Genomic DNA, 72089 nt, shown 5'->3' on the forward strand with positions numbered 1-72089 from the left:
GTTCAATTGTTGTGTCTACCTAATCTAGATTTAAGCACGAACGCAACAAATTATAGATCTAACCATAAATAAAAAGATGAAGTAGAAAAAACACTTCATTTTATTAATATCAAATACTGAAATATGCTTACAAATAGAATGTAAATAAGACTAGCACGGGCGATGGTAGCTTATTTTTGAGAAGAGATGTGGTGGCTACATGCCTCTGAAATATGTTACAATGAGGCTCGAAGGCCTATTTATTGTTGAGAAACAATGGAAAACCCTAAACATCCAAAAACCTAACCCTAGGAGATGAAGCGCGAAACTATGGGCCTCGTTTGGGTAAATTGGTACATCAACTTCCCGAGGTCGTAACTTTGACACACAATCTCCGTTTGATGCACACAATATCTTGTTAGAAAGATCTATCCGAGGACTAAAACTTTTCAGTGTGCAACATGTGTCATATTGGTCAATAACCCATGTTTCTCATGGTTTTTCAAAAAAATGTCGTTTAGGTCCCCAAAATGGCTTCGGAAGTTCAGGACCCGACAAACTGCCAAAAGTAGTAAATTGTGCTACAAATAAGGAAACTAAAAAACTAAAAGAAACAATGGTGGGGGTCCAAGAGGGATAGGTGGGTGGCCACAAATATCCACTTAGATCATTCCTCCCCCCTTAGGAAGCAATGGTCCCCATTGTGTTGAGTTCCTCCATGAGATGAGGAAACTTCTGATGAACTTGGTCCCTGGTGAGCCACTTGCCCTGGTGAAGGAGTTGGCTTGCTTTGACAAATCAATATAGTTGTATCCTTTGTTATCGAGTGTTCGTGATCTGCATGTCCATGATCTGATTAGTTTTGGCTTTCTCAATGCAATTTGGATTTAACTCTGTAGGTGTGAGTTGTTCTACAATGTCTAATGTGTCCAACAATGGTGGGAAGTATGGTCAAAGGTGGTCCACATTGATCACTGGGTGCAGGCCAAGGAATGGGGGAATGCTGAGCTCAAATGCATTGTTGCCCACAACCTTGGTAATGGTGTAAGGACCATATCAGAGTGGTTTGAGTTTCCAATAGGCTCTGGTAAGGAGTTCCTTCTGCAAATGCAACCAGACTTTGTCGCCCACCTGAAACTTGTGTGGCACCTGATGTTGATCATGTCGCTGCTTGTACTTGGAATTTGATTTCTCCAGAATGTCATGGACCTACAGGCATATATTTTGGATGTGCTCAATGAATTTTTTTGCCTTATTGGCTTCTGACTAGACATGAGTCGAATCTGCTTGAGTAGCTGCAAATGGTATGGCCACATCAATGGGACATAGTGGCTGGAATGCCAACCCCACTTGAAAAGGGCTGTGGCCAGTCAAGCTGTGGAGAGCCCAATTATAGCTGTGCTGGACATAGGGAAGGCTCTCATCCCATGTGCGTGGATGCTTTGAGTTTTACATGTGCAGAATGTGTACGATAATCCTATTGATGACCTCTGTCTGGCCATCAGTTTGGGGATGGAAAGATGTGGACTTAGTGAGCTTGGTGTCCAGCATTGACCAGAGACTACAAAATGTACTGAGGAACCTATTTTCCTGATCTAAGATGATAGACTGTGGGATCCCAAAGTGTACCCACACTCGCTCAAAGAAGAGTTTAGCAGTGGCTTCTGTTGTGTTATTCTTCTTGCAGGCTACCAAAATGGCCATCTTCAAGAATCTGTCGACGAACAAAAAAACATAATTGTTTCCATGCTTAGTAGAAGGAAGGTTCGACATGTAATCCATGGAGATGGTTTCCCAAGGTCGACAAGTGGTAGGTAATGGAGTATAGAGGCCTTGCTTTTTGATGGTCAGTTTGGCAATGACGCAGGCAGCGCAGGATCTGATGTACTTCTCGACATGTTGTCGAAGATTTGGCTAGTAGAAATACTTTTGTAGTACGACCATTGTTTTCTTGACCCCGAAATGCCCAGTGACCCGACTGTAAAGCACTTCCCAAATCATCTTGGCTTGCTCTCTCAGAGGAACACAAAGGTGTCCTAGATGGCATAACAGGACATCATGGAGGTGAAAATCTGGAACTCGCTGACCCTCCAAGAGAATTTGGTATGTGTGGCCAAACTTTGGGTTGATTTTGTAGAGAAGTGGCCAATTTGAAGTCTCGTGCCCATAAGAGTTGAACACGATGGTTAACGCCATGATCGGTGGTTGGCTGAGGCAGTTTGCAACATTATTGGTGCTACCCTTCTTATACTTTATATTTAAATGGAACTGCTGCAGGTATGTGGACCACTTTTGATGTGATCATTCTACAACTTCTCTTAAGTCTGTATGAACTGCAGGGGTTGGTGGTCTGTGTGGATGACCATTTCCTTCCCCAAAATGTAATGCTTCCATCGTCGGCAGGCCTGCACAATGGAATACATCTCTTTGTCATAAGTGGGATACTTTTAGTCTATGTCTGAAAGTGTCTCACTATGATATGCTACAGGATGCCCCTCTTGAGTAAGGACTTCCCCAGTAGCATAGTCAGAGGCATCTGTCTCGATCTCAAATGGTTGTTGCAAGTCTGGTAAAGTGAGCACTAGTGCAGAGTAGAGGCAATGTTTCAACTCTGCGAATTCCTTCTGTTGAGATTCAGACCAAAATAATTTTTCTTTCACTCCTCACTTGGTGACTTGACTCAAGGGCCAAGTGATATGAGAGAATCCCGACATGAACCTACGATAGAAATTGGCAAGACCCAGAAAGCTACGGTGCCCTGTCAGAGTGGTTGGGGTTGGCCAATCCCGAATGATTTGGATCTTGGCTGGATCCACATGCACCCCTCATTCATCAATAATGTATCCGAGATACTGAACCTCGGTCATGACCAAAGTGCATTTCTCCAAGTTGGCACACAACTTGTGTTTTCGTAGTGTTTGGAGAACCTATTGGATGTGGTGGAGGTGCTGTTCCCAAATCTGGTTGAAGATCAAGATGTCATCCAAGTATACCACTACAAATGAGTTGGTGAATGGCCACAAGATGTCATCCATTAGCCTCCTGAAGGTTGCAGGAGCATTCGTGAACCCAAAAGGCATAACCAACCACTCGAAAAGGCCCTCCTTGGCTTTAAAGGCAATCTTCCACACATCAGAGGGTTCGATTGGTACCTGGTGATAGCCGGACTTCAAGTCGATCTTGCTGAAATATTTCCCCCCTTCAGTTGGTCGAGAAGGTCATCAATCTGTGGGATTGGGTACCTATTCTGGACAGTGATCTTGTTTAGCGCCCGGTAGTCAATACAGAGTCTCCAAGTCCCATCCTTCTTCTGTACCAACATGATTTAGCTCCCACAGGGCAATGAACTCAGACATATGTCACCTTTCTGCAGTAGCTCTTGAATCTGCCTCTTGATTTCATCATTCTCCATTACGGAGCGTCGATAGATTGGTCCATTGGGCTACGGTGCACCTGGGGTCAGATCGATGGAGTGATCGACTTGACAGTGTAGAGGCACCCCTGTGGGAGAGGTGAAGATGTCCTTGTACTCCTCCATGCCCGTTTCCATCTGTTGTTTTCGTGCAGAGGGGACCTGTTTGGAGGTCATGGACACTGTCTTCTTCTTTCCTTGTGGGCGTATCTTTAGGAAAGAAAATTTCCAAATTTTTGAAATGAGATTACTACATTGTCTTGCAGTAACCAAAGAGATGGTGGTAGGCGATGCTACCTCCAGTATCCTGTACAACTTATTTCCCAAAGTAACAATAACAACATGAGGCCTTGACTCATACACAACATGTTGCTTCCATAAGTATGGTTGGCCTAATAATACATCACAAAAATAAAGGGGAGCAACGTCACATAATACCTCATCCGTGAAGGGCTTGATATTGTATGGAAGGCAACATTGTTGGCTCACGTGAAGATCCCATCCTTGGTGAAGCCACCTAATGGTGTACGACTGTGGATGTGTTGTGGTCGGTAAGCCCAACCGCTTCACAACCTCTGTTGAAATGAGGTTCTTTTGGCTCCCACTATCAACAATGAACTGTAGCGGGGAACCATTTACCCACATTTGGGAGTGGAAGGGGCGCTCCTCCTCCTCTAGATCTTTGGGTTCCTCCTTCTGGATATTTGTGGTGGCAATGGCGGTGTTGGGTTCCGCATTGATAATCTGTTTCCCTTTGTCATTCCCCTTGTCGAGTTTTGACTCAGAGTTGGAACAAGCATCTGATTCCAAAGCCTTTAGCTCGGCCACCAGTGACTGCTTGGCCCAATGCTCACTTGTGTTGTGAGTGGAGCTTTGATGGAACTCAAACCACTTTCCTGTGTCCTTCTTCAGCTTCACGGCATTGTTCTTTGCTTGCGGCTTTGGCGGGTTATCTTGGGCCACCCCGCCTTGGCTTTGTTCTTTGTTCTACAGTTTGGGGGCACCTTTCCCTTGCTTAGGATTTGCAGATCCAAAGTCTCACTTCTTATGTTTAAATTTTTGCTCGATCTTGATCGCATATCGGTATGTCATGCCGAGAAAGGAGATGTCCAAGATTTCCATCTCGTCCTGGATGTACGTGTGAAAGAAACCGAAGTACTTGAGAACCAAATTCTTCTCAGAATCCTTGATACCCAACTTCGTGCGAAGGGTATGAAAAACATTGGTAAACTTTGGCACATCTTGGTCCCTTCCCTATTGCAACATTGTCCACTTTATGTATTTATCCTCATAGCTCCTAATAGGGTAGTACTTCTCCTTGATGGCATCCCGAAAAGAGTTCCAAGTGGGTGCCATTGAAAATAGTGAGTTCGTACATTCATCCTTCTTCTCATAGTAAGTTTCCCACTAGTCCTTGACGTGGGGAGCTGCTTTGAGAAGTGAAAAAGTGATCTTTTCCCGGCTGGAAAAATCATGAATGGAAAAGTATCCTTCTACCAGATTTAACCATTTATCTACAACGTCTGCATCTATCTGATCCTCAAATATGGGAATGTCAAAGTTAACTTGTACCTTGAAGGGTGTGGCACTTCCAGAGTAGCTCTCAGAAGTAGATGCGTCGCCCCTAGGTAGCTGCTAAAGGATCTAGGCAAATTTTTCCATCATCGCATTCCTTTGTCTCTAAAGGATTTGGGCAAATTTTTCCATCGTCGCATTCCTTTGTCGGTCGAGGGCTTCCTTGAGCAAGACTTTGATAGGATCTCTTGCCTCCTCATATTTCTTTTCATTCTCCATGGGAGGCCATCAGGATTTATGAGTCTGGTCTTGCAAAGGTTCGACCAGTTAAAGCCCTAACTCCTTATATCCCGACCTCGTTTGGGACATGCAAAGAAAAATAGAGAAAGAGCAGAACGATCAGATACCAGTGATCCAGATTTAAACAGGAATGCAACAAATTATAGATCTAACCATAAATACAAAGATGTTGTAGAAATAACACTTCATTTCATTTATCAAATACTGAAATATGCTTACAAATAGAACAGAAATAAGACTAGCTCGAGCGATGGTAGCTTATCTCTGAGAAGAGATGTGGCGGCTACACACCTCTAAACTTTGTTACAATGAGTCTCGAAGGCCTGTTTATTGTTGAGAAACAATGGAAAACCCTAAACATCGAAAAACCTAACCCTAGGAGATGAAGCACGAAACTATGGGCCCCATTTGGGTAAATTGGTACATCAACTTCTCGGGGTCGTACCTTTGGCATACGATCTCCATTTGACGTGCACAATACCTCGTTAGAAAGATCTATCTAAGGAATACAAATTTTGAGTGAGAAACATGGGTCATATCGGTTGATGACCCATGTTTCTCTCGGTTTTCCCAAAAAAACATCGTTCAGGGCCTTAAAACGGCTCTGGAAGTTCAGGACCCTACAAAGTGCCAAAATAGTAAATGGTGCTACAAATAAGGAAACTGAAAAACTGAAAGAAACAATGGTGGGGCTCCAAGTGGAATAGGTGGGTGGCCACCAATATCCACCTAGATCACTACCCCCACCTCAATTTCTTGCTTGTCTCGAGCAAGTGGGAGATGTGGATTAAAATTTCAATTTTTTCAAGGGATATTACAATATAAATTTTTGACAACTTAATTCTTATGGTTATTTTTGTTCTTAAGTACTTGGTTGCTTGGTTATGGTCGACGTTGGAATTTATAAGGTCTGAGGAGAAGCTTTCTGCATCTCTTCAAAAATTGTCTTTGGCCATGTATATAGGGGTATATTTTTTCTCTATGTTTTCACCCCTTTTTGTAGCTTTTGTTGTGTCATCCACTGTGAATATTTTGCCTTCGTTTCTGCTAATTTTGACTACCAACGTGTTGAAAAATTAAACTATGACATGGTAGGAGAAATAAATTGAAATCATGGCTAAAATATGAAAGCTAGAATGTGAGGTCGTTATGTATTCAGGTCTTAAGGCCATCCAAATATTTTCTTGTGAATACATGGTGCAATTCATTATAGTTTATGTTCGAAGGTTAACCATTCATCAATGATATATTGTGTTTGTGCACCTACAAAACTCATTTTCTCCAAGTCTTCTAATTTTTGAGTTAAGGCGATCTCTTGTACTTTCTACATCTTTAGATTGCACTAATCCTTAAATTTTGTGCTTGATCCAATTCTTTGTTCAAATGTTAGAGAGAATTGTTAGCTTCCACTTGTGATATTTTACCCTCTCAAAACCATTTCCTTTCTTCTTGGATTAGTGCAACTTTCACTTCCTCTTCTGTATTTATTTGTGATGATAAGGATTATCTTTCTTTAAATTATTATGTAAGGAAAATTTTAGGGGCTAATATTTGTAGGTGGGCTAGTTTTCCATTGGTTTTCCAAAAAAAGGATTTGCTAATTTCCATTTTTTCTAAAAGTGATTCGTCTAAATTTTATACCATAAAATTATTTCATCTTTAAAAGAACCAAAATTTTATAGACACTATACAAAATCATTAGAAATTTGAATATTTTTATGAAAATATTGTCAAATATTTTATAATTTTCATATTAGGGACTCGTAAGATTCGTCAAGGTTTCTAAATTTTAAGATAAATTTCCATCCTATTTTTTTTTTTCTATTCTAGTGTCATATTCTCCCTTTCAATTCAATATTTGATTATAATTTTCTAAAATTTCATTCAACTACAAATTGGTGTGAAATAATTGGACCAATTATTCAAAATTGTGGACATTATCATTTCATAATTTACTACTTCCTCTAGGGTTTTACTTATTTTCTTTGTTTTAATAAATTCATCCCTAAAAATGGCATATGTCTAGTTGGCCTATTACTACTAGCTCTGCTTCTTTATCTATTGTTTTTGTTCTTTCAATTTTGTGTTCATGTCAACTAATTGATGGACTAGAAACTGGAGTGAGTTTAGTGGATCTATTTCACTATTTCATGTTCCAATTTGCAACTTTTATTAGGAAAGATTTATGCATTCCTGCTATACTTTATTTTGTTTATCCTATCTCAAATCCTCTATGTTGGCCTCCTTTATTTCATTTCTTCATTGGAGTGTTGTTTCATTATTGATTTCATTGTACATATTAAAAAAATTGGTTGTCTAATACTGCTTGAGGATCTAGTGTGACCTTGGAATCTTTTGTTGGTTCCTTAGTAGGTCCCTTAGTAGGTTGTAATGTTGTGTATATTGTTAGAGGCACCTAATATTTCTTTTTCTTCTTTTTATTTTTTGTGGTCCCTTTTCTTAAACTATTTTCTCTATCCAATTAGGGGTTGGTTCTGCTAGTGAAATTGGTTCTTCTATTAACTTTATAGGAGTTGGTTATTAGCTCGATTATTATAGGTTTAATCAATGTTGAAGGATGTATTTATTTGACCTATTCTTTCCATGGTCCTTGTTTATTTTCCTCTTTATGCATGGGTTTTAACATTGGTTTGAAACTTAGTATTGATGTTATTTATGTTTAGTCTGGTTGAGTTAGCTATGGCTGCATTAATCCTTCTAGTTGTGATGGTTTTGATTTAGTCAATTTTGGCTATTTCATCTATGGTTGAGTTAGTTCTTCTATTTTTGTTTGACTTTGTGGCCTCCTCAACCAATACAATTTTGGTGGGCTTGGCAGTTTCCTATTTTGTTATCAAGCTTCTTCATGTGTTTTACCACCATCACTTAATGTTGGAGCCAAATTCCTTATGTAGTTTACAAGACTTTTATTGTGATGATTCCACCTGCTTTTGTTTTCCATTTTCTTTGTTTTTCACCAATGGTCATGTTTCATCCTAATCTATCTACTCTGACTACATTGTCTTCTTTGTTTTTTTGGAGGATATATCTAAAGGAATTTATTCTTCAAACAATGTTGGTTCAAATAGTGGTGAGTCATTGGTTAAGTTGAAATGACATGAATATGTTAATGGTTTGTAGATTTTTGTGGTGTGGTTTTTGACCAACTGAATTTGGATATTCCACAGTCTTCATCTTTAATTTTTTGATGTTTCGAGTCTAGACCAAGACTCATCATCACGAATGATTTACAAAGAAGAGGAGCAGGAGAAATAAATGTGATTAGGTGAGTTGTCAAGTTGGGAAGCCAACCAGCTAAATGATTTCTATTTAAATTTATTATTATTATCTTATTGTTAATAAGTTAGTAATTTATATAAATTTATCTATAATACTTAATTTGTTTTAATAATTGATTTTAATGGAATATTGCATTCATTATTGATTATATTTCTTCCTTTATGTTTTCAACTTATTGTAATAAGTTTAGATTCTTTAATAAATTGCCTTTTTTATTTTAAATTTATTCTAATTAAATACAATTATTTATGTTTATAAATTGCTTTTCCTAATATTTTGAATTATTGATTAATTTAAGTTTATGTTATTAGCTTGTTTTTCAACTAATGTAATAAGTTTAGTTACTTTAATAAATTTCCTATTTATTTTTAAATTTTTTAATTAAATTTTTATTTATCTATGTTTAAAGGAGAGGTGTTTAGTAAATTGTTTCTCTTAATATTTTGATTATTGATTAATTTAAGTTTATGTTATTAGCTTGTTTCTAGGTTTTCCTTAAAATTATTATGTTTTTACGTTTTTCTTAAATTATTGTAATAAGTTTTTATTTTTCCAAAATTTTTATTTTATTTTAATTAATTTTAATAGTTTAATTTGTAGGGGAGAAGTTTAATGTATTATTATACTAATAATTAGATTCTAACATCATATGTCTTATGTTATTAGTTTATTGTTAATGTATTGTAAATTGAATCTTAATTATATTTAATATGAAGTCTAGTTATTATATTGTAAATGTATTCTTTCTTTATAATGCTTAATATTATTTTCATGGTTAGGAGACGAGTTGGTTTGACCTAGGGTAGGGTCCATGAAAGGAAGGGATCAAAAAGGGGAAGAGGGTTAAGATACTAAAGGGAAGATCATGATTAAATTTGAGAGGAGGGGTGAGTGTGATAACGGGCTAATTGTGAGGGGTTGGGGAACAGAGGGCGAGAAAGATGAAGAATGGTAAGGGCGATGCAAAAAGGAGGGCCATTTTAATCAATGGGGGTGAGAAGGGAGATCCAATTTTTGCTAATTTACAAGCCTCCATCCCTATTGAGGTTATGTGGGTGTTTTATTATCTCAAGTGCCTCACGAACTTTATACTTAAAATGATGTTTTTCATTGACAATGACCTTTTTGTGTTCAAGGCATATATGGTGGTTTGTCTTGCCTGCATGCCCAGCTAAAGTTGAAGAACGAGTTCTCTCATTACGTATATCTGCACCATGATCTTTGAGCCTGATACTGACTAACCTACCTGTTTCCCCAATATAGTGTTCTCCATAAGAACATTTAATCATATAAACACCTTTCTGCTGGAGTTGCTCTTGGTTGTCCTTGACAGATTTCATTCTTTGTTTAATAGTCATAATGGGTTTGAATGAATGTTTGATATCCTTCTTTATGAGAACTTTAGCTAGCTTGTCAGTGACTCCATGAATATACAGAAGGTAGGCATTAGTAGTCAGGGGGTTATTTGATTTATCTTTTTTGTTATCGGATTTGGCTTTCTAAATGGCCTTGAAGATGTCTTTATTATTATATCCTAACCTAGTAAATGTTCTTCTTAAGTAGGTAATCTCCTCTTCGGTGTGGATCTCATATGATATTCTACATGCTCTAGTGAAGAGGGTTTGAAGAACACCCATTTTTTGAGATGGGTGGTGGTGTGAATTAGCATGAAGACAATTATTCGTATGCGCCTTCTTTCTGAACACTTTGTGTCCTATGGAACCATCCTTGTTTCTTATGAGGAGGATATCAAGTAATGAGATGCAATTATTATCCTCAATCTCCACTGTAAAATTGATGTCATCAGACATGCTATTGAGATGGTTTAAAAAGTTTTTAAGTTCATCATTCCCATGAGACCAATCAACACTGGTGTTGTCCACAAACCTGATCCAAAACTTAGGTTTTAATGGGTAGGTGTCAAGAACCTTCTTTTCAAAATTTTCTATGAATAGATTGGCTAAAATAGGTGAAAGAGGTGATCCCATATGCCACTCCTGAAGTTTGCTCAAAGATTTTCCATTGGAAGGTGAAGAAAGTGGAACAGAGACAAATTTCAACCAACTTTGCAGTTTGGGGGTCTGCCACTTCTTTTACCACTTGGATTGCTTCATCTAAGGGAATCTTGGTGAAGAGTTGGACCACATCAAAACTGACAATTTTATTGCCCAGATATAGCTTAGCATGTTTAATTAACTCAACATATTAGTTAAAGTCTTTGATGTAGGAGCTGGTTTTACCAACCAAAGGTGCTAAATTGCTGGCAACATACTTTGCTAATTCATATGTGGGTGATTCAATAGTGTTGACTATAGGTCTCAGGGGGACATCTATTTTATGAATTTTGGGGGCCCCATAAATATGAGGGGTAATTTCATTGTCAGGGTTAAGGCACTTTTTCAGTTTCTCGTCTAGATTGGCCTCTTCAATGGATTTTCTGACCAAACTATGTTGTTGATAAATTCTAGGTGTGAAAGCCAAATATTTTCAAACTTGAACGGTTTGTTTTAGAAAACTTCAGGAGTGGATATGGGATCACCTCTTTCACCTATTATAGCCAATATCTTCATGGAAATATTTGAAAAGAAGGCTCTTGACACCTACCCATTAAAACCTAAGTTTTGGATCAAGTTTATGGATGACACCAGTGTTGATTGGCCTCATGGGGATGATGAACTTAAATTTTTTTAAAGCCATCTCAATAGCATGTCTAATGACATCAAGTTTACAATGGAGGTTGAGGAGAATAATTGCATCCCATTCCTTGATATCCTCCTCATAAGAAACAAGGATGGTTCCATAGGACACAAAGTGCTCAAAAAGAAGGCGCATACAGATAATTATCTTCATGCTAATTCACACCACCACCCAACTCAAAAAATGGGTGTTCTTCAAACCCTCTTCACTAGAGCATGTAGAATATCATATGAGATCCACATCGAAGAGGAGATTACCTACTTAAGAAGAACATTTACTAGGTTAGGATACAATAATAAAGACATCTTGAAGGCCATTCAAAAAGCCAAATCCGGTAACAAAAAAGATAAATCAAATAACCCCTGACTACTAATGCCTACCTTTCATATATTCATGGAGTCACTGACAAGCTAGCTAAAGTTCTCATAAAGAAGGATATCAAACATTCATTCAAACCCATGACGACTATTAAACAAAGAATGAAATCTGTCAAGGACAACTAAGAGAAACTCCAACAGAAAGGTGTTTATATGATCAACTGTTCTTGTGGAGAACACTATATTAGGGAAATAGGCAGGTCAGTCAGTATCAGGCTCTTAGAGAATGGTGCAAATATCCGTAATGAGAGAACTTGTACTTCAGCTTTAGCTGAGCATGTAGGCAAGACAAACCACCATATATGCCTTAAACACACAAAGGTCATTGCTAATGAAAAACACCATTTAAGAGTAAAGTTTGTGAGGCACTTGAGATCATAAAACACCCACATAACCTAAATAGGGATGGAGGCTTGGAAATTAGCAAAAATTGGACCTCCCTTCTCAGCCCCATTGATTAAAATGTCCCTCCCTTTCGCATTGCCCTTACCATTCTTCATCTTTCCCGCCCTTTGTTCCCCTACCCCTCACAATTAGCCCCTTATCACATTCACCCCTCCTCTCAAATTTAATCATGCTCTTCCCTTTAGTATCTTAACCCCCTTCCCATTTTTGATCCCTTCCTTTCATTGACCCTACTCTAGGTCAAACCAACTCCTCTCCTAACCATAAAAATAATATTAAGCATTATAAAGAAAGAATACGTTTACAATATAGTAACTAGACTTCATATTAAACATAATTAAGATTCAATTTATAATACATTAACAATAAACTAATAACATAAGACATATGATGTTAGAATCTAATTATTAGTATAATAATACATTAAACTTCTCTCCTACAAATTAAACTATTAAAATTAATTAAAATAAAATATTTTTTTTGGAAAAATAAAAACTCATTACAATAATTTAAGAAAAACGTAAAAACATAATAATTTTAAGGAAAACCTAGAAACAAGCTAATTACATAAACTTAAATTAATCAATAATCAAAATATGAAGAGAAACAATCTACTGGACACCTCTCCTTTAAACATAGATCAATAAAAATTTAATTAAAATTTTTAAAATTAAATAGGCAATTTATTAAAGTAGCTAAACTTAGTACATTAGTTGAAAAACAAGCTAATAACATAAACTTAAATGAATCAATAATTCAAAATATTAGGAAAAGAAATTTATAAGCATAAATAATTGTATTTAATTAGAATAAATTTAAAAATAAAAAAGGAAATTTATTAAAGAATCTAAACTGATTAGAATAAGTTGAAAACATAAGGGGAGAAATATAATCAATAATGAACACAATATTCCATTAAAATCAATTATTAAAACAGATTAAGTATTATAGAGAAATTTATATAAATTAGTAATTTATTAACAATAAGATAATAATAATAATGAATTTAAATAGAAATCATTTAGCTGGTCAGCTTCCCAACTTGACAACTCACCTAATGAATACCTTGTTCTAGGCTGTTTTGGGATTGATTTGGGTATTGGCCTTTTCCTTTTTTAAGATGCAACAATGCTTATCTATTACTTTGTCCTAGCCTTCAATGTTTTTTCCAAGTATGCTTTCATCTCCATGACTTGGGTAATTTTTTCTTTCAACCATTTCCATGGATTCTACATATGCAGGTTTGATGCTTGACCCTAGAATCCCCTTTGTATGGGCCATTTCTCATTGAGATTATTTCTCCTACTCTTACCATTTTCGTGATGTTTTCTTTTACTTCTTTCACTTTCCTAGACATGATAATATCATACAAATGGATGGATTTGAATCCAATAAGGAATTCATTCATTTCCTCACCAACCTATAGGGGTTTCAATCCAAGAGGTTATTTTATTTTCTTCCCTATAGATTTATTTATGGGTAACCTAACCATTCTATCAAGAATTAAGTATTATAGAGAAATTTATATAAATTAGTAATTTATTAACAATAAGATAATAATAATAATGAATTTAAATAGAAATCATTTAGCTGGTCAGCTTCCCAACTTGACAACTCACCTAATGAATACCTTGTTCTAGGCTGTTTTGGGATTGATTTGGGTATTGGCCTTTTCCTTTTTTAAGATGCAACAATGCTTATCTATTGCTTTGTCCTAGCCTTCATTGTTTTTTCCAAGTATGCTTTCATCTCCATGACTTGCGTAATTTTTTCTTTCAACCATTTCCATGGATTCTACATATGCAGGTTTGATGCTTGACCCTAGAATCCCCTTTGTATGGGCCATTTCTCATTGAGATTATTTCTCCTACTCTTACCATTTTTGTGATGTTTTCTTTTACTTCTTTCACTTTCCTAGACATGATAATATCATACAAATGGATGGATTTGAATTCAATAAGGAATTCATTCATTTCCTCACCAACCTATAGGGGTTTCAATCCAAGAGGTTATTTTATTTTCTTCCCTATAGATTTATTTATGGGTAACCTAACCATTCTATCAAGACTGTCAACAAATAGTTGAGTATAATTTTTTTCTTATCTTTCTATTTCACATAATGTTGTCATTGATGACAACAAGTGTCATTGATTTCAAAGGGAATGTACGAAACAACAACATTATCATTCATAGGTCAAAAGAAACAATATGACAACTAGATATTTGGCATAACTTCATCAGGTGAATTGAAAGGAAGCTTGAAGTTTATTGAGTTTTTAAAAAGGTTATAAAGTCTTAATTATCCTATAAATAACATGGTTGTGGAGTCCTTGATGATGAATTTCCAATGGTATATCCCACTCTAAAAAACTCCTACTAGATGAGAAGTTATGACCATTTAAAAATCAACATTATTGAAGGCTCAAAACTATAGGGAAAAAACCCCAAAATAGTAATATGTTAAAAAGTGCATAACTCCCAGGAAAATCCATGGTTTATTGGTCAAGTCAACGATGGATATCGGTAGGACTTGCATGACCTTTAACACTATTAAATAGTGCGTGCCTTTCTCAGGTTGGACAACATAGATAGGTTAACATGTGCACTAGTTAACCAGAGCATAGTCACTAATCAAGTTGTAGCATACCATAAGTAGCATCCTGCATATCTTTGGGGTGGGTGCCTCCAACATTTTAGCACCTGCAAAATCTATGTAATTAATTGAAGAATAATAAGAAGAAGAATTTGTGGTTTCCCCCTATATGGTTTTCCATGTAAAACCTTCTATCTCCTTGTGTTGATGTGATGGATTACTGATGTCTTTTTATGATGCATTTTTTTATATATTGATATGTTGTTGATGGCTATGATTCATTGTTAGATAATTATTTTTAGAAAGTTGTGATACGGTCAAATTGTTGCCACATTGATTCACCCCCCTCCTCTAAGTGTGATATTGGGTACAAAACGTGGTATCAGAGCATGTTTCCTTCAGGAATAGTTAACCACTGGAATATTGAGCTCAAGGAAAGATGGTCACAATCAGAGTAACAAGTAAGCCACCAGTGTTTGGTGGATCCAACTATGCCTTTTGGGAGATAAGGTTGGAGACCTATCTCATCTCCTTGGGAGAAAATGTTTGGGCAATTGTGGAGATCTATTATAAAGTCACCAATACTATTCCAATGGATGCAGCTGGTAAGGCACTCTACACATCTAATGCACAAGATAAACATATTGTTTTAAGTGGTTTGGAAGACTTAGAATTTGTCAAATTAATGAAGTGTAAGTTAGCCCATGAGGTATGGAAGAAGCTAGAGACTTACTATGAAGGGAATATGAAAGTTAGGGAAGCCATACTATAATCTCTCTGGGGCCAATTCAAAATTTTGAAGATGGAAGAAGATGAGAACGTTGCTTCATATTTTCTTCGAGTAGACAATATTGTCAACTCCATTACTTGTCTCAGTGAAGAATTCAAGGATAATATTTTTGTTCAAAAGGTATTGAGATCTCTTCCATCAATATTAAATCCCAAAGTATCAGCCCTTAAATAACTGACAGAAGTGGAAAAAATGACTATGTATATGCTTCAGGGAACTCTCTCAGCATATTAGCTAAGAATAAAGGAGGACAAATCAGGAGTCAAGTAATCAAAATTCCAAGTAGCCACATAAGAGAGAAAGCATGAAGATCAATCAGACTCTAACTCTGATGAAGAATAAGGTAAGTTTGTCCAAAATCTAAAGAGAGGAACCAATAAGTTCGAAGTTGAGCTCCCTTTCAAGTGATTTGAATGTGGAAGGATAAGACATTATGCTTCCAAATTTACTTATTCTAAAATGAATGAAAGTGATGATGTGCCAAGATTCAATTCCAAGAATCAAAAGAAAAAAAAAGCTAATAAGAAGAAGAATTTCTATTTAAAAGAACAAACTAGCAATTAAAGTAGTGAAAGTGTGACTCATGATGAAAGATAAGAAATATTATTTATTGTTGAAACAAAATAACCTGAAGAAGAATTAAATTATGAAGGAGAAATTAGAAGTGCATTGAAGGAAATAAATATCCCTAGAAAAAGGGAAGGTAAACTACTGTAATATATTCAAGACAAAAATATAAATAAAGACACTATTCTTGCTCTCAATGTTGAACTAAAAGAAGCTAAAAGGGTAAAGGATTTTTTATCTGAACAACTAAATGAGAAGGAACAAATTTGTGAAAGACTATAAGAAGAAGTCGTGCTCTTAAAAGAATATTTGGAGGAGCTCAAATAAAAGTGTCATAAAGGGATGAAATCTCTATATCATGTTATCCACATGCAAAGCTCTCCCCTCATTAAAATAGGTAATGGTTATCAAGAAAATTGTGGGTCACCCAATAACAAAGATCTACCAATCACATCCAATGAAGGTTATCCGAGGAAACTTGACTAGACTTTCATTGCATCCAACAAAACTCTAATTAAGAACCAAAGTGATGATAACATGCTATTGAACAATCACTAAACTCTAGGGTTCGAATATTTAAAAAGTCTTATTTGTTTGTTGGATTATTTGCAGCCCATAGTAGTGTTTTCTGCTAACTCTTGCTATGGGAATCCATCAAAGTGATATGCAATACTTTAATTAAGAACTAAAATGATGATAACATGCTAATGAATAATCAATAAACTCTAGGGTTTGAATATTGAAGTACTCATATTTGTTTATTGGATTATTTGCAACCCAAAGTAGTGCTTTTTGCTAACTCGTGCTATGGTAATCCACCAAAGTGATCTGCAATACTTTAATTAAGAACCAAATTAAACTCTATGGTTTGAATATTTAAATAATCATATTTTTTATTGGATTATTTGAAACCCATAAGTGATTTTTCCTAACCCTTCGTATGGGAATCCACTAACAAAATGATGACTCCACTGGGGATCTAAACATTTTTTATCTTGGGTTGTGTTATATAATTAATTTTAACCTCTTTCCATCATTAATTATTTCAATTTTTAGTATTTTTTGGAATATTTGGGGTTTTTGATGTTTTATGCGTGTTTTGTAGGTTATAGGTCTCAGGGAGTTCACATACGAAAAATATAATGCAGATCATGGTAAACTGAGACCTAAGAGAACCAATGTGGTTTTTTGCAAAAAACTTGAGTGGGCCCAACATAGATTTCTACCCAAGTCCTAAGGTGTCCCAATGAATATATCTACTTAGAACCTGAGGGGGTACAATGTAGATTTTAGCCCAAAACCTAAGGTGGTGTAATGCAAAAATAGGTTAGTTATTTGCACACCCAATTTTTATGAAAATTACATATTTTTTTTCTTTTTTCTCGCTTCCTTACTAAATTATAGGGTTAGGCTTCCCATAATCACCCTCCAACAATTATTGATCTTGGAATAAATGAACCACCAAAGGTTTTTTAGTACTTCTCTACTAAGTTAGATCTTGGGGATTGAGTAGGGAGTTTTTTGTAGCAACTTGATAGGAACTTGTTTAAAATCATTTTAATATTTCTTTATATACTTTTTCCAGTCATTTTTATAGCTAAGAAATTGTTTTCTTAGATAATATTGGCCCCCTTCTTTCTTACACCTTAGACCCCCCTTCAATAATATATATTCAGTGGACCTTTAACAATAAAAAACCACTATTTACTTGTTGTTCTTGCTTAGAAATTTGGTTGTAGGTTAATGACTTAGAATCCATAATTATTCTTGGTTATTTACCTTCCCATTTGTGGCCTCCTTTTTCCCTCCTTTTCACTCTTTTTCTTGCAAGAAATCCTCATAGGTCAAGTAATTTTTTGTTACATGGTGAATTCTTTTGTTTGTACATTTACATAGTTATATTTACTATTTTTTAACGTTTTTTTGTTTAATTTCATTGTAAGAATTTTTCTTTTTAGTTGCAACTCATCACACTTGCACACAATTTCACATCACTAAAGTTAACTCTTTGTTCATGACCCCAAGTTGAGCCCCTAAAATTAACCATAATCTAACACATATTGTTAAGCCTATTTTTTCACCAAAAAAATTTAATAGTTAGGTTAGGTCCATTGGGATGGGAATTAAAATAATTTCCATTGGATACTATACATTGAGACAAATGGGTTATCCTTAGGGAGCTTAAAATCATTCATTATCCAGTGTTGAAAATTGGTGTGAGAAGAAACTTGTGAAGGGGGCGAGGCTTAAAATATGGATATTGGTGGTTCCCCTTAAGGCTCCCAACTCTTGGTCAAGAATTTGAATCCAAATTTGACACCCAGAAGTTGAGATTCTCTTGCCCCTACTAGATGAAGGTAAACTTAGTGGCAATTGTCTAGGGAAACTTCCTTATAAGTGGTGGTTATGGGAGGTAATTCCACATGGGACAAACATTTGCAGCTATGCAGGATTTCGCCACTTGATGGATGTAAGGGTAATTGCTATGGTACCTTATTTTCTGCTAAAGCAAGAGTTGTGCCTTCTTATCATTATATCAAACAAAAAATTACATTATGTAAAAACTTCATCACACTGTGTGATAATAGGCTAAAAGGAAAATGCCCAGTTGAAGCCTATTCTTTAGGTACTACCCAACCCTTTTTGATTACAACAAGTAAAATCATCGGGTATCCCAAGTCATATGAGCCCTCCCCACGTGTAACCACCCACACAAACCCTTCCTATCTTTTGATCGCTGCCGTTCAATTTTCTCTTTTGATCTGATGGCTGAGGTATACATTGGGCCATGAAGAGGTAGGAAGATTAACCCCCGAGCCCCACTAAACTACTCGCTTGATCCAGAGCGTTGATTTGTCTTGTGCCATCGGACGTCTGAGCCGAATATCGCATAGCCGAAGCTGTCGAACTTTAGTGTGCAATGAGGGTGGTTTTTAGACTGGGCCCTCATCCACATGTCATGCGCTGTATGGCATTGCTGCCATATTTTCGAAACCACCTTTGATATGAAAGTGGTGCGATCGCACCAAAACCACTCTGGTAGCAGATTTGACCTCTGCCACTATAAGATTGGGTAATGATGTTGCTTAAACTAATGCCTTTGCTTGCTACTTTTAACATTCCTTCTATCTGAGAAAACTTTTCGCCCTGCACTGGGAATATTCTGGATTGTGGTCACCTTGACTGCTAAGGCCAACCCTGGCCCACCTTCCATCGTAAACCTCTCTGTCCAAAATTGTGAAACCATCTGACCTTTGTCCATTACTAGTTGGATTCTTTAGTTTTGCATCTATACACTTTTATGTCTTCTTCCACCTGGTTATGGTAGAGTTTTCTTAGGTTGCTCTACGACATTGCGTTCCCCTTCATTAAAAGTGTGCTATCCTTACAGCTGACACCTTAGTTGGCTAGAATGTCTGCCAATTTGTTGGCCTTTCTTCACACATGTATGAATATGAGAGTGTGTAGTTCCTGTAGATGTACCTAAATTTTATGGAGAACCTGAGTTAACCTCCAGTGTTTTGTAACCTTTTCTGGCCCTATTCCATTACTCATTCTCTTGGTTGCGTTGATGACTAACTCTAAATCAGCTTCTATTATGACATTTTGGCAATTGTCCTGTATCAGAAGTTCTAAGCATTGTTTCAAAGCCATTAGTCCTTCCATGTTGTTGGTGGCTTTTCCTAAATGCTCATGGAAGAGGGAGATTATGCTACCGGTATCATCCCTAAGAACTCCCCCAAAGCCAGCCTTCCTCGGGTTGCCTTTAGAAGCTCCATCGATGTTATACTTTAAAAAACCTTCCAGGGGAGGACACTAGAACTCTTCAACCTTTTCTCTCATGATTATTTTCTTGTCTAGGCCTTGTGGAATAAGCCCTTACATGCCTAACTACTTGAGAATTCTTAACTCTTCTTCTGAGGGAGGACTTTTGGGGAGATCCCTAATTGTGGTACCAACTGTCTCCTTAAGTTGTTTTAAGATCAGATCTACTAGGTGAAGCGAGGAATTCTTTTCCTCTTTGAATATTCTTTTGTTTCTTTCTTTTCATACATTCCATATAATGAAAATTGGCAAGAGAGCCCAAGCAGAGTTGAGAACTTCATAATCCGAAAAGTTATTCCTCTAGTTGTTTAGAGTGTTGGTGATACTTTCTTTGTCTCTATCACACTTATTGAAGATGTTGGTAAAGAAATCCCATAACCTGGCAGTGAAACTGCAACTGTTGAGAAGATGTTCCATAGTCTCCTCTTGGGCTTCACAAAGCTGGCATCTGGAGGGTCCCAGCATACCCCTTTTTTTAATGTTGTCCCAGGTTAAGATTTTCCTGTGGTGAACCAGCCACATAAAGAGTTTTATTTTCATCCAGCCTTTGTGCCTCCATAGCTTCTGCCAAGTTTTATTTGGAGCATGAGATTCTAGATCAAGGAGAATACCTTTTGCTTCCTTGATATTAAATTTTCCCTCTTTGTTGTTACCCCATCTTAGCTGGTCCTGCCCTTCAGTTATTAAAATCCTCCTCTGATCCAAAATCCTCTTAAGGGACTTTGCTTTACTGTTGAGGGCTCTATCCTCTCTGCCATCTATTTTTTTCCATGTTCTCCATTTCCCTGCATTATGTGATTGCTCCCAGAAGTCTTTCACTTTTACTAATCCTTGTTTGTCTGTCTCCTACTTGAGGTCCAAAAATTCCTCCTTCAGAAGGTTAGGTTCTTGTTGCCACTTGTCCTCCCAGAAAAGTGCCAGATCACCCTCTCTTATTTCCCAGAAACTATTTTTTTGAACCACTCCTCTGTTCTCCCAGGTCTTGTTCCATATGGGAGAGCCTTTCACTATTCTAGACATTCGTATGATTTTAGAAGCAGGCCAGGCATTGACATATTTTTCCTTCCAGATGATCCTTGACCCACCTCCACCAAAGTTTGGTCCCTAGAGCCTTGCTAAGAATCTCTATATTATCTAAAACTAGGCCTCCTTGATTCTTGGGTATACATATCTTATCCCATGAGACTAAAGCCCATTTTTTCCTTGTTTCCTCTTTGCCCCAAAGAAAATCTCTTTGAATATTTCTGAATTGCTGCAAGACTCCTATTGGAGCTGGGAGGGCTGATAGCATAAAGATTGGGATAGCTTGGAGTACTGCCTTTGTAATCACTAGTATACCAACTAGATTTAAAGATCTGCTTGTCCATTTCTTGACCTTGTGTTGGATTTTAATTATTACCGGATCCCATATGCTCTTATGTTGGGGTTTAGCTATTAGTGGAACTCCTAAATACTTGGAGGGAAGGGATTCTCTTTGAAAGCCTAGAATTCTGGAGACATTTCTCTGGATAGAAATATGGTTGTTAAAGAAAAAGATTTTTGATTTGGACAGATTGACTTCCATACCTGTTGCCATAGCAAAATCATTCAAAATTTGTTTGTAAGCAAGTGCTTCCTTAACAGAGGGAATTACTTGTAACATGGTATCATCTACAAACTATTGATGGGTCAAAACTTGACCATTCTCCAAAAGTTGGAGTCCTTGAATTCTTCCCATTACTCTAGAATGCTTAATGGACCACCCCAGTCCTTCCATCATGAGGATACAGAGAAAAGGAGACAGTGGATATCCCTGTCTAAGTCCCCTAGAAGGAAGAAAAAGTTTAGATGGAGAGCCATTAACTAAAATTGAAAAGCTGGATGAAGTCACTAGGGCCATGACCCATCTGACCCAAATATGATCAAAACCAAATGTTGTGAGCACTTTTTTGATGTATATCCAGTTCACTTTGTCATATGATTTGGCTATGTCCAGTTGCATGATCATACCCATTCTCTTATTACTTGTTAACGAGTGAACCATCAGAATTTGTCTGCCTTCCACATAGCTAGTTTGTTCCCCCGAGACAAGCAAGGGCAGCAGGGGTTTGAGTCTGTCAGCCGCCACCTTGGAAATTATCTTGTAAACTAGATTGCATAAAGCAATGGGCCTGTATCTCTCTGGTGTTTGAGAATTAACCTGTTTTGGAATAAGGGCTATAAAGGAGGTGTCGAGAGCTTTCAAGATGGTTTTGTTCCACCTGGAATCTTCGACAACCTCTAAAATATCCTTTTTTACAATATTCTAGCAGGCTTTGAAGAAATCCACATTGAATCCATCTGGACCTAGAGCCTTGCCATTTTTGCATTTCCTTGAGGACCTCACTGACCTCCTTTTCAGTTACAGGTCTGTTGAGATTACAATTATCCTCTCTGGAAACTAGTTTAGGGATATGTTTAATTAAGTCCTTGATGAAAGGTTCTCTAACTAAAAAGTTTTCCTTGGCAATGTCACGAAAGTGCTTTACTAACACTGCTTCTATCTCCCCATGGGATTGATGAATTTGGCCCTCCTCGTCCTTGATCAAAGAGATTTTGTTGTGAGTTCTGTTTGCAATGGTGGATCTGTGGAAAAATTTGGTGTTACGTTCTCCTTCTTTTAGCCATAGAACCCTAGATTTTTGTTTCCAAAAAATTTCCTCTTGTTTACACAACATTTCCCATTCTTGATGATGTTTCTCTGCTAGACCATTTTGTCTTTATCAAAGCCATCCTTGATCAAATCTTGATTGAGCTCTAGGATTTTGTTTTCCACAATTTTCTTACTCGTAAAAATATTTCCAAATTCCTTCTTGTTCCAATCCTTTAGCTTTAGCTTGATGTGTTTTAATCTTTTATGTAGAGGGAACATTGTTGATCCCTAAAATTTCAAGTGGTCCACCCACCATTTTTCAATGTTGCTAATGAATTCTGGGTGTGAAAGCCAAATATTTTCAAACTTGAACTGAGTGCACAGGGTGAGTCGAGTTTGTAACAGTTGGAAGTATTAATAAAGAGAAGTTTTGTATCATTTCTATGTATTTATTTCCTGTTTTATGCATCTGTTACATTGGATATACATTGCACTTTTAATGCTTATATGATGCGCGAATGTGTATAAATGTGTTAATTAAGTAAACGTAAGATAAAATATTTGTTTACACGAAGTTAAGTAAGGTCTGTTAAGAAGATAAGTAAGATACACGGTGTAGTTTTGGGAAATAGCGCAGGTTGCTGCCATAGTAGCACGAAAGCATCTCAACCCTTTGTTAGGGTTGCGCGAAAGATGATTTTAACAGATCGCAAAGGTATTGAAGGCTAGAACAGTACGTGAAGCAACCTACACAAAGGCATATCTAGTTGGACTAAAGTGACATCACAAACATCTCAAGGGTGTGGAAACTTGGTTCCAGCATTTCCCCATATTGCTTCAGGTGAGACTTTAGTCCGCGCTTCACGGGCTGATGCCGAAAGGGTTAGTAGTGTAGGGATTTGTTTGCCTAAATAACTTTGAACCTGGGTCAGGCCCCCATAAGCCAAACAAATCCCTACAATACTGGCCCTTTCATCATGATCCCACTAAGCGTGGACTGAAGTCTCACCTGAAGCAGTACGAGGGGATGTTGGAACCAAGTTTCTGCATGCTTGAGATGTATGTGATGTCAATTTAGTCCAACTAGATCTACCTTCGTGTAGGTTTCTTCACATACCATTCTAGCCTTCAATACCTTCGCGATATGTTATAATCGTCTTTCGTGCAACCCTAACCAGGGGCTGAGATGATTTCGTGCTACTATGGCAGCGACCTGTGCTATTTCCCCAAACTACACCGCGTATCTTACTTATATTCTTAACACAGCTTGCTTAAATTCGCATAAATAGATATTCTATCTTGCGATTACTTAATCAACACATTTATACACATTCGCGCATCATATAAGCATTAAAAGTGAAATGTATATCCAATGTAACATATGGATAAAACATGAAATAAATACACAGAAATGATACGAAACTTCTCTTTATTAATACTTCCAACTGTTACAGACTCGACTCACCCTGTGCACTCAGCTGCAGGGGTCTGCGCACTTAGCTGTGGACTACCAGGCCTCTGCACACTCAGCTGCAGAGCTTCTCCTACTCTATGACCCAAAACTAGACTTTACACTCCAGATACGACTCAATTCTTCATCCTTTCCTCATTAGATTAGATTAGATTGTCTTAACTTCTTAGAGCCTCACTCTATTTATATAATCCCATGGTCCGCAGAACATGGGTAGATCTCTACAGCTTACATTATAATTAAAAAACTAAGGGTGGAAAACCCTATGACTCTTTTACAAGCTACGTGCTCCACGCCCACAAAATGCGGAGTCTTTACATTGGAATTACAATGTTTAACCAAAATCTGGGCTCTAAGCCCCAAAACTTCCCTTGGGGGATCCCACGCCTAACATTCCCTTAACAAATTATCTTCAACAAAGGGGTGATGAAAGGTAGAATATTCTAGAACTGAGTTTCCCAAGATATTCAACTCAAAATGGGATAATAGGACCTTAGAATGGGTCAATAATTGAATCATTTACCCTAATTTATCTATGACCTAGGTGTCCATATTAATCCTCCCATTATACTAGGAGCCTATATAATGAGACCCTTCTAGGGTAGATAAAGAGAAGAAAAACACATAAGGATTACCGTTATGTTGGTGGAATTCTTAGGACCACTTCCCTGTATTGATGTGGTAATCTTGATCATATAAAGTAATCCATGGAGGATAAGAAGCCATGGAACCTCAAAAGTAATCATATAACACAAAACATCCATGTATTAATGAATATTTTATAAATATTTCTCCCCAATGCTTATCTCATTTTGTATGACTTATTGTTGGATTTGAATATTTCCTTATTAGATCTATCACTAGCATTAATGGATTTTTTCTTGGAAGGAGCACTTTCCATGTCTTGTATTTGAAGTGTGTAGAATACTAAGGTTAGTGATGGAAACAATATCTCTATGAATGGAGAAGGATTTTTTGAAACTAGTCTGGTTAGATCTCACAACATCAAGAAAAGGACCAAAGGTACACACATACCTATTCCTCTCTTTTCATTTGTGCAAGGCGCGTTGTGTGGTAGATCTAGGAGAATGTTCTATATTGTTTAGCCCAATATATAGTAGATGTAATGGAAATATATTCATAGTAATAGATCCTTTTTTAAAGGGAAATTTATCCACAAACATTGCTAATGAAAAAATATTTTGAGCCAATTATTGAGACACACATTTTTTTACTAGGGTGGAGCATGTTTTTCATAAAATTCAAGAATCAGGATTACCCAAAATCAACACTACATAGTGACCCTGCCATAAGGGAGATTGATGATATACAATTTATGAATGTCCAAATATCTAAATTAGATTGAGTTTCAATGATAGCACACATGTTTACCTCTATGGAAGTAATTGAATGGATCATCATCTATATCAACTATAATAAATATTTAGTTAATGATGAGAAATAACAATGTGCGGGGACATTTCTTCCATAATAGGTTACCAAGTATTATAAGTTCCCAGAGTTATAAGTGTTCCTCAACACTAATTTTGTGAGAATATTCCATGAGCAAAATGATGTAGAAAAATATTTGCTAGCTAGTGGAAGGAGGATATAATGTATTTGAATCAATCTCAAGGATGGTACAACATTAAATTATTATATGAGCTCTATATGTATATCATGGTAATGTTCTATAGGTTATATGGAGAGAAATCTTGCTCTTGGTTTACTAAAGCATGAGTTCCATTAGTTCACATAGTGGCCGCCAATGAGAATATATAATCGCTAAAAAACTTAACATTAGGATTGAATGATCCCAATACCCAAAGCTAGGTGAAGTTCCTTAATTTTATGTGGCTTCCTACTTGTTAGATATAGTATGTGCTAAGAATATCAATATTGAATTGAGTCTTAGTTCGAAAGTTTTGGAGGCCCCTATCAGGGTTTACTTCAATATGTTGTGGTAAAAAAAAAATCATATGATATGATATGTGATTTATTTTTGGCTTGTATATACGCTACTATTTTCTTTCAAGAGTGTTAAAGGTTATGTAAGTAGGAAAATAAAATTATTCCATACATTCAACATTGATAAATTGAAGAGAAAGAAACGTATCTCTAGATATTTGTGCCATTGGTACACCCCACTTTTTGGAAGAATTTTTTCATGATAAGCTAGTTCTTGCGGAAATATGCCATCATACTATTCTATAGATATTTAATGACACTAGTTAAAGATAAGAATAGGGTCTTAGTACCTTATGGTTTTCAACTCATATGCCATTTTTTCAAGGATACTAAATAGGACAACTTGGAAGGTCTAAGCCATATAGAGTATAGTTTTGATATTGGTAGGTATAATGGACATGACACTAAGGGCTTTCCAAAACATGTTTAGTAGGTTTCCTACAACTAGCCATTCTCTCATGAAAAATGGAAAGAACATGCACTGCAGATAGGTCAATTTTTATAGAGAACAACCAATCCTAGTCTTGTTGTGTTTATATATTTTTCTTTATATGAATAGATGAAGGTAATGATCAAGGGACCAAACACTATGAAGGAAGTAGAGGAGGAAAAAAAATAGAAGAAATCAATTATAAAAAATAATTAGAAATAAAGGCCATGAAAAATGAAACAAATATAATACTCTAAGAGTAATAAATTTAGCAAAAGTCTGAAGAAGAATTGTGAAAGAATATTGAAGAAAATTTTGTCCCACAATAGCTAGAGACACAAAGAAGAAAACTTGAATTTTAGCAAAAGAAGAAAGATATGGAGGATCAACTTAGGAGAGAAAGAGAAAAAACAAGTAAGAAGGATTTTTAAGAGAAGAATAGAGTAGCAAATGAATTTCTAAGAAAATAGGTAGAAGAAAATAAAAATAAGGATTAAGAAGAGTTACAATAGTTATATGGATAACAAACTGAGTTTCATCCCATTAAGACTAATTTTTGAATATAGTTGACTTGAATTAGTGATAGAAGATTATGGTGAAGATAAGTGTTTGAATAGATATTGATTCCCCCTCCAGCACTAAAAAGCCAACCAAAAATTCCATGGAAAGTAAGGATATTTAGGAGACCAAAGGGGATGAAACAACTAAAAAAAATGATCAAAGATATGATGTTATACCTAAATCATCTTGTGAAACTCAAGATCACATTACAACCTTGATTGAGTAAAGGAAAATGCCTCATAATACTCAAGAACATGATTAAGACAAGCAATGGAAAGAGACACTAAAATCTATAGAGGACAAAGCATAAGGAAAGGCCTAGGTAATAGACAAAGGAAAATAATATACCATGGAGCATTTTCACACCCTAGGCAACACGGAAAGTTTTTTTCCTAGGGAGATCAATGAATTTCGAAGCCATTGGATGAAGTATAAGATGTGTAGTATATTACCTATTACCTTAAATGGAAATTCATATTTAAGAGGGAATAGAGAAATGAAAAATTAGTACAAAAAAAGTGTGATTTTCACTTCCAAAGAAACTATGTTTGATGCAATAAAGGCTAAGGTGAGTGAGTTGTTTTCCATTGGAGTATCCATTTCACACACCCTCTTGATAGGGTAATACTAGAGGATATGAAAAACGAATTTATATCCCTCAAGTATTAGATACAATGTTACAAAGGATCCATGGGGGTTGTGTCTAATTTTTTAGATGACTGTTTAGAAGAGCATGCCAAACATGAACATGTAAGAGACACAATTTTGTATAAGATAATGCAATTTAAGGAAAAATACATTGTATATTTTTGTAGCACAGAAATAAGTTCTCAAATGGAGAAAGAAGGAGGCCAAGACCCAATATTAAATTGAATACATCAATGAAATATATAAATATTGAGTCGAGGAAGATCATGGCATCCAAATTCTAACCAAAGACAACATATTAAGGATGTGGGGAGTATCTCAATAATTAATAAATTTATCTATTCATGCAAAGATTCAAATAGAGGAGGATTGGTATACTTGCCTCACCTCTAGAAAAGATCAATCAAGCTATGGTCAATCTCTAGCCGCCTAGTTTTAGGTTACAATTTTTTTTTTTTTTTTTTGCAGTGGTTTGCAGAATTGATGTCATAGTTCCAACAAGCTAGCAAGAAACATGAAGTTTATGAAAAAGGTATATCTACAATGCAACATGGCCACTTGTAAAAAAAATTGCTCATTTAAGTCAAGTAATCAATAGACTAGAGCTCCTAGTTCCGTGAAATAGAGAATTGCACTCTAAGTTTAAAGAAAAAAAGGAAACCCTTAGTATCAATTTGGAATAAAATAAGTTTTCTTACATGTGTATGCTGAATTATTTGCATAATGTATTTCCTAAGCCATATTGACATGCGAGTTTTGGTTTTTCTTGTTCTTTTATTATTATTATTCTAAATTTAATATTTTTAGTCATTAAAATATCTATAAATAAAGGCATTGGCCTCTTGGATAGGAGTATTTGGAGGGTGGAATAAATTATGGATTATCATAGCCGAGAACTAGTTTGAAGCATAATTTATAATCTAGTCTTGAGGAGCCAAGGTGGTTTTACCAAATTCTTGTGATTTTTTCTTGTATTGTGGATTATTTTAAAAACAACTTAATATGTCCGATGTTTCTAATAAGGATTTCAAATGAAATTAAGATTTTTCTTTATGCTTGGATGCATTTCTACGATGTTCAATAAATTATTATTGATATGAGTAATTATACTATTATACAATTATTTCTCTATATATTATCTTTAATTTCATTTCTTTCTACTATTATTTATTTTTTTCCTGAATCTTCAATGATTTGGAGTCTTGAGTATAATTATACCTTTAGGTGTTTGTTGTATCAAATAGTGTTCATTCGTTGTTTCTATAGGATATCACTTTGCACATATTTATTTTAATATATTATATGAGTTCCTTTTTTTTTTCTTTTTTTTAACAAAGTCGGTTACTGGATTGCTATTCCAAAAAAAGAAAAAAGAGCGAGACATGCTCCCATTACATAAAGCCAAAATGGGAGAAGGCATCCTGGAAGAGAAGCAGAGTGCAAACAATCCCTATCTTCCAAGATCTTCCCCTTTTTTACTGAGGTTACTAATTGCACTATCCTTAAAAATGCTTACATACTGATTCAGCAACAATTTACACCTACATAACATGAAAGACTAGTAGTGATAAGACAATGCAGAAAAGAGAAGAATGAGGCAATTACAATTGGTATTTGTTGACTGAGGGACCTTGATGGGGCATAGTCCAATTATTGCTACTTTGAACATCAGAGTTTTCTCCTGTCTGATTAATAAGTAAATTCTTCAGATAATTGATTGTTTCCTCCAAATTCCTACACATTTGTTTTAGTGCAAACATTTCTTTCCGCTACTCTTCCATTTGTCTCTTTAGGAAGGAATTCTCAGATTTTGTTTCAAATTTGTAGCCTTTGATCATTTCTCTAACCTGCTCAATCATGAATTTGTTAGCTCGACAAACTGTACAGTTTTCGCACTTCGGAACATCTGCAAGTGGGTTTCAATCAATTTTTCCTGAAGGGAGAAGGTAACAAATCCAACAAAGAATAGAAGGGGAAATAAGACACGGAGTGAAGAGAAAAATAAACCTCTAGGCAGACCCGCGAAGTCCCACAACTGCCAGAGAGAGGGAAACCGGGCTCCAAAAGCAAAAACCACACAATTTGCATGAAAGCTAAAGAATCTGGGAGGTGGGGGCAACAGGAGATGCATGACGGCAAAAGGTTCGGAGCCTCCTCCAGAGATGCATGAGGGTGGGGGACCCTATTGCTGCATGAAGGCAATAGGAGTTGGAAAACATCCACCAGAGCTGCACAAAGGAGAGGGGCAAGGCTAAAACAGAGAAGATAAGCATGATCCCCCAAGGGGCACAGTGACAAACACAAATGAGGAGGAAAGGGAGGGCGAAGATGGATCGATAAAATAATATGGGTGGAGGAGAAGAATATATTGCTGCTCAGCTTGCCATGTCAGGGAAGAGAACATTATCTTTTCATGGGAGGCTTGAGTAGCTACAGTTTTCTTGATAGCCGTAGATTTACTATCCTATCTGTTCTTTGGGATTTCCTTGGATTTACTGATATTCTGAGATCTAAAAATTCAAGCTGAAGTGACAGTTACCCACCTTGATGTTCTCTTTTTGGTTGCAATTCTATGAAAATTGAGAAGGGACATCCTATGGGATCGATTTATGAGAAATCACATTATCAATTCTAGATTCACCCATAGGACGGTTGATAGCTAGATTCACCTGCATGTCGGTGGTATGATTATTTTCTCTAAGAATATGCTTGAAGGTTACTTCACCTAGAAATTGCAAATTTTTTCCCACCCTTTTTGTTATTTGTCTCAGGGCCTTATTCTTGGGGCTTCTGCTTTCCACCATTGATTGGATTATTATAGAGGAGTCCCCCATTATGACCAGATTCTTCATACTTCATTGCCTTAATATTTTCATTCCCAAAAGGAGGCCATATGCTTCTGCCCTGTTGTTGGATAGTTCTCCTAATCCCCATTCATAAATGATAGTATTTTTCCCTCTTGGGTAAAATGTTAAACCTCACGCGCTAGCCTTTCTTGGGTTGGACTTATAAGCACCATCAAACAATAAGAAGGGCCTATTTAAATTTTCTATCCATGTTTTTAATTCCTCTTTTTTAATTCTTATTTTCCAATTCTGCTTGTTGTTAGGAGATTTGTTGAAGAGGATTTTTTGTTGCTTTCTCATCATGAATTCTGCCCAGACTCTTTCCTCATGTTGCATGTCATTGACATCTATTTATTTAACTCCTTTAGAGTTGATGAATTATGATAACATGCTCCAAGATTTTTCTTGGACTGTTATGGAGTTTTGGGAGCGATCTTTAAAGATTCTCTGGTTTCTTGCTAACCATATTTTCCAACACATAAATGAGGGAAGACTCAACCAATATATTTTTACTTCTTATTTTTTAAGGAATATGGATATTTTTTCCCCCAGGTTGATAATAACTCATGTGAAGGAAGCGTATGAAGGATACCAACCTCCAAGGGGCCAACAAGCCCTTTCCAGTAGGCCCTAGCAAAGGGGCATCCCAAAAAAAGATGTTGAATATTTGCTTCATTTCCTTGACACATTTCACAACGAGAAGGGCCTTCATATCTATTTTAAGATTATCAGCGGTCAATATTTTACCTTTGAGCAACGTCCACATGGAAACTTTGATTTTTGGCAATGTTTCAATTTTCCATGCCTCCCTCCAGTTATTCCATTCTCGATTTCCATGCCGATGTAAAGTTGCATATCCAGATTTGACTGAGTAATCTCCTCCATTAGGATCCCAACGAAGAGAATATTTTAATTCTAGACTTAGTGGAGCGACCCCCTTAATATGTGTGATTAGGGACTTCCATTGAGGGACAAGGCCGAGACGGAGGTTGAGAATCCACCAATCTCACCATTCTCCTTCTCTCCAAAGAGATATGTCATCCAGAGTAATGATACCTTTTGATTTCATCCATATTCTCAGGTCCTGAAGGCTTTCATGGCAGGCTATCAACTGCTTTCCCATTATTCTATCCTTCCATATTTTTATGAGTTTACCATTTCCAGGGATCTTAGAAGTGTTTTATTTGATGAGGGATACAATTTTTTTAATTAGGCTCTAGAGTTGGGAGTAGCATTGTTGGGTGTAGGAATTGCGGTTAGGTAGACTCCTTCAACACTTAATTATCAACCTGTGGATTTTGTAAACTTAGAGATGAAGCACAGAAAATGCCAGAAATGATATGAACTTTTCCAAAATCTATTACTACTTCCTTAATTTCAATCTTGCAGACTCAAAAAGAAAAGATCACCCGACAATTTACACCAAAGATATTCTAGTGTTGGAATATGAAAGAAAGTACTTTTGCAGGAAAATAAATGAAAGGAATTCTCAAACCTATTGCAAACAATTTTTGATTAATGAAAGTGTAAGTCTATGTTTGTCTTCAGTATAGTTGTATGCCAGCTTAATAATTAGACCGTTGTAGATATTTGACTCCTTATATATTTTTCTCCCTGTACTAAGCTATTATTCATATACTTCTGCAGTGTGCTTGCACTAGTACCGGAACAAAGCTTAGGTGCTGGAAGCATATTTTACACCTGTACTGAATATTTATGTCTTCATGCATGAGTTCTAAGCCCCAAGGATAGAGCAATCTGTTCCTGTATCAGGATATCGATTCTTGTACTGGGACAGAGGTTCCTGCACCATGTTTTCCAATCATTCTTTCGAGAAAATAAAGAATGTGTTAACTAGGAAAAAGAACTTGCAAAGGTGAACAAAACTTCAAAATAAATTCTTCAAACCAAAATATGCTTCAACCAATCTTAATGTCTAGAACAAGAATTAATTTCCAAAGTCAAAGTGCACTCTTCTTTAATTAAGGAACTTCTACATGTAATCTAAAATATCATTTAGTTATGACAACAAGCTTCAATCCTGTAATAGTTATCCACACAAACTGATTTGCACTCATAACCTTCTTAACTCATAAAGATTCCCTTTAAGAATAATTACAGATAAGTCTGGTCTTTCCTAAACGACATAAAGTGTAGGCACAGACCAGTGCGTTGTAACATCGTTCAATTTTTGATTATCAAAAGTATGTTTAATTCAAAATATCAAAAACACTTCGGAATGAAAATCACATTTTTTAGAATTGCATTAAGAGTCATCAAATACATATAAGAATCAAAGGCTATTATGGTAATGAACCAGAGGAATCAATCTGCGAGACTGTAAATGCACTAGTGTAAGAATGTGTGCTTGCACGATCCAGGCAGAAAACGAGATTAAACTTCAAAGAAGGAAATCATAAGATTAAACTTCAATCGAGAATGCACACCACAGATCCGTCACACTATAATGAAATTAGATTCAAACTTTGCAGAATAATAAAAGAAACATCTATTTACTTCACACTTTGCATTAAAAGAAATTAACACACCTTAATCGAAAAAGAAGAACACGAGGGAGAACGAGATGGGTTGGTTGGGCCCTAGCCAACCAACTCGTTTCCCTGTTTAGGAAACATAAAGATTCAACTCTTTAATCAATGCATCAACACAGAATTACAATGCAAGATTGAGAAATCATGGCGTAGTTCCTTTCTATTAATGATCAACAAATATACATCATGAATTCGAATCCAGCCCAGAACGAGGGCGATACTAGCAAAATTACAAAAGGACAGAATCACAGTATCCTTGCTATAGCTATCGCTCGCTACCATTTTCTATCTGAGTCCTATATTTTATACATTCATTCAGGCCTACGGCTGTAACCAAATTACATTAGGTATTCTAATCTGAGCCTTTCGTCTATGATGAAATAACAATAACACTTCGTACTAAGCCTTTTGGCTATAACAAAACGCTATTCTAGGTATCCAGTGGGTGACCCAATATCCACCATATCCTGGACTTTCCTTTCTATTCCGAGCCAAACTCGAGTTGATCGTTCTAGAACATGGTGCCTGCATTTAGTGGTGATCTGTCATGGCAGTTGAAGATTTTCCAATGGTGCAGGAATCCTACCTGCACTCGACCATTCTAACGAGATGATCAATTCATTGTTTATCAAATACTTTTAGGAAGAGAATTATTAGTTTCAAAGATTTAAAGGTATAAAATCTATGAAAATGATTAATTAAGCACATTCGTAACCCCTAAACATGAAACATAAAACTAGTGCAGGAAAAGACACGATTCTTGGACTAGTGCAGGAATAGGGAGGTTTGCAAGGTTAAAAAGAGGTCTAAGGTTATGGTTTTGAAGGGAAAAAAGGTTAAAAGGTGAAGCAATTTAGCGTACTAACAAGGGCCTGATTGGATAACCTTTTCTTAATAAAAGGTTTCTATTGTGGTTCATGTATATTTCTTCTAGGATTTGCTTCCACCAGCTGTTCTCTCCTATTATAAATCTCCAGGTGATTGTTGCTCCTAGAGCCAAGTTCATTATCCCTGGGAGTCTTATTTACAACCCACCCTTCTCATATGATAGAGTTACTTCATCCCATTTTACAAGGCTATGATTCTTTTTCTTCACTTTACCTCCTTGCCATAGGAACCCCCTGATTACTAGATCAATTTTTTTGTGTATACTTACCAAGGCTAGAGTTGCTGCGTATTGGTAAATTGGGAGATTTGTGAGTAGGGCCTTTATTAGTACCACCCTATCTGCCATATTGAGCCAGATCATACCCCAATTCTGCACTTTTTGTTTCATTTTATCAATTTAATTATTCCATATTTCGGTCTTCAAATTTTGGTTTGAGATTGGGAGTCTAAGATATTGGAAATGACTCCATTTTTCTTGAAATGGGATTTCCAGGATTTCTAATAGTTTTTGAAGAGCGTGAGACAGTATGTTCCATTCATAGATTCAACATTTATTATTATTTAGTAGTCCTTCAGGGGCTTCCAAATATCTGCTTAGTACCTTTTTGATTCTTCTTTCCATTATGCAAAAGGCCCCTCCCATGACCAGGGTGTCATCTGCAAATAGGGAATCGTTTATGCATTTAACTTCACTAGAGATTGAGAGTCCTGTAATAGTCCTATCTTGTCTTCCTTTCTCAAGACTTCTACTTAGAGAGTCTTCCATTATTATATATAGAAAAGGAGAAATAGGACATCCTTGGTGAAGCCCCCTTGAGCTCTGAAAATATTCAGATGGTCTTCTATTGACCAAAGCTGCAATCCAAGGACCCACAATACAGGCTTTTATTATATCTATTACCTTGTTTGAGAAACCAAATCTCTATAGAATAGCAACAAGAAAATACAAGTTGATCCTATCAAATTCATTTTCCATATCGAGCTTGACTATCATGCCTATTTATTTTTTCATAAGGCTAGAGTTCAAAGCTTCCTACATTATTAGAATGTTGTCTAGGATTTGTCTTTTTGGGACAAATGCTCCTTGGTTTTCTGATACTATTCTTGGAAGCAACACTTTTATTTTATTTTCCAAATTTTTGTTGTGATTTTGTAGGAGGATTTACATAGAGAAATGGGCCTAAATCTAAGAAAGGAGTTAGCATTTGACTCTTTTAGAACTAGGGCTAGGAAGGAAGAGTCTGTGAATCCTCAAACCTTGAATTTCTTGAAAACATTTTCGATCATTCTGATCAAATATTTTTTGATAATGGTCCAGTTTTTTTATAAAATGAGATAGGGAACCCATCCGAGCCTGGGGCCTTATCTGGATGTAAATCCCAAATAGAAGCTGTGGCTTCCTTTTCTTCAACTGCTCTTGTGAGTTGATTATTTTTAGCTTCACTGATTTTCATGGGAATATGTTGGAGATGATCTTCATACTCGTTATTTGAGGTTGGGGACGATAATAGATTTTTATAGTATCTATAAGCCTCCTTTATTTCCTCTTGACCTCTAACTTCTTTGCCTTACATATCTTTTATGCTATCTATTTGGTTTTGGTTTCTTCTTATCCTGGCCGCATTATGGAAAAAAGGAGTGTTCTTATCTCCTACTTTGAGCCAAAGACTTCGTGATTTTAATCGCCACTCTTCTTCTTGCTTTCTATTTTTCCTATACATCTCCCATTATGCTTGCTTTTCCTGCCATATGCTCTACTGCGATTCCTCTTGCTGCTCTTTTCAAATTGGATTCTATCAATTTTTTCTACTATTTCTAGCTTTCTTTTTTGTGTTTCTAGTTGGTTAATCCTCTCCCAATGTTTTAGCTCTCTCCTTAGGGATTTTAATTTTATTTCACAAAAATAGCTGGGAGAGCCAATAATTGATTTTTTCCATGCTTCAACAATGCTTTTTTTTACTTCTTCATTGTCGTTCCAAGTGGAGTTGTATCTGAAAGGAACCATGCCAAGATTTTCCAACTTCCCAAGGGTGAGAACCACTGGTTTGTGGTCTGATGCTATATTGTGGATGAATTTGGATTTTATCTCAATAAATGAGTTGGCAACTTTGTCTTGAATTAGAAATCTATCCAACCTTTCCTTTATGTTATTTTTCCCAATTCTCTTGTTTCTCCATGTATACTTTCCATTGCTAGGAGGCATGTCCATTAATTTTCAAGCTTCCATAATAGATTCTAACATTTCCCTATATGGATCAACATTGGAAATTCCCCCAAATATCTCCTCTACGCTCAAAACGAGATTGAGATCTCCTCCTATGATTATGTCTCTATTTTGGTCCTGCAGAAGATAATTTTTTAAGGAGGACCAACATACTTCCTTATCCCTGTAGTGGTTTGGATCATTTATATTTGTAATACCATATTTCTCTTTTGTGTTTTTATTTTCAAAGTCTATTTTTATCTAGTGAAACTCTTGTTTTTTCTAAATGAGCTCCCAATTTTTGGTTTTCCATAGAGTGCATATTCCTCTTGAGGCTCCGGTCGCTGGAATTGAAGTTCCTTGATAAATTACTTTTGTATCATTGTCTTCATTTCCTTTTCATTTGTCTTTGTCTCACGTAACAAAAAGATATTTGGTTTCTCCGTGGTTATTAAATCTTTCATTGACTTAATTTTTTGCATACTTCCCATTCCTCTACAATTCCAGGAAACTATATTCATTTTCACTTGATGTTATGGGTAGAGGGAACTTTCCCTCTATTAGGGTGAGTGTTTTTCTTCTTATTTTTTCCCATGAAAGTCTCCAGAGGTTGTTGGGTGCCCAAAGCCATTTCCTTTGCCATTGTTTCATCTCTAATTTCTCTATTGGTCTTTTTTCCAACCTTTTAGGGTGGTCGAGAGAGGAGAGGAGCTCTTTGGAGAGGGTACGCGTGATTATTCTATCGAAGGTGGAGAGGAGAGGATTTGGGAGGGGATGGGAGATGAAGGGGAGAGATTATAGGGGAAGGGTAGAAGAGGGGTGGAGGAGGGGGGAGGGGAGGGGAGATCAGGGTCTACAAGGGAGCCAGAGGGATTAGAAATCAAAATATTTGATGGTGGGGGGGGGGGGGGGGGTATAAAACACGAAGGGGGGGGGGAGGCATAGGGAGAGGGGGAGTAATTAGATGAAATAGGTTTGGAAGGAGAGGATGAGGGGGAGAGTGGGGGGAGGAATGAGGGAGGGAGAAAAGAAACTGAAGAGGGTTTGGTTGCTATCTTTTTCTTCTTGACCTGCTCCCATTTTGGTTCTTGGTTTTCTACTTCTTCTGTTTCCTGATTTTTAGTACATATATTTTCAAAATGACCATATTCATGACATACCTTGCATTTGAATGGAATTTGTTTGTAGTCTAGCTATTGAATGTGAACCCAACTATCCACTTCGATCTTGACTTCTTCCGGAATACCTTTCCCCAGCTCTACTTCTACACATATTCTCGTGCAGGCATGCATGTTTTCCTTTGGTTCACTTCTGTCGATATATTTCCCCACAAAATTCCTATTTCTTTGACAGATTCATCTCCCCAGCAATGAAGAGGGAGATGGGGAAGCCTCACCCACACTAGCACTGCATTTGGTGCATCCAACTCTGGATCGAAGTCTGAAGTCCATCTGTTGAGATAAAGCCCACTTGAGTCCATGAAATATGGCCCATTTATGAAGATTAAATCTTTTTCCTCTTTCGTTTCAAAGTGGAAGGTAAAATATCCTATTCCACAAAATATGATGGAGATTTTACACATGATAGATGAGGCTCAATTTCTTTCTACCCATTTGAGGACCGAACGGGGTGAGGGCTAGAGACCAATAAAATGACCCACCAAACCTCGTTCAAAGAGGGACAGAGCTGCGTGGTGAGGAAAGGAGGGAGGTAGGATTATTTCAGGAATTTAATCGATCTTCTTAAAAAACTTTGATATGGATGGTCTGGGACGAGCCAGTCCCAAGGAGGAGAGTAGAGAGGAAAAGGCTTCCACATTTTCTCCGAGCTGAGATGAAGCTCTGGATGATGAGACTAGGATCGATGAACCCTCAGGGGGGCTCCACATGATCCATTGCGAATCAGTCAAGGGCAGAGCCCCGGGAGCAGGAGACCTCGGGAACCGAAGCAGCAAGTCGTGCTCAGAGATTGAAGACGACCAAGTGGGAGTAGAGCTTGCAAACCCAGGCTTGTTGGGGAACAATAATTAACAACATATGATTTCCTTTTTTCACATCAATAAAAAGAATGCATTAAAATAATAAAAATACAAAAAGTGTCAATTGGATGTAGCTTGAGCGTTTGGGAGAAACATTGTTATCCTACCAACCATAGTTCAATTCTCACATGTACATGTTTGAGATCATACTTAGTATATCCTTATAATGGCTTCAATTCTTGTTGTCGAAGAGTCTCTTAAGGACCAAAATATTATATTCCTCATATGGAATTTAAAGATATTTCTTAAAAGGAAAAATATGTTTTTTGTCAAATGAGTTTATGTCAAGTGGTAGAGAGGAATGATGTTATCCTCCCCACCTAGGTTAAATTATTGCAAGTGACATGATGAGCATTGTTGTAATTGATTCAATCCTTATTTTTTAGTCTTAGAAGTCCCATCTCAAGGACAAAGACATGTATATTATTCATATTTCTCATGGGGTAAAAAAAAACAAAAAATGAATAAAGTAAAAACAACTATTAAATCCCACCGAAACTTTGTGATATCATAAGATGGAAGATCATTATACACCAAACAATTCAAAGTTTAATTGGAACTCATCCTTGGGTTTGATCCCTACTATATATTAATAAGAATACAACCCCCACAACACTAGGTTATACTATGAATATATCCATAAGTTAGAATTAGAACCTTGTGTTTTATTTTGCTATCTCCATATATGGTTGATTATTACCATGCCTTTCATGTCTCCATCAATATGGGTTGATACTTGAGTTAACAATGTTTATCTCTTTTTTAGGACATATTTTGAATTATGGCCTCCAACCTTACTCTTTTTTTCTTGCATAATTTTCATTGGTCTTTGTTAACTTTTTCATGGTTATTAAGTGGTAATTTCTAAGCGGGTTTCTTGAGTTTTGGTGAAATATGTGTTAACAATGATATTGTGGTGTGAGAATTCATGTACTTGCTTACCATTGATGACCTAAGTTATGTTTTAGAGTTTCCATTATACTGATTAATAAGATTATTTTCATGCAACTATCACAAAAAGGAATGAAAATTCTTTGTATGGCCACACCACTAGTATTGAGTTGTAGATGACTTTGGACCTACTAGCATAAAGAGTGAATTTATGGATCATGGAATTAAATAGTAGGCTATCAAGTGATTCTTGAAACAACCAAATAAGTTACCTCTAAGTTTATAAATCCAATACATTCTCTTCTAGATGCCCTGTTTAGGTTCTATCTAGTATATATTTTTTGGACATTCTCTATGAAGGATGTTATCACCAAAAAATTGATCATCTAGCCTAATTTACTAGATGGATCGAAGTACACCATGTAAAGCCAATTTTACCATAGTAAAATTTCTTTCACTGTGAGAAATTACTTAACAAACCACTGTTGTTAAGTAATTTATAGTTAAACCCATGAAGAATAATTAAATAAATCACTATTTATTTGATTTTATTCTAGGAATAATTAGTTAAACCATTATTCAATTATTATTCCTTGTCATATTTGACCAAATCATGAAAAATAAACAGATAAATCATTAATTATCTTATTTTTCTCTAAGAATAATTAATTAATCACTAATAAATTATTATTCTTTGTCAAATTTGACTAAATCCCTTAGGAATAATTAAATAAATCCTTATTTATTTATTATTCCTTAACTAATTCCTTGAGATGATAAATAAATAATTTATTTATTTATAATTTCTAAATAAAAGTTTAAATACTTTTTCCCTCCTAACCAAATATAATAAAATATTCCAAGTGGTTATTCCAAGAATGGGGTTAACAATATTTTATTATTGCTCATTATTCGAGGATAACTCAATATTTTGCTATAAATAGAAGGGGTTTCCATTCAATGTTCACTTTTGATTATTTTCATTGCTGCACACCATTTTAGCTGGGTTTACACATTATAGAGGAGAGAGACTCTACATAAGCTGAAGACGTTTGAGGATAGCCAAGAAATCATCCCATAAAGGGGGACTGGTAACATCTATTTGTTCCCTTTACAGGTGTTATAATAAAAACTAATCTTTGTATATCTGGTTTCACTGGATGATTGGAGTTATTACTATTTCTTTTTTCTGTTTAACTATGATTGTGGCATAGATCAAAATTTTGGCAGGTTTTGTTTCTATCAGTTGCTGAAGATATACAATGTTTAGCAACCATTTATATTCTTGATGTTGTTGTTATCCACAATCTTAAGTGGGTTCTTTTCATACATTTTTGAGAAGAAAACACTACAAAAAAATTGGCGACTCCACTGGTTTTATACTTCAGATCTAGAAACCTGGGTGACCTTCGGTTTTCATCTTAGGATGTTTTTGTTTTTTTGTTTTTTGTTTTTTTTGTTCAATCTCTTAATTTTTCCTAGCTTTTAACCCTAGATCTGTTAAATTCTTGACTTTCGCAAGCTTTCTGGTCTTTTTTGTAGGTCACAGGAACCAACTGCGACAAAGACGACAATTTTTTTCGAGATTTTTCGACTGGGGATCACAGAGCATAAATCACATTTTTTAGCCCAAAAAGTGTGATCTAGTCTCGAGAGTACATCTTTCAACCTAAAAAGTGCGATTCGACCTGAAAACAAGTCAGTACTTGCAATTTTTGGGTTTTTCTTAGATCTGTTTCTGGGTTTTGTTGAGAGATGTTTGCTGGGTTGTTTCACCTCTGTCTCATCCTGCTTAAGCATTGGTCTACTCTGATTTACTTTTCGAAGTGGAATTTAGCTCCCCCTAGGGCTTCTAGTATGCTTCCACGTTCATAGGAGGAGTTTAGCTGAGTGAGTAGTCTGAGTCTCTGCAAAACTTTCAACCATATTTTCCAGATTTGTACCCTTTTGTTTCAGATCTATAAATATAGGTTGTCACCATCCATAGTTTCATATAACAACTTGTTTGGTTATCGGCCTTAGGGTCCCATTGGTTGCCCTAGGTGTTTTACCCATCTCCCTATCTTTTTGCATCGATCTTCCTCTCTTGTTTTTTGTTGTTGCTACACCACTTTCTAGTAGCTTAGTGTCACTTGATTCCAATCACACTGACATTTAGATCTCTTGGCCATTTTAATGTGTTTTCTGTTGATTTAGCCACCAACTAGCACAGTGTTTACAAAACCAGTTTGGGTGGGGTTTAGTTAATTATTTTGCTGTTCATTTTCTATTATTAATTTTAGTTTATTTTTAACAAGCTTTCTTCTTTTTTACAAACACAATCTGGGCTTAATCAATAAATACACTCACACACACAAGCACACCTTAAGAGAATAGCGCTTGTTTTACACCACCAAGCCAAGGCTTAACATAATAAATTTATCTCCCTTCATCGAGACAAAGGCATATTGTTGATCTCCCTTCACCATTTCCATGTCACGTATGTCGCATCACCATTGCACCACCAAGGCATTTGTTGCAGAGACTATTAGGGCTTCACCCCCAATTTTCACTTTGGCATATTACCCCTCCCCATCGGGTTCGAGCTTATAGCCCTCCGAGTCCCCATACCAACTCTTCTCCTGGTTCATCTGATTCTGAGCCTCCTTCATCACATATCGTCACCATGTTTGGACCCATAGCTGGTGCAGTAACCCAAACTGGTGTTGGCTTCGATTTTATCCTGGTGGTCACATCAAGCAGAATAGTCTCAGAAAGCATTCTGGTAGCCCCCATGCTCCCCTTTATGTCTGGGTTAAGTCTACCAGATTTTAGCCAGTTGATAAATGACCGTATACACCATGATGTTGGTTGGCCTTCCATGCCAACTAAGCTTCCCTCAGACATCCAAAAGTCTGAGGGTAATGCTAGAGAGGATCCTACCAACCATGTTCGATCCTTCCACATGTGGTGTTCATCCAACTCCATTACCGATGACTCCATTTGTCTTCAACTATTGCAACGCATGATCAGTGGAGACGCCGCAAAATCTTAGGATCCTTTTAGCACCCATTGGAAAAGATGTTGCGTCTCATTTTCCTTAGACTGAAGAAGAAGCTCTCCAAACTACTCTAAGATATGACCTGATTTATATGCAATCCAGTTATGTCTATACCTTCATTCCAAACCTCCCTCATCCTGGAAGTGCCAATGCACTGAGGCCATCTCATGCCACCAAAGGTATCGTTGGAACCCTTTCACACCCTTCACCATATACTCAACAAGGTTATGGCTATCCATAGGGGGGCACCTGTTCCTCTAACACTCATGACCCTCATGCGAGCAACATGTTTTCAGGACCCCAACCTATCTACCAAACTGTTGCTCCTCCTTATGCACAGCTGAGCACCCTAGCCCCTCAAGCATTAGCACTGCACCCTCCCACCCATCCTCAGCCCCATCAACCAGCTCCCCCTCAGGGTCAATTTTTTGCGAAGCAGAGTTCGACAAATCCCCAAAATTCGAAGAAAATGAATAAGGGGAAAGGTAACAAGGGTAACCAGGGTAATCAAGGTAACCAATCTAATGAACCCCAGGGGAACCAACCTAACACCAACAACCAGCAACATGGAAGCCAGCCCAAGCAGCACAAGGTTATTCATATGAACAAGCCTTGTGCATGTTGTGGTGTACATGGCCATTATACACATGAATGTCCTCTCTTACCCCAGATACGCCAAATGTGGCTAGTTCAAACAGCCTCTAGAGGTCAACAATAACCTCAGAATCCTATGCCATCTCAACTGGTAGTGCTTACAAATCCTTTCCCTCAGCAAGGATTTATTGCTGCTCAACCTCATTCAGGTCAAGTAGCCCATCCCCCCAACCTTCTAGTCTCGGTGACTACCAGATCCTTATGATGAATTCTGATGAGGTTAATCCCTCCAATATCAACTTGAAAACTTGGGTGCGTCAATATGACAAGCCATCGAATTCGTCTGCCACTGAGTCCAAAACTAAAGCATCTGTTGAGCCTCTTACAACACCAAATGGTCCAATACAGATCCCTCAACCTAAAGTTGAGGCCATTCCTAAGATCCCCAAGGGACCATTACTTTGTAATGCGACTTCTAACCGAGCTGGCCATACATATAATATAGTAGACAACTTGGCGCAATCACCTGCTTCCATTTCAACGCTGGAAGTACTCTAGTCATGTCCATCTCAAAAGAAATATCTACTAACTGCCTTGGGCATGGTAGATCCTTCTGATGATCGTTTGATTGTCATCCTTGTTGATACTTCAGAACATCCCCCATTTCCTTCATCTGTTGCTTTCCAGATACTAGTCCAAGTCCACCTGTGTGATGTCCACTGATGTTTGTAAACAACTTAAGTCACTTTGCGTGCATGGGATGGACACTCTTCCCAGCCCCTTGATATGTACCGCAACTGTCTAGTGACCCTTGCGGGCAAGACTGTCCATGTTGACATCGAGGTTATTGATGACCCTTTGGATTATAACATTCTATTAGGTAATACTTACACATATTCCATGTCGGCCGTCTCATCTACGGTGTTCTGCAAGATGTGTTTCCCTCATGAAGGGAAGCTCTTTACCATCGATCAGTTGACTTACTAAGAGTCGACATCCTTGACCTCCCCTGAGTCCATTATCTCGTCGGTGTTAGATAAACACTCTTCAACTCCTATCACTAGTGTTTCACCCGGAGTCTCAAAATATTCCTTATTGTTGGGTGCTTTCCCTAGTCCTCCCCCTCCCATCTTAGGGTCTAACGCTATGAGTGTTTTCATGTTACAAGTGTCACGGGCTGCTCTCAAGCAGTCTGATACATCCGATTAACAACCAACTCCTCAGCGCCCTATTGTTTCCATCCCAGCGGAGCCCTATGGATCCATCCCCCAAGACATCCTTTGTTTGTGGGTGCCTCTCCTATGTTTCCGCCAAGAACTATTCCTCTAGGTCTCAACCATCCAGGAGCTATTCTGCCAGGACATTACCCTACAGGCTAGATACCTTTCTTATTCCCCCCACCGGGAGTATTTTCCGTCCCTATCATGGCTTCACTGGCCCTTCCTAACATGAATTTGGGGATCCCAACATGGTATATCAATCCCCATGAAAACATTCAGCCTGGTCAACTAAGACCTTATCATTATTTGACCCTAGTTCAACCGGTACCTACCACCCTGTCACGCGAAAAGAGTCGTTAGTGCGGACACAACCGACCTTCCTAGAAGCCTAAGACTTTCTAATGACAAACAAGACAAATAAGAGCAATCCTTCCCTAAATATGCTTTTACAATATGAGAAATCAAGTGTTTAGATCCTACCTGTAATCCAACGCTGTTGTAGTAGTCCATCTTCGTTGATCCGGATGAGCTCCTCCTTCCCTTCGAAACCTGCATTCACTAACAATCAAACGATTAAATAGCACCTGAATATCACATAAAATAAAACATATTTAACATATAGACCAAGGAGTATATGAAACAACTCATTAATAACAAATTGTTGAGAAGAATAGACTAATTTGTATTAAAAGGTAACAAAAGGAACCATTACAACCTGAGCCTTGGTGTTGTGCAAGCTCCTCCCAGGGTCCACAAGAGTTTTTCCTTACTCTGATCAGCTCACCCACCTCCCAATGGAAACAAGTAAAGATGGTAATCTCTCCTCACAAGCTTCTACAAGGAAGTCCTAATTCCAGCAGCATCTACCCTTAGGAATGTTCAACTTTCAACCTCCCCTCCCTTTGGCCCAATGCCTGTATTTATAGTGCTCTAGAGGAAGTTATTCAGGTCCACCATCAATGGGATAAGCCCCTCTTTGGATGGGATAGCTCCCCTATTGATGGGATAAGTTCCTCTTTGGTAGGGATACATGAACCATCTGGAGGCGCTTCATACACGTCAAACAAGCTTCTAGAAGAGTCTAGAAATGACCACAAGTAACTTTTTTGGAGTGAAACTTGCGCCTTTTGACCTTTACAGGAGTGCGCACCCACCCCTTTACATACAGAGCGTACAAGTACGCAGGTATTGTGAACTTGGGTTGCGTACACGCAGGTAAGGCTAAGAGAAACTGCGTACCAGAGATAATTGACTTAAATGAATTTTCTCTCTTTCTTGAAGTTTTACATGGAGAGCAGAGGCATGAGACTTGCCAAGGAGGATAGTATGACAGTGGATGGAGCCATACTAACTGTAAATAGTCATGGTGACATTTTTTAGTGTAACAAATTGCCCCCTAAAGTGCGAAGCCTGTAGTAGATTAGGGTTTTTATGATCTAGGAAGGGTGAAGTACTTTATCATTTCAAGGAGTATCTTGCGGAGGACCCGATCAGAACCTACAAATATTCAACGCAAAATACATGTATAAGATAATATCATCGCTGAGGTAGGCATTCCCATACTCAGATTAAAAACTTTAACTAACAATCTAACTACTGCTCTGATACAAGAATGATTTTGCAGTACATCACAATCATAGACTTTTGTAGACACAGTATGGACGCAGCCATCTGTTTATGATTAGCCTACTGTATAATGAATACAAAACTCCTCGCAGCCTGGATGGTGAAAACTAGATCCAGGGTCTTCATTTCTACTTCCCGAATTGGTACGATTCTATCCATGCGAATAAATAAATTGATGTCGAGCATGGTAGAAACCACTTGATTACCAGTCAATGATGTAAACCGTTAACAAGTGTGAGAGAGACCACCAGTGATGTCAATGGTTCTCAAAGTACCCAGTACAATCCATGAAATGTGAATGAATAGGTTGATGTCGAACACGTCACGGAATCCTTCGATCGAAAGTCAATGATGTAAACTGTCGTCAAAGGCGAGAAACCTGCCATTGATGCATGCAGACTTCAAGGTACTGACGATTTCTAAGTCATCTTTCTAGATAATGTGCTGATGTCGATAGAAAGCGACCCGTTGCAGGCAAGCCCACAACATGAAATCATTGTTCAAGTTGAAGAAATGTTGTTGTAAGGACTGAATCAGGAATGGTCAAATGGATGACAAGTATTTTGCATATGAATGGTTTATTTGCAGAGACCTCTTGAACACATAACGACACGACAGATGGCTTGGTGACGATTGACCCAAAGTTAATACCCGGAAACGGTTGAAGACTTTCAAAGTGGTTTGATCAAATTTTAAGGCAAAGGATTTCCCAACCCAGGTGAATGAAAAGTTTCGTGTTCAAGAGCGGTGATAAGGTTCTTCTGTAACAAAGGATAACAAATCGGTTCATTCTTCTCTCTTTTCCCCCACCATTTCTGGAAAGTACCTCTTTATTTTTTACAAGCTTGAGGAGGATAACATATGCTTGATTATAAGCTCATCCTTCGGATGAGTCCAACTTAGTTTAAATTCGGACCCTAAGAAGAAGTGGTCCGTTCCTGTTTGTAATCAAACAGGCCCTTTACTGTGAAATTTTAACGAGTCCAGTATAGGAGAAACTCGGCGTTTTTCAATTTTAGAGAGTCTGAAAAAACTAAAGAAGACTCCAAGGTGAACTTTTTCGTAAATTTGTGTCTCCCAAGCCCGAAAAAGTATAAAATAATACCTGAGAGAACCGCTTGATCTTGCGACCAAGGAGTACTTTCATGATTAGTGTCTCTGACCTGAAAAGTAAAAAGCTATCAAGGACACGTCGTTTTATTTCCGTATTGAGTTTGAAATGACAAAAACCCGGCAATCTTTTCCTGTTTTTACGGTCAGAAAAGAGCTATAAGGGGACCGTCTTTTAATTCCGTTTTAACGAGTGTAAAAGAAACGCTCGGCAATCTTTTCATTTTTTAGGAGTCAGAAAAGGGCTTAAAAGATGACTCTGATGTCTTGGTTTGTGAAAAATGATGATTTTACCCAAAAGTCCTTTTGTCCTGCACAAAAACGACACATTATTCATACCTGTTCAAAATTGGCAAAAATACATTGAAAAATATCTTTTCATGGTGAAAAATAAACAAACTTAGCATTTATTCATCCAAAAAACCTATAAAAAGACTTTTTACCATGTCATTTTTACCATTTTACTGTTGAGGTTGAGAAAAGGGCTTTTGACAAGAAACTTCCTGTGGACTTTGCGGAGAATCCGACCGTCAGAATCGAGCGCCGTCTCTTTCAGGTATTTCACAACATCCTCCTCTTCAGTTTCATCTGTTTAGAATTTCATTTCAAGTTTTAGTTTGATTTTTTGGAGGGTTTAGGGTTTTAGAGTCCGTTTCTCGGGGGACGCAGGTGCCCCATGGGCGACCTGCATACCCCGAATTTTTCGTATATGGGAAAAAGGTCGGGGTACGCAGCCCACCTTTAGAACAGCTGCGTACTGCCGCTCTGTTTTTTGAATGCGGGGTGCGTACCCCGTGAAACGCGGATTTTCAAACCCCAAACCCCAAATTTAACCAACCAAATTTTGTTTAATGAATTCTAATCATTGTTTTTTGGTGTGTAGGTCACTCACCATGCTAGATTGGCGTGAAAGAGAACACGAAGATGTTGATTTGGCCGCTATAGGTCATCAACCTTCTATTGATGCGTTAAGGGCATGCGGTCTCTATAAGTACTGGGCCATACCTGGCATGAGGGCCCAGGTGCCATTCTTAGAGTGGTTGGTTGAAAGGTGGAACATTCAGGATCAATGTTTTTACATCGGAGAAAACCAGCTTGAGATAGAGTCCTCCGACATATACTTTCTCACTGGCTTGCCTAACAGGGGTGAGCAACTCTCTCTATTCGGGACTAGGCCGGGTGGCCAATCCCTTGCTAGTCTCCGGCTAGAGTGGTGCAATAATCAAAACCAGGAGAAGGGGATAGAAATCAAATACATATCCCGACCTGAACTTATGGTAATTGCCTTTACAGTTACCAGACTTTACGGCGCTGCCGCTTTGCACATAGCCACTGGTTCCCAAATGCGGATGGCTATAGATTGCTTTCGAGGCACCATTTTCAACTGGTGCGATGCTGTGTTGGCCAATATGAAGGGCCAACTAACTAGGGCAAAGAACGGACAACTGAAGACCTTTGGATATGGGCCTTTAGTTGTGAGCTTTGCCCTAGAGAGAGTTCCAATGCTGATCCCCCAGCATCTTACAGTTCCAGTTGGGGCTCCTCGGGAGCCTAAGTTGACGAGATGGGTTGCGGTAATGGCCCGACATCCTGATGAGGGAGCAGCAGTTGTTCGATTTCCTGATGGTTACTTTCACTGGCTGGAGGGCCAGGTCTTTGCGATTCAGGATTTTCCATATGCCGGAATGGATTTTCGCAATGATCCGGACATGGTTCTTCCACAGGGAGAACAATGGGACGACAGAGGAACTTCATTTTTCACAAGTTTTTTTTTTTAAATTATCTATTTTTTTTTGTTTTTTATATATCGTCTCAAAACTGACAGCACAAATTTTCAAAATGCAGATGTAGGTCCATGGCGTCCGGCCAATCTCCGGGTTTTTGAGAGAAGAGTACCAACTATACCAGCACCGGCCCCACAGGATACGGCCGCAGAGACCTTAGCCGAGCTGGAACAGGATCTAGAGCGTCTGACGGCGGGTATACAAGAGACCACTATAGATGACATTCCTATCTGACTTCAGCGCTACGTGGTCGCAGTCCCAGGACCTTTCAGGAGGTTCCTGTGTAGGGTAGTGCGGGCAGTGGTCTCGTATAGAGAGCACCACCAGTGATTGGCTAGTCACTTTTGTAGACACATATGACATTTTTGGTTTTTTGTACTTATCATTTTTGCCGATCATAAGGTGTTTTTCAACCTATGATCGAAGATGATGTATATTTTTGACACACTCCTATCTATATATATCATTATTACCGGCTTATTTTGTTAAACATGTGTGATGAAATGTTTATAAATTTACATTTATGATTGTTACAAATGTCTATTTAACATTCGAGACGCCATTGCATCTGCTAATGTATTTAAAGACCTTGGAATATGCTGATATTCAATGTAATCAAATTCACATTCCAAGAGACGCACCCTCAAAAACAATCTTAATAACACTGGATTTCTAATGGCATAGACTCTATTAAGCTGTAATACAACGAGTTCAGAATCTAACCTCACTATCAAACTCCGAATCCCAAATGAAATAGATTCAGATAATAATTCAATCACTGCACTGTATTCTGCAATGTTGTTTGTTGTTTGACCGAGGCTCACCCCATGCATAGAAACTAACTCGTCAGAGGGCGAATAGATAACCCAAGCTGCGGAAGAGATATTTCGTGTACTACGACAAGCACCATCAGCAAATCCAATGTACGTTTGGAGAGGCGTCGACATCTGCAATATCAAGAGTAAAACCAAGATAAGCCAGAATAACGACAAAAAAACACTCTCTAAACTAAGCACATAGTCTAAACTAAGCAAACATACCAGCTAGAAAGAAAAATTAACCTAACTAGAACTAACTAAATCTCCATACCCACCATTTAAGCATAATACCTCTTTAGGTAAAGTCCATTTCTGGGCTTACCCAAAGAGTCCCCATCAAAATCTACCAGCTCATAGGCCCCTTTTGCTAGCTTTCGCTTGACAATGTAGGGTCCATGCCACATGGGAACGAATTTTCCAGCACCTAATTTATCGTTAGCTTGATCATATAATAGCACTAGGTCTCCTTCCGAAAAATTACGAGGGGTCACGTTACAATCATACTGAGCTTTCATCCTTTTTGCGTGAGTCTCGATTGCCAAAGCAGCATCACGTCGAGTCTCATCTAATTTAGCTATGTATAACAGACGCTTCTCCTCTTCGGAAGTAGCTGGGAGTAATTCGATAGCCATTTGAAGTGATGGTATTTCACATTCAATGGGCAACACTGCTTCTAAACCATAAACTAGTTGGAAAGGAGTGAACCCTGTTGATGTTTTTACTGAGGTTCGGTATGCCCAAAGCGCTGAAAATAACATGTTATGCCAATTCGACCGATGAATACCAATGATTCGTCGGATCATGATAACTAGAACTTTGTTGATGGATTCAACCAAACCGTTTGCTTGAGGATAATAAGGAGTAGAACTATCATGGCGTAAACCAAGCTGGCTTGTAAGTTCTGTCATCATAATGTTTCGAAAATGGCGCCCATGGTCAGTGATTATCACTTGTGGGACACCAAACCTAGCAATAATATGATTGAATACGAAAATCACTGCTGTTTTGCCGCTTGCCTCGAATGTAGGCATCGCCTCGGCCCACTTTGTAAAATAATCAACCGCAAGGATGATATACGCATGCCCCCCGACCGAGTGAGGGTTACAAGTAATAAAATCGATACCCCATTTAGCAAAAGGACCAACGGCAATTATAGGGTGGAGAGGAGCAGGTGGTGCGCGCATCTTGCGATCAAACACTTGACAGTTGTGGCATTTTCGGACCGCAATGATACAATCTTTAAACATGGACGACCAGAAATAGCCAGCACGCAACACCTTCTGAGCTGTGGCATACCCAGACATATGACCACCACATGCTCCAGAATGACAGTCATTCAAAACCCTTTCTACCTCTTCATGAGTTAAGCAACGATGAAAAACCAAATCCGCCCCACGACGATAAAGAGTATCTCCAATAATTCTGTATTGTTGGGACTGGAATCGAATTTTCGGCGTTCCGACTTTGAAGCTTCGGGCCGAAAGGATTGGGTTTGGAGATAGACGATTATATCCCCATACCACGGATCTAAAGTGCTGATAAGAAACAGAGATTCGTCCGCGATGGGTTCCTCTGCCATAGTTTCTGTGTCAACACGCGGGAAGTCACACATCAATTCCGCAAAAACTAAGGATTTCTTAGACTTGGACTTCTCGAACTCCAAATCGAACTCTTGCAGGATAACAATCCATTTGGAGTACTTGCCCCCTAGCAATTGTTTTGTCAAAATATAAATCATGGGGTTGCAATCCGAAATCACTGTAGTTTTACGGAGGAGAATATAATGACGAAAACGCTGGACAGCCTGAACAGCTGCCAGGGCCAATTTCTCCACATGCGAATATTTTAGCTCAGTGGGATTTAATGTCCTAATAAGATAATATATCACATGTTTCATTCCGAATTCGTCTTCCTGAACTAAGACCATTCCAATGGTGGAGTGGGAAGCGCCGAGATACAAAAAGTAGTCCTGGTTGTAGTTGGGAGGATGCAGCAACGGTGCATGGGTCAACGCGTGCTTAAGTGCATCAAAATATTTCTGAGCTATCTCATCCCAAGAAAACTGAGCGTTTTGTTTCAACAACCGGGTGAAACCCTTTGTAACCTCGGCGTAGTTAGGAATGAATCGACGTAAAAAGTTTGCTTTCCCCTGCAAACTTTGGAGTTGGCGCAAACTCGAAGGAGGAGGCAATTTGATGATGGCTTCGACCTTCGAGGGATCGACACGGATACCAGCTTTTGAAACGATAAATCCTAGCAATCGTCCCACTTCTATGCAGAAGACACATTTGTGTGGGTTCAACCGAATTTGATAATGCCGACACGTCATAAAAATAGCGCGTAAGTGGATAAGGTGATCAGCTCGATGTAAAGAATGAGTAGGCAAATCATCGAGATACGGTTGCACAATGTGCTTGATGTCGTGAAACGTGTAAGACATTGCCCGTTGGAAAGTGGCTCCGGCATTCTTAAGTCCAAAAGGTAATTTGCAGTAAGAAAATGTCCCCCAAGGACAAATGAAAGTCATTTTTGGTTGATCAGCAGGTAGAATATTGATTTGGTTGTAACCGGAAAAACCGTCCATAAAGGAAAATATTTCACTGCCGCACAATCATCAATTATTTGATCGATATAAGGTGTAGGATAGTTGTCTTTTGGACAAGCACGATTTATATCCCTATAGTCGATACATATTCTTATTGTTCCTTGTTTCTTGTTAACCGGAACAATATTCGATACCCAATCCGTTAACGGGATCGGATAAATGAAACCTGATTTCAACAGCTTCTCGACTTCTGCTTTAATTGCAGCCGCTTTCCTAGGGTGTATCTGACGTAGACGTTGCCGAACGGGTTTAGCGTCCGGGTAAGTTTTGATTTCATGAACAACAATAGAGGGATCAATTCCTGGCATTTCCTCATAGGACCAGGCAAACACGTCGCGGAATTCTTGAAATAGGACCTTGTATGTTTGAATTTCGTTATCTGTACACGAGGCACCTATATGAATGTTTTCAATAACTCCGGTTTTGACTGAAATGTCGATGGCAATAGTTTGGGAAATGTTTCCCAAATTCAACTCGGAATCAGGATGTTTCATGGGATTCTGAGCGTCCTTGACATATTCATCTGTAAAAATTGATGAAAAATCATTTTCAAAGTCATCACCCTCAGGTAAAAACAAAGATCTATGATGAAGATCTTCCCATGGTAGATCGTCTACACTTAGGATTTCGCGAAGTTGTTTGTCAGATGACATGACTTCAGGAAACGTTATCCGTTCTGAGGTTGATGTGAAAATTGATTCCTCACGGACCACATTCATTTGGTCGAATTGGGTTGAACTGGAGTTGGAAAAAGACTGCACGGCCTCATAAGCAATTTCATATGGACTCAAAGGCATTGCATTACCGAATGAGTCTATCTCAGATTCAGATGGGACAATCCAAGGATCATCGTAAATAATAGTGTCTGAAGTGATCATATGAATGGATGCGAATGAAGGGTCTGCATTGATCGAAGGAAAAGGAAAAGTTCCCAGTAAACCGGAATCTTTAACCAATCCTACACCAACATCCTTGTAAGGGATAGTCGTTTTACCGACATGCTGGATACTCTCTGAGGAGGCTGGGTCGGATGAAAAATAAGCCAGCTGGTCTATCGTCACCATCTTACCATTATATGGAAACTTTATAACTCTGAAGACCGATGACACGACCGCCGTCATAGCGTAAGACCAACTGCGACCCAAAAGAAGGTTGTAGTCTAGAGGGGCATCAACCACCTCCACATCCAGACTAACGGTTTTTCCTTCAACCCCTATAGGCAAATCCTGTAGAATGCCAAACGGATGGAACCCACGGCCATCAAAGGCCTTAAGAATCGACGGGGATTGGTTCAGTGAAGGAGAACCAAGCGATCTCCAACACTGAATCGACATAATACATGTAGAAGCTCCTTCATCAATTACAGTCCGATGAATAGGCCTGTTTTTTACTATCACTGGAATCTGGAAAGCCATTTGATGAGGGAGACGCGGTGTACTATTTTCTAGATCAAAGATTATCAGGTTCGGGTCCTGAATATCAACAGCTCCTATAGCCGACAAGAGTAATTTTCGTTGTGCTGGGCATGATTGCAACACTTCCAAAGCCGACATTGCTGAGGGTGAAACAACTAAATCCTCAACAATGTTATAATTCTGAGCTGCTCTCGCATGTGGATTGAAAGCAGACTTTCGAAGTATACCCTTGGCGGGCGGTTTAATTACCAAGTCCGGGTTAGGTTTCTCGATCTGTAGTGGATCGGAACCGGGAGCTGAGGTTGATGGATTAGAATGAGAAGATTCTGCTTCTTTACCATCAACAGGATTCTTACTACCATAATCTTGCGATCGAGTCGCAATTCGTACATGAGACATCATCAATATGGGTTCTTCACTGGCACTCGAGGAAGAACCTATCATTTTACTCTCTTGCTTCGGAAATGGATCTTTCAAAACAACAGGAGTTGGGGAACCTTTAACGATTTTCACAACCTCTGCCCGATGAGGGCAATCTCTGGTGAAATGATCTTCTTCACAAATTAAACAAGGATAGCGAGGTTTGCGCTTTTCGTCGTTAGATTCCGACTTCTCTTTTTTCTTCTTTGGAGCCTTGTCTGCTTTATCCTTCTTCTTGCCTTTCTTCTTACCACCGTTTTTTGATTTAGCCGTAGATGACTCTACAGCGTGAATATCGGCAGTAATTTCAGGAGAAGACTCTCCTGTCGAGGAGTCTAGTAAGGTTATTATTGGAGAAGAATTCTTTGAGGATTTCTTCTTACTTTTAGTATTCACCGTACCAATCATGCCATCAGCAGCATGAGACCCCGAAGGAGCAGCAGCGATTTGATTCGACTTAGGAAGATCTGGGATCTTCTCGTGCAACGTACCCGACTGAGTGTAAACTAAGTCAAGGTACTGGGCTTGAGCAATGACTTGCTCCTCAGTAACTACTCCGGCCTTAGCTACATCTTCAGTAATCTTTGGTAATAATGATTTTACAAACCATTCAGCTAAGATTTGGTCCGGGATAAAAACTTTCACTAAACGTCTTCGACGTCTCCATTCATGAATATGATCGGAAATATAGGTGGAGGTTGACTGTTTTAATGAAGTTAATAGCTCCGTGTCGTTATCGTATCTGACCGGAAACTGAAAATGAGTTAGGAATGAGGTAGCTAACTGGCTAAAATTGTAAAAAGAGGCCCGTGGTAACTCAATGTACCACTTGGCCACGAGACCAATGAGCGTACGCTGGAAAAGACGTAAGCGGATCGAATCATCCGAGATAGAATTTGAAGCACACCAGAGGTGGTAAGTCATCACGTGATTGGACGGATCCTCTCCAGACTTACCTTCGAACTTGGGTATATCACTGGGCAACTTATTTGGCATTGGCGGCCAGAACGGAAGATATTGAATTGGATCGTTCGTTAGGCGCGTCAAGTCGGGTAAATCCAAAGTCGCGATAAACGGTAACTGCCGGTTAGGATCTCTAAAACTCTGGGTCACAAGACCAGTCCCAGGAGGAGGATATCTAGGATAACTAGGAACAGGAAACGCATTAGGGATATTATATCCTCCTGGAAAACCAGGATTAATCGGACCGTACTGGGGTTGTTGAGGTTGTTGATAAGTGTACCCAGGATACGGTTGATACTGGTAAACCGGTTGTTGGACAGCAGGACCGAATTGGTACTGTCCCTAGTACTGTTGGTAGGTAAATTGAGGTTGACTTGTTACAACAGTACTTAAACCAGGCTAGCCTACAGGCATCTGGACCGTAGTTTGAATCGTAGATCCGGACAACGGTAAAGATTTATGAGGAGTGGTTGCAGAGACAGTAGAAACCGGAGCTGTCGATACTCCAGAAGTAAGTGCGGTAGATGTTGCGGTAGTTGCAGCAGTCGTCTGAGATGGAGTACTAGGTGCAATTGGCGGCTGAGTAACTACCGAAGTTACAGAAGTTTGAACATTTGACTGGACAGGTTGCGGTTGCTGGGGTGAACCAGAAACTACGGGTTGTCCAGTTTGAGATACCAACTGTATACTTGGCTGCAGCACCTGTTGACCCTGTGATGGATCCCACACTATCATTCCGGGGTATTGACCCGTAACAGGTTGAGGATACTGAGATCCATAACCGGATTGAGGATAGGATTGATAACTGAAAGGCATAGTTCCCATACCTTGAACATATGACTGACCTTGAGGTGGTTGATAACCTTGACTCGAGTATGGACCCTGAGGTTGATAACCTTGGGGTGAATACTGATACTGGGGTTGACCTTGACCTTGAGGTTGATACCCTTGAGGTTGATACCCTTGGGGTTGATACCCTTGAGGTAAATATTGATACTGAGGTTGACTCTGGGGTACATATTGAGGCTGGGGTTGACCTTGAGGCATGTATTGTACTATGGGTACATACTGGCCTTGAGGTTGCCCCCCAGACACAATTTGTGTACCTTGAGGTTGCCCCCCAGGCGTTAATTGAGGCTGCCCCCCAGGCGGTAATTGACCACCTTGAGGTTGAGAAACGGGAACTGAACCTGACATCATGTAAATGTCCCCTACACCCAACGGTTTATTACCATTGTTTCCAGCTAATAACCCATGATCAATGGGTTGAGGAGATGCCCCCGCAAAGGTACCAGAAAGCGACTGATACCCGGTGGGAACAGAAGGACCGCCGTGTAAGAAAGATTCAGGAGATTGAGTAAACACAGACGACTGACCAGACATATTTACAGGAGTATAAATACCTCCAGGTGGAAAAGGAGTACGAGGTGGAGAAAAACCTACCCCTGAGTTGTCTAAATAATTGGTTAACGAAAGGTACCAAGTAGTACTTCTAGGAGGACTGTAAAAGATAGATTCACGCTCCCTTAGATCAATAGTAGGTTTATCTTCAAGAATAGATACGCCTAATTCTTCCTCTAGAGCAAGTTCTTCAATAGCTATCAAACCAGTAGGAAGATTTTCGGTGATGACTCTTTCTACCCTAGGTGAATCTGGTACACTAGAAGTTGGAGTAACAGGTTCAGATATTTCAGGTTCTTCGCCTATATCACTAGTAGAGGAAAAACTACCAGCAAGCTCAGAAACTTCAACTGCTTCAGGATTATAACATGTTTCTAGACTTTGGTAATCTTGATGGAGTACCAACGAAGACTCTCCTTCTTCTGGTGAACCTACTCTACTGCCGCTAGGAGGAGTTACAAGGACCTTTAAACCTTCGTAATGACTTGGGATGTCTTGAGGAGATTCACCCCGAAGTCTACAGGATTTCCTCAACAATTCGGCCACAGAAACAACCTCAGGAGACTTGCCCCAAAGTCTACGGGACTGTCTCGGTAATTCCGCCACAGTTAAAAACTTTTAACTACTGCACACGCAAACAAAGTAAAATCTCAAAGCAAACCACCTAAAGTCTCTAAAGAACCAAACAAATTTGAATTATATGCCTAAAGAATCTAGGGCATCAAACCAAGCACAAACAGTAGCCTTCCAGACCGAAAACGCTAGTTGGAGATGAAACCCAACATCGCCGGATTCAGTACAGAAGTGGCGGGTGGAACAGTTACCCCGGCAACTTGCTTAATGAATAGACCGGCACAAGTTCCTCCACTTTAACCGTCTCGAGTGAAGTGAACCCCCCGGAAAATCCAAGTGAGTCTAGCCGACGTCTGCTCCAGGTACAGTGGGATCTTCCCTCCACCGTCACCTCGGTAGAATCCTAAAGATAATGGTCACTAAGGTTACCAACCGCAACAAATGCACCTGGGGGAACAGTCTACACTCCGACAGCACGCAAGGGCAGAGTATCAAGCTCAATCCCCTTGCCGGGTCCTTGACAATAATCCAAGGTTTACCGACAAGTGACCCCTGGCTCCTCGAAAATGGTTAATCCGAGGTTTACCGTTTGTAATACGTGCGTGTCTGGCGTCGTTCCCAACGAGGGAGGATTGATCCCCTCACTGGTTCGGACACGAGCTCGTGCTTCTCCTTTAAGAGGAGCTTTCCCAGAGTACAAATGAAACAATTGGATTTATTCTATCACAAGATAAGCTACTTGTTTGGTTTTGTTGTCTTGGAGAGTTAATTACTCTCATACTCCAAGACACTAGCCTGATCTAAATTGGTGTTTCAGAGCCCTAGTAAATAAAAGTTACTAAGTTGATTTTACTTTAAGCGTTAATTTTATGGTTTTTCTTAAAGACAAAAGATAGTGGAGATGAAACTGGTGGTGTGTAGACTCGACTCGCAACCACTACAAAGATGCACCTAAGATGATTTACACTACTTTGCTTTTTCAATGAATCTCCTAACTAAGAGAGTTGGAAAATGCAAATTTTATAGAAAACAACTTTCTTAGTAAAGACAATCAAAGAAACAATTCTCTTTATCTTTTCAAAACACACAACTCATGACCACTAATTACTCTACGAAATTTCCTTTTTCTCCCAAAAGTCTACAAATGCTACCAAAGCAAACTTTTTCCAAAAGAATTTTTGTGTTTTTTCTATATTAATAAAACATGTAAAACTATTTTATCAAATCGAATTTAACAAATCTAAGACAATCAAATCAAATTCACTCAAAAGCAAATTAAAAGGAAATTTACCTAAAAGCAAAAATAACGAGGACAAAAGCCTACAAGGATGATTCCCGGATGTTTTACTTAGTCAAAATGCAACTAAGGATCAGTTCATGCAGAATCATAAACTAACCAAAAAACAAAATCGAAATCTTTTTGTTCTTTTTTCTCAAGAATGGAATTCAAGGCTTTAACAAACAAACTTTTCGAGATTCGCAAAGAGAAGACACAAAGGTAGGTCTCTCACTAGGGTGACTTCTATGATAGGCCCGACTCCTAAGAGGACTGATCAAAACCAGGGAGATCCAAAGTTTGACAACCTCTAACGCCAAAGTCACTACAGGACCAGTTAAAAATCAAACCCTAAGGCAAAATCCCTATGAATTCCACCAAAACCCTCGACACTAACGGGACAAGTTCAGGTGAAGATGTTTGGCAGTAAACTGATGGATCTGGGCAGTAAACAAAAATTGAAAACAAAATCTAAAGAGAAAAAAACAAAAATTGAAATTTTCTCAAAATTGACAGGGGTACGCAGGTCATCTGTTCACACAGGCGCGGGTACGCACTGTGCACATAGACGCAGTGCGTACAAGTACGCACTGTGTCAAACCTAGAGACTGCGTACTGCTGGCAAAGCTAAGAAAAATAAAAAACTAAATTGACTCTAAGCTAACCCACCCAAATACACAGCTAGACAACCAAAAATCAGAAAACAAGCAATTTTTCTCAGACCAAAATATCAAATCAAAAAGAACTCAAACACATTCATGGAGTCCCCAGTGGAGTCGCCATTTTGTCACGCGGAAAGAGTCGTTAGTGCGGACACAACCGACCTTCCTAGAAGCCTAAGACTTTCTAATGACAAACAAGACAAATAAGAGCAATCCTTCCCTAAATATGCTTTTACAATATGAGAAATCAAGTGTTTAGATCCTACCTGTAATCCAACGCTGTTGTAGTAGTCCAGCTTCGTTGATCCGGATGAGCTCCTCCTTCCCTTCGAAACCTGCATTCACTAACAATCAAACGATTAAATAGCACCTGAATATCACATAAAATAAAACATATTTAACATATAGACCAAGGAGTATATGAAACAACTCATTAATAACAAATTGTTGAGAAGAATGGACTAATTTGTATTAAAAGGTAACAAAAGGAACCATTACAACCTGAGCCTTGGTGTTGTGCAAGTTCCTCCTAGGGTCCACAAGAGTTCTCCCTTACTCTGATCAGCTCACCCACCTCCCAATGGAAACAAGTAAAGATGGTAATCTCTCCTCACAAGCTTCTACAAGGAAGTCCTAATTCCAGCAGCGTCTACCCTTAGGAATGTTCAACTTTCAACCTCCCCTCCCTTTGGCCCAATGCCTGTATTTATAGTGCTCTAGAGGAAGTTATTCAGGTCCACCATCAATGGGATAAGCCCCTCTTTGGATGGGATAGCTCCCCTATTGATGGGATAAGTTCCTCTTTGGTAGGGATACATGAACCATCTGGAGGCGCTTCATACACGTCAAACAAGCTTCTAGAAGAGTCTAGAAATGACCACAAGTAACTTTTTTGGAGTGAAACTTGCGCCTTTTTACCTTTACAGGAGTACGCACCCACCCCTTTACATACAGAGTGTACAAGTACGCAGGTATTCTGAACTTGGGTTGCGTACACGCAGGTAAGGCTAAGAGAAACTGCGTACCAGAGATAATTGACTTTAAATGACTTTTCTCTCTTTCTTGAAGTTTGACATGGAGAGCAGAGGCATGAGACTTGCCAAGGAGGATAGTATGACAGTGGATGGAGCCATACTAACTGTAAATAGTCATGGTGACATTTTTTAGTGTAACACACCCCTGCTGCTGCTTCATTTCCATCACAACCTTAATAGGAACCCATTCCTGTTGTGAAAGCATCTAGACATGTGATCCAGATCTTGGGGGAGGCCCCCAAGATCTAAAAGATTGAAATGGATTTTGGGGGAGAGGCCCGCAAGATCTGAAAAATTGAAATGGCATAAAGAAAATGAGAGAACAAACAATAACAAAACCACAAAGAAACTTTTTATTAAGACAGATAATAACTGTAAGGACTACATTGTGGTGTACAATCCATCCTTTTACAAAATGTGAATTGTTACTTATATTATTTTTTAGTCACAATACCACGGGTCAATTCCATGGGCAAATGAATACCATGGGTGGATATCACAATACCATGGGCAAATACCATGGGTGAATGAATACTCGGGGTGGATGTCACTTACAATACCATGGGTGGATGCCACTTATAATACCATGGGTAAATTCCATGGGTGGATGAATATCATGGGTGGATGAATACCATGGGTGGATGTCATTTTCTATTCAGATCATTCCTCCCTCCTTAAGAAGCAATGGTCCCCATTGCGTGAAGTTCCCTCCTGCGAAGCTTTTGTTGAATATGAAGAGCCACCGAAGAGAAGGGTTTTATGTGGTCAACCCATAATCATGATGAATGAAGATCTGAAGATAGAGATACCCTGTAATGCTTGTGACCAACTGTGATACTGATAGTGTGTATCCTAGCAAATGGACTTCGATGAACTGTGGGTTTGTGCATGACCCATAACCATGATGAATGAAGATCCGAGGATAGAGATACTGAGTAATGCTTGTGATCAACTATGATACTGACAGTGTGTGGCCTAGAAAATGGACTTCGATGAAGTGTGGGTTTGTGGATGACCCATAACCATGAAAAAAGAAGATCTGAGGATAGAGATACCCTATAATGCTTGTGACCAACTGTGATACTAACAGTGTGCGGCCTGGAAAAAGGACTTCGATGACAAGGATTTTGTGCAGTTGACCCATAACTGTGATGTTGGTTGTTGCTAAAGTAGCAGGTGCCTACATACCCTGCGGTGGGAGGGAATGTCTCCAAAGAACCTAAGCTGAATGCTGCTATGTTGAAACTAATGAATGGGAAGCAGGTGCCTACTAAAGCGGGGTGGGAGGGCACGTCTCCAAAGGGAACCCACTCGGAATGCTGCTCCTGAATTAAAATGGACATAACTCAGTCAATATAACTCAGAATATTTATTATAACCTATTTTTGGAAATGGAACAACCATTTTGCATCTTCCCATGTGTTGGAAATCCTTATCTGGACACTCTAGAATATTAGATTCACGCTACAACTTTTCCGCTGTCACAAAAGTTCTGAAAAAATAGCTGATTTTAAATCAGCGATATCTCCCACATACAAACTCGGATTCGACCAATTTTTTTTTGAAATTGATAATTTTTTTGAGAGAAGTTCAGATATACAATAAATTTTTTGAAATTATGCACCAAAATTGCAAAAACAAATTATAGGAGAGCTGCCGTCCAAGAATTGTCCTCAGAAACATTTATGTAACATAGCTGATTTTAAATTAGCGATATCTCCCTCATCCAGACTCCGATTCAGCCGATTTTTTTTTTGAATTTGGGTATTTTTCTCAAGGAATCCAGTTCTGTTATTGTTTTTTGTAAATTTTGAAGCAAAAATTTCATATCTGATCTGCAAACTCGCTGCCCAAAAACATTTCTGCAAAAAAAATGAAGAATGAAAAATTCTTCCCACTTGGCCCAAGAAAATTCTCTGTGGAGGACATAACACATGTCTAAAGTTTGTTTTTTAAATAGAAATATGCATCAAACCCTCATTCCCATGGAATAATAACCTTCTCTGAGACCACTGATTCAGATCTTGGGGGGAGGCCCCCAAGATCTAAAAGATTGAAATGGATTTTGGGGGAGAGGCCCCAAGATCTGAAAAATTGAAATGCCAGAAAGAAAATGAGAGAACACACAATAAAAAAACCACAAACAAACTTTTTATTAAAACAGATAATAACTGTAAGAACTACATTGTGGTGGACAATCTATCCTTTTAAAAAATGCGACTTGTTACTTATAGTATTTTTTAGTTACAATACCATGGGTCAATTCCATGGGTGAATGAATACCATGGTAGATGTCACAATACCATGGGAAAATACCATGGGTGAATGAATACCAGGGGTGGATGCCACTTACAATACCATGGGTAAATTCCATGGGTGGATGAATACCATGGATTGATGTCATTTTCTATTCAGATCAACAGGGGGGAAAATATAAGAGGAAAGAACATAAGGACAAGGCTTCCCAAGATCCTCCAGCCCCTAAGGCCCTAAAGCAATCAAATCCATGTGCTTTGTGTAAAGTTGTTGGGCTCACCACAATTAATTGTCTCGAGCTTCCTAAACTCAAAACTCTGGTTCATGAAACGTTCCCTAAGTCAAATATAACTGAAGTCCATGTTAAATTGCCGGGTTGACCCAAGGAACTCAAAACATTGCACACAAATCACCCTTGTGCCTTGTGTGATCATCATGGTAACTACTCCCATTGTTGCCCTCATCTCGATCAATTTTGCGATTGCCTTGAAGTGCTTCTTGAATACGAGGCCACTCGTAGTGGAACACCTACTCTACTCGTGGATTCTGGTACCCCTAGTCAACCAGAACAGGGGGACTCTGGTCCCACCATCATGATCCCTCCCCCAGATGTCGAGATGATGGATGCCACAAGCCATATCCTTTACCTGTCATCATCCCTGATTTCCTCACAGAAAAACCTTTCTGAGGTTAAATATCTTTCGACAGAATCCCAGGTCATTCGTAGATCCTCCATCTACTAGCTTGTCGTCTACCATTCAAGATGATGCGGTTGTGAAACTTATTTCTTAGATTGATGGACTAGGTACGCTGTCACATCATGTAGTCAATCTTCCTCCTATCTGCCCATCTTCAAGTCTGATAAGGACACCATGGAAGCTATGTCTACCCCTGATTACCCTTGAACATAGGCAAAGGGGCATATTTTTTGGAGAATCCTGAATACCATCCTTCCTAATTCTCCTAATGCACTCTACCTCAAGAAATTTTTCTCATAGCATATCCATTTGATTTCTGTGTCTTTATTTCTTCCATGAAGTTAGGTAGATTGCATCATCTCATCCGTTGTCTTTTTCACCTTTCAGATGGATCCATCATCCACACCGTATATCGGTCATTCTGAAGGTGCGAGTTTCTTCTCCCAGAATCTAGCCTCGGTAGCCTGGGCCATTTTTATCTCCTTGCATACGTTATTCCTTTCGAATGGCATGTGCATTGGATCTACCACCAATAATCAGGACGAATATGATGTAGTGATAGGTTTGTTAGTCGATGCCCTTTCTCATTGCATCCTTTATATTCATGTTCGTTTAGATTCCTTACTACTTGTCATGCAATTGAATGGTGTGTATCATGTGCATAACCAAGTCCTATTTAGAAAATATCTAAGAGTTAAGTTGTTGGTATGTGAATTTGAAACCATTACGTTCAGTCATGTTCCTAGAGCATAAAATAACTATGTAGATACCATTGCAAAATAACATTCTATATTTTTATTTATCACATGTATACCATAGAAGACAACCATAAAAAAAACAAATGGCGAACCATCATCATCATATAAAATGCATAATCATATTATGTATCATATAAATGTTTGGATCCCCATAGCTCTAAATACATAAGACATGCCCATAGCATGTTACAAAAATCAAAACCAAAGGGACCCACATGTCCCCACATTTAGTCACTATCCGGTGGATCACGTGCCAAAGGCTCTGCTCCACCTGCATGTAGATCCTGTACTGCCTAACCAGCCATCACCATGCACCACATGATACCTTGCCCCACTGAGGGAAGGTCAGTGCACTCATCTGTGTACTGATCCTCTAGTTCATGCCATCCGTGTTTTGAAAGTCCTGTCAAGAGTACATGAAACCTACGATGTAGATCAACGAGCAGTGCATTATCCTCTAGACCTTGATGAGACGATGATGTTCCCAGATCTACAGCCCCAAGCGCTGTGGCTCAACCCATATATCCTACCAGTTTTACAGTGCTATGTCTGTATACCACATATTTTACACTTAGTACCATATGCTTGTGATACAAATATAAAATGTACCACAAAATAACAACTTAACACTTACCGTCTGGTGCCCATGCTCGCCCGGATGGAAGTGGTAGGTCAAGATATCCCTCGTAGTTCATTCCGCTATAAGGGTAATCATTAATGTAAAGGGGCATCTAATCCCAATGTGCAAAAATATCGGGTTGGAACACTAGTACGACTCCCCTTCCTCCTCCTCTCCATAGTATATACCCCTAGTGACACATCTTGGGCTCTTTTGGGCCCCCATCTCAGATCTGTACATGAGGACGAATGGTGGGTATCTTCTCAAAGAAGAATGCACACGATACTGTAACAAAAGCGTAGTCATAGTTCACCTACCTCCTACATAGAGTCAATTGTCATTTCACCAACGACATCATCATCTGGGCTCACCCATAGTAGGTCCCAGCCAAAACACTCTCAACCAACATCATCTGTCCACCAGAGATGTGGTGGAACGCCTGACTGCCCAATACTTGTAGCACAACTATGGCAACAACCCGTATTTATAGCCACTCTAGATCACCAATTGGGATAGTTGTGTCCTTGACATGTACATCCTGTGGACAATGGCGCTCCAAAAACTGAGTAATGCTCCTCCCACAAGGCAACATCGGATGAATATGCCCCACCACTCTGAGGGGAGGCAGTTTAGTCAAGAAATAAATATCCTGTAATGTGAGCTCAATCTTGTGCCCTTGCACGACAAAGATCTCCTAGTCTGGATCCCAATAGCTCACAATTTTCGATAGCAACAACTCACCTACCCTCATCAATGGGTTCTCTACCAACTTGAGAACCCCATAACAAGCCAATTCCCCTCAAACCCCCTGATCCCTCTAGATTCTGATCGAAGAGTATCCAAGTATCATTCATGCCAGTTGATTTTCAGCTCTGACATGCCTACAAAACACCACGTCTTGTCAGTTCAGAGAAGAAAACACTGGTCCACACTGATCAACCTACAGCCCCCACCAGGCTAGCAGACCACCCTCTTTTCAGCCCCAAATTACAGTTTCTACATAGAAAGTCTGAGCTTGTAGGTTTCCAACTATTTCCTATGAGCTATATCACACTTAAGAGCCCAAAAAATGTGATGCAGCCATGAAGAAGAGTTGGGGTCTCCTAGGGAGCTTCCAGGTGCCAAAAAGCAGGAAATAAACCACTGAAGTTGAAGAGATGAGTAAGGCCACCTACATGAAAGTCGCAGATCCTGACTTTGATGGTTGGTTTATTCACTATGATCTCCACAAGATTTAGGGCATTTTCGTCCTCTCCAAATTCACCACAACTCACTTAGAAAATGAATTCAAATTAGAGGGAAAATGTCATTTCATAGAAAAATCCCCAATGTTTCTGTCACCCATTGTGACCAAACTATAGCTCAGTTTGATGAATCGTCAGCACTGTTGGAAAGATATCATCAAGCTCTATAATGGGTCTTCCTCAGTTTTTGACAATTTGACACTTCACTAGGAAGTCATTTCTCCATGAAGGGTCACTTTGTCACCTCTCAAAATTGAATTTCTTCATAAAGCGACCCTTGTACTTTGAGGACCACTTCATCTTAATAATTGTCGTACCACATGCCAATTTTCTTCATGAGGAACCATCATTTACTCATGTTTTCATGGCCCCCATCGGGCCTATTCTCTGTGGCAACGTCATCGAGTCACCCTTGTTCAGAGCATCCACAATGAGTCAACCTTGCATCCATGGAGTCTATTTCAAGTCCCATTATATCATGTCATAGTATTTGACCCATATTTTAATACCATTCATCCTTTGTTTCCCATTTTTGCGTCCAGTCATATTGTCCCCATCCCCTCTGTAGTTGAGTCAGTCGCTGCCAGTTCAACCATGCACTTTATGCTCTGACAAGGGAAGTCGTCTGTTTTTCCCTCAATATCACTTTCCACATTATCCCTCATGTCAGTCCATCAGTCACATTACTATTTTTCCTTGTGACTTAGTTGAGGATCCTCATTGCCTCACCTATCGCAGACCCTATTCTATCGACATCAACTCATATATTCTAGAAGAATGACCTATAGGGTGGTGTATCTTGTTTCGAGATTCCAATCTTGTTCGACACCTCAGATCGAATAGAGAGACTGATTATTTCCCTTTGACTTGGTTGTTTGATGTTTGTGATTCATACATTTGATGGTTCAATGATGCAACAGATTGTACTAGTGATTCCTGGGTGTGTGTGAGACATTTTAGACCTCATGAGGGGGTGGCCCTTTAGGTAGCCAGCCCACATGCCTGGATGCATTCCTACTATGCTACAGCCTAAGATGTAGTTATGCAAATTTGATGGGTTCAGTTCCTCTTGATTGCAATGTTCATAGCATGCACATCTCCTTCAGATGATCCATTCAATTTTGCAGAGCCCTTCCTTGTTCAACAGGGCTTCTCCGGTTGTTCTACCCTCCCTCCCACCCATTTTTTGAGGGAACGGCCATTATATCTCATGTATTCATATATTATTGTATTTAGTCCTGGTTCATGTTTTTTCCAGGTGCATTCTATATATGGGATACGTTTAATTATTTTATGGCTCTATTATGCTAGCATGTCATGTACCATTTAGCATGTACTTAATTGCTCAATTTTATGTTTATAGGTGCACCATTATTTTTGTACTAAGTTATCTCAGTGGGCATGGGTATGCCTCCCCCACCTCATTGAGTTTTGGTACCGCAACATGAAAGGAGACTTGCATTGGTCTCGCCCCCTCTATCCCTATCCTCTTTTGCTTTAGCTTTATTGGTCTCTCCCTCTCCTCTCTATGACTCCCCTGTGTTGTCTAGTGATTGTGTCTTTATAACGTACTTTAGTCATACATTTTTCTCTTAACACTCGTACGTTGGGGGGAAATATTTTATCACCAAAAAATTGATCATATAGCCTAATTTACTAGATGGATCGAAGTATACCATGTAAAGCCAATTTTACCATAGTAAAATCTCTTTCATTGTGAGAAATTACTTAATAAACCACCTTTGTTAAGTAATTTATAGTTAAACCCATGAAAAATAATTAAATAAATCACTGATTTTTTTATTTTCTTCTAGGAATAATTAATTAAACCATTGTGCAATTATTATTCCTTGCCATATTTGACCCAATCATGAAAACTAAACAGATAAATCATTAATTATCTTATGTTTCTCTAAGAATAATTAATTAATCACTAATTAATTATTATTCTTTGTCAAATTTGACTAAATCCCTTAGGAATAATTAAATAAATAATTATTTATTTATTATTCCTTAACTAATTCCTTGAGATGATAAATAAATCATTTATTTATTTATGATTTCTATATAAAAGTTTAAATACTTTTTCCCTCCTAACCAAATATAATAAAATATTCCAAGTGGTTATTCCAAGAATGGGGTTAATAATATTTTATTATTGCTCATTATTCGAGGATACATCAATATTTTGTTATAAATAGAATGGTTTTCCATTCATTATTCACTTTTGATTATTTTCATTTTCGCACACCATTTTTGTTGTGTTTACACATTATAGAGGAGAGAGACCCTACACAAGCTGAAGACGTTTGAGGATAGCCAAGAACGCATCCCATAGAGGGGGATTGGTAACATATTTGTTCTCTTCACATGCGTTATAATAAAAAACTATTCTTTGTATATCTGGTTTCCATTGGACAATTGGATTTATTACTATTTCTTTTTGCTGCTTAACTATGATTGTGGCATAGATCAAAATTTTGGTAGGTTTTGTTTCTATCAGTCGCTGCAGATCTACAATGTTTAGCATCCATTTATATTATTGAGATTGTTTTACATCCACAATATTAAGTGGGTTTTTTCGTACATCTTTGAGAAGAAAACACTAAAACAAAGGATATCATTATCTTTATCATAATTAACTTTCAATATTTTGGACTTTTTCTAAACACTAGATTGTTGGGAAATCACTCTTTTAATATTATCACGCTATTTTGTGAGGTTGAACCACCTTTTTATTTTAATAATAGTGTTATTTTTTTCATCTAAAAAGGTGTTGTAATGTCCCGAGATAACATGATAATACCAAAAGAGGGATTTCCCACCAACCCAATGTTTATAAAAAGTCCAAAATATGGAAAGTTAATTATGATAAAGAAAATACTGTCCTTTATAGAGAACGCCCAAAAAAGTATTTTGGTATATGACCTAAAAAGGGCATCTAGAAGAAGACCAACTTTCAATGACATGATATATTACTGAAATCATTCTCTTGTTCCATTGGAGAAGTATAGAGTTCTTATTCTATGCCTTGCATATTCTCCTTTCATGGCATCTGATAAATTATTTCTCCTCACTTTTATCCTTTACATTTAAACTAATGGACATTTTTTTTATAGAAGTAGTTGACCGAGGTTCCCTAGTTAGACTTGATACCTAGTGATGCAGAGCAATGCACTAAACTTCTAAATCCTCTATTTACTTTTTTTGTCCATCATATATTTATGAATTTTCACTTGGGTGTGAAATTTTCCTTGTAGCTATAAATATGGATGCCCTTTTATCCAGAATAAGAACATATTTTTATTGAACAATACAATGGATATCAACAATTTTACAAAGGGGGCATTGATTATGGTGACGATGACTTGCCATAATATCCACCATTAGATGAAAAATCTCTAGACTCCTCCAATTTCAAACTTTGTGTAAAATTTCTCTATTGACACTAGGCCCCACCCTTTCACCACTAATTTTTGATGGAAATATGTTGAGAAATAGATCTTGATTTAAGAATTGTTGTTATGGTTCCTTTAAGCTTCTATCATAACTAAAATACACCTCTAGGAAATTTCCAAGCATAAAATAAGGAGCTCAAAGAGATGGACACATCCAATATTGAATTGAAGACAAACTTAGGTTATGTGATCTGTTGTTAAATGTTAGGTTTGCTACGCTAATTTCAACTTCAGAATTAAAAACAATTTCTCATCATTTTCTTCATGTGCATAGGTTTACTTATGGTGTTTGTGAATGTAATAGTTAAATTTGTAAAGTTTTATGTCAAATTCATGAGAAAACTAACATGTAAATAAAGTGTTGAACAACAGTAAACAAATATACAACAAACCATCAAACTAAACACTTAACACAATGTTTTGATGAAGGAGTTCACCCCTCCTGGGCTACATCTCCTTGTGATCTAGGTGGATATTGGTGGCCACGAATATCCACTTGGATCATTTGGATATTGGGGCCACAAATATCCACGTAGATCACCTTGGTCTAACTTCCATGGCTTGGGCCTTTGCATTATCTCAAAATGGAAAAATGTTCTATTTACAATGCTCTATTGCTCCTGAAACCTGCTTCAATAAGCTAAAAACATCAAAATCCTCTAGGAATGACTCTTTCTGAGCCAAAATTAGTCGAAAATTGCAACAGTTATGGCCTCATCAGCTTTCCCTAGGAAACTCCACCAAATATGTAGAAACTCTAGTTAATCCCACCAAAAATGGAGCAACGACGAATTTGTCGAACCCACCAAAACTACCACCAAGTTAATCCGTGCTTTAATTAAGGATAAGATGGTTCAATTTGTGTTAAACTTTAGTTAGCACGTTAAGCGCATGGTTAGAAAATAGCGTTGGCTCCTGGTCTGCAGTGTTGGTCGCATGTGGAGGGGGTTGGCCCACTCCTCCCCCAACCATCACTTGCTATGTCATGAAATACATTTTGTGCCCATTGTATGTTAAGAAACATTGGTGCGATATAGTGGTAAGGCTTTGGGTTTGTGTGGGTGAGGTCACGGGTTTGACTCCATCGACCTGCCAAATAACTTTTGTCACTGTGCGCTGATTCTGATAGGCCCTTGGGGAGGGACACGCAGTGGCCTCTGGGCTTGCCACATGTCCTATTCTCATTTTTCCTTTCCCATCTAATAAAAAATTCCAACTCATCAAACTATAGACCAATAGAAAAGCGTCACTTGGCATGACCTCATTGGAAGTTGACCAAAATTTTTATCTGCACAGTCACCTGCCACATTAACAATACAGATTGTTGACTGGGCAGTGACTGTATTTTTTTTTTTTAAATGCCTCTATTTGGAAAAGTAGATAGAAGTCCCTATCTTTCTCAGACGAACTCTGTTTTGAGTGAAATGAGTTATGTTGGGATCATTTCACTCAGGCGGACGCGGTCATTCAGTCTTTGAGTGATTCTGAGCACTTTGATTTTTGAGCTAAATACTGATCACCTGAACATTCCTCCCCACTAGAAGCCTTTTTCACCCTAAAATATTCTATCAATTTTTCAATAGGTGAGGGTACAACTCCCTTACCTTCTCAATCTACATCCATTTGGCCTTAGAAGGATTTTTTCCCTTGAATCCCACTTGAAGGTATTCGACATTCCCTCTCTTTGAAGTTATGGTTCTTTTGTCAAGTATGAGATCTTGTTGTAGTTCATCAAGATATTTTGGAGAGAGATAATCTACTGATGGCAGCTGAACATGCTCTCCTTGACCATCAATCAAAGGAGGCTCAAACAATCTCAAATTCTAAACATTAACAACAGAGTATATTTGCATATAAGGAGACAAATCTAGCTTAAATGCATTGTTACCAATATTTTCCAGGATTCTAAAAGGACCATAATGGATTGGATTCAAATTTTTACCTTCCCCTTGAAGTCTCCCTTTGCTAATATATAACCAAACTTCGTCACCAACTTGAAATTTATGATCAACACGATGTTTGTCATGCCTTGCCTTGTAGCTGCTTTGACTTTTTTCAAGCTGTTCTTGCACTGTGTGATGTATCAACTGAATTTGCTCATTGAACTTCCTTGCCTTATTGATGTCGCTATGACCATTTTTTAACACTTTGTACCAATGCGTAAATTTATTTGTCATAAGTGGGATAGTTAGTCACAACACCATTAAAAATTTCAGAATGAAATGAAATGGGTTTACCATGCTGCATGAGAACTACTCCCATGGCATAATCACTAGCATCCATTTGAATTTCAAATGGCTGTCTAAGATCTGAAAGAGCCAATATTAGTGTTGAAATGATATTTTGTTTTAAAGCATAAAATGTGTTTTGTTGTAAATCTCCCCAATGGAAGACTTTCTCAACACTAGTCAATGGATGTAGTGGAGCTACAATGGAAGAAAAATTAGCAATAAATTTCCTCCAATATTTTTCTACCCCTAGAAAGCTTCTTACCTTTGTAACTGCATTTGGTTTGGGCCAATTCACAATGAAATCAACCTTAGAGTGGTATATCTTATGCTCACCTCCTCCAAAAATGTGTCCCAAATACACTAAAGAACTCTTTCCAAATTCACACTTTGACATCTTTAAAAACAATTGTTCTTTTGTCAACACATCAAGTACTTTGTTCACATGCATGGCATGTTCATCTCTAGATTTGTTGAATATGAGAATATCATCTAAGTAAACAATGACAAAATCATCTAGAAATGGTATTAATACATCCTTCATAACTCTCATGAAGGTAGCTGGAGCATTTGTAAGTGTTGGAAATAATACTGAGAGGTGGGTGAATCAGTGTTATCTGATTAATAATTTTTCTTTTCTCAAACATATTTATATACGCTACTTCTGTAAAGTGAACTAGCGTGTACACACAACTATGATTAGAGAAACTAGCGTACACCCATAAAACTTGTGACTTAGACAATTTATCATGTGTTGATCTTTAACCGGTGCATTAGTAACTTATTAAACAGAGCAATAAAAATAGAATAAACCATCACACATAAGCAACACACATGAACACCAAGATTTGAGGTGGAAACGCAATGTGGGTGAAAACCACCTGTTGCTATTGTCTTTGTCTTCTTTTAATAATAAGAAAATTTGTTTACAATCTTGTACTAGTGCAGACTCATACCAATACGTAGGCACCCACCTTCAGAAGGCTACAATCTTCTCTTGCTTTCCAGCTTCTACTGGAGGGGAGTTGAAACCCCCTAGTTCTTGTACTAGCCAATGTGATTACTAGTATGTAGGCACCGACCTATAGAAGGCTACGATCTTCTCTCTTCCACCAGGGACCACGTTTCATAAATTTTCAGTTTGGATGCCCCTGGTACACAACAAAACAAATGAAGACCTTGTTTCATCAAATTTTCATACTGGACCCTTCAGGAACTTTGAAACTCAAATTGCATCAACCAACAATTAGTTAATATGAACAATCAGATCATTGTCACCAGAACACTGTGCTGAACCTAGAAACCTACATCATCATTCAGAACCAGCTTGTTGCGGCCTTAAAATTTGGCTGCCGAAACATGGGGAATAACCGCCAGGTCCGAACCTTAAGACAACTCCTTTCCATTTAATGTGGTGGCT

The sequence above is a fragment of the Pinus tabuliformis genome, chromosome 9 (genome assembly GCF_031772625.1).
Source record: "Pinus tabuliformis cultivar Carrire ecotype Pingquan chromosome 9, CPIR1, whole genome shotgun sequence".
NCBI lineage: Eukaryota > Viridiplantae > Streptophyta > Pinopsida > Pinales > Pinaceae > Pinus > Pinus tabuliformis.